Here is a 72,089-nt window from a genome sequence, read left to right on the forward strand (position 1 = left end):
ATACTCAATTATATATGTGTATATATATATTTTTCATATTATTTTCCATTACTATTTATCATGGGATGTTGAATATGGTTCCCTGTATTATACAGTATGGCTTTGTTGTTTATCCATCCTCTCTATATGTTTGCATCTTATAATCCCTGCCTGTCTGCCCCTTTTCCTCCCTAATGGCAACCGCATGTCTTGGCCCTTCTAGTTCTTGGAAGAGCCCCTACTTCCACCACTGCTGAGAGAGTCACTTGATTCTTACCAAAGGAAGGAAGTAAAACCAGGAAACGTGTCAGGATATTGACGAGGGAGGCAGGTAAGGGCTTAGGCTGACTGCTCTGTGTTTTGTTTCCCCAGAGTTTGTCGGGCTACTGCTTCAGCAACTTTCTTGTGCGCCCACAGCGTGTGAACGAGTCGGAGACCTGGATCCTGGGTGAGGTCTTTCTGAGGCTGTATTTCTCAGTTTTCGATCGAGGAAACAACAGGATTGGCCTGGCTCCCGCAGTGTAAATGCTGGGCTACTTCAGGAATCAATCAGGCCCACTCCAAACACATACTCATGTGAGGGCACCCTGGGTGGGGCCAGGGATGCTGGTGAACTCTGTTTGTTGCGCTGCAAAGCCCTACTCTCTATAGAGAATAAAGGATTTCATCTCAATGGTGCTCATATGAATAGGTGCCTCTCTTTGGGTCAGGGAGGTGCATCACATTTGGGAAGGATCTAGAATCAAGTCTGAAGCACAAGTGAGAGAAGCCCAACTCCAGATGGCTTGAAGAAAAGGGGAGACTTATTGGAAGGATACTGGGGATCTGGACACACGAACCAGAGCAGAGCCAAAGATCTCTGTGACTGCACTGATTTCTCTATGAGAAATCAGAAGCCATTGTCTCACTCTTTGTCTCCCCTGCTCCTTCCCTTTATGCATCTTTGACTCTTTAAGCCTGAAAGCCTTCTTCCCTCAGGCTTCTACACTTAGTGAAGGACTCTGAAGTTGCCTGTCTCAAAGTTTTATATCCCTAAAGTATATAGCCCAGAAGGAAAGAAGCTCAGAAAACATCACTTTACCAGTAAGAGATATAAAGGACTGGTCTACCTCAGATCATAAGTTTAGCCCTGGACCAACCATCCTGATGGGGGCAGGTGGTACTATGATTAGCTTTACTTAAGCAAGTGACCTTGCTCCCCAGCAAACATGATTGACAGCTTCCTCCAGAATCAGGTGACTGGAGTCAGGGTGAGGCACTATCAAAGAAGTGTCAGGGGGATGTTCTAGACCATGAAAGTGTTTATGACTGCCTCAACTCCATCCCCTCCTCATTTAGAAGAATGTCTGTTATTATTGTTCAGTTGCTAAGTAGTGTCTGACTCCTTGCAACCTCATGGACTATAGCATGCCAGGCCTCCCCTGTCCTTCCTTGTCTCCTCAAGTTTGCCCAAGTTAATGTCCATCGAATCGATGATGCCCTCCTACCATCTCATCTTCTGCTGCCCTCTTCTCCTTTGGCTTTCAATCTTTCCCAGTGTCAGGGTCTTTTCCAACAAGTCAGCTTTTCACATCAGGTGGCCAAAGTATGGGAGCCTAAGATTCAGTATCCATTCTTCCAATGAATATTCATAGCTTATTTCTCGTAGAATTGACTGGTTTGATTTCCTTGCTATCCAAAGAACTCTCAAGAGTCTTTCCAGTACCACAATTCAAAAGCATCAATTCTTCAGCACTCAGCCTTCTTTATGATCCAACTCTCAGGTCCATACATGACTACTGGAAAGACCACAGCTTTGACTATATGGACTTTTGTTGGCAAAGTGATATCTTTACCTTTTAATATGCTGTCTAGGTTTCTCATAGCCTTCCTTTCAAGGAGCAAGCGTCTTTCAATTTCATGGCTGTACTCACTGTCACAGTGATTTTGGAGCCCAAGAAAATAAAGTCTGATACTGCTTCTACTTTTTCCCCTTCTGTTTGCCATGAAGTGATGGAACTGGAGGTGTTGATCTTAGTTTTTTTCACTTGATCTTAACCAAAAGGCTGAGAAGCAATGATCTTAGTTTTTTTAATGTTGAGTTTTAAACCAGCTTTTTCATGTTCTTCCTTCATCCTCATCAAGAACTCTTTGGTTCCTCTTTGCTTTCTGCCATTAGAGTGGTATCATCTGCATATCTAAGGTTGTCGATATTTCTCCCAGCAACCTTGATTCCAGCTTGTAACTCATCCAGCCTGGCATTTCACATGATGTGCTCTGCATATAAGTTAAATAAGCAAGGAGACAATATAAAGCCTTGTCATATGCCTTTCCCAGTTTTAAACCAGGCAGTTGTTCATGTAAGGTTCTAACTGTTGCTTCTTGACCTGCTTAAAGGTTTCTCAGGAGACAGGTAAGATGGTCTGGTATTCCTATCTCTTTTAAGAATTTTCCACAGTTTGTTGTGATCCACACAGTCAAAGGCTTTCATGTAGTCAGTGTAACAGAACTAGATGTTTTCCTGGAATTCCCTTGCTTTATCTATGATCCAACAGACATTGGCAATTTGATCTCTGGTTTCTCTGACTTTTCTAAACCCAGTTTGTTCATTTGGAAGTTCTCAATCCAAGTACTGCTTGAAGCCTAGCTTGAAGGATTTTGAGCATAACTTTACTAGCATGAGAAGTGAGTGCAATTATCAGGTAGTTTGAACATTCTCTACCACTGCCCTTCTTTGGAATTGGGATGAAAACTGACCTCTTCCAGTCCTGTGGCCACAGAAGGATGGTAAGGGGTGACAAAAATAGATTTGATTCTTCCCTTCTCAGAAGACCTTTGGCAGTGGCTTTCTTCTCCAGGGGGGATCTGGGTGAGGCTCCTCAGGATGACATATTTCCCTTCTGTCCCCCCAACCCTAGTCACCAACTCACTGGCACCCCCACTGCTGTGTCCTTTCCAGTCCCACTTCCCAGGTGACAGGCCCATTTGGCCTCCTCCAGGGCTCAGCATTGCCCCTTCTCTTGACCTCTAGTACTGTTGGGGAGGATGCTAAGCATGTAATGGGGGACCTAGGGTACACAAAACCTTCATTCTTTCTGAGCTTCCTCTAGGGGCAGAGCCACAAATCCTTTGGTTGAAGCTGCATGGTTTGGCACTTTGGGAGTGGAAGCGTCAGTTCTTTCCATCTGGAGACTCTGGGCAGAGACCCAGGCTGGGGACAGCAGGGGTCAGAGCTGGAGAGAGACCCAGACGAGAGAAGAAAATGGAAGGAAGAAATAAGGTGGAAAACACAATGTTTAGTATGGGCAAGAGAAGCATCAGCGAAAGGAATGTCTCCATCCCTTCCTCATCATTTCCTTCAGTACAAATTTACTACGTACATGCTATGACCAGATGCTGTAGTGGGCCCCAGGGATAGAGAGCTGGGTTAGAAATCCAGCACCAAGTCAGGGAGACAGATAAACAGTTCTCTAAGGGGAGTGCAGATGGAGAAAACAACAGATGTGTGGGTAGGAGGCCAGAGGAGTGAGGGTTTTCCTCTGCAGAGAGACAGGGAAAGGCTGGATAATAGTAGTAACGGAGTCATGGATGTCACTCTTGCCATCCCATCCTGAAACACACCCTTAAACCCTGCAGTTACCATCTGTGTGCAGTTCAGCCATATGTCCACCCTTTCATATGCCTGTCTCCATTGGGGTGGCACTGGACTATAATTGGCTTGAGGGGAGTGAAAGGGGACTGGTTGCAGAGCTGATAAAGGGAGGAAAATAGAGAATAGAACTCATTGTTTATCCTTTTAATGGAAAATATCATGAACTGTACTTAATGGAGATGTATTTATTTAATGCAACTTTTAAGTTATGAAAATATGATAACACATTCCCAAGAGATTTGAAAAATGCAGAGCAAAAACAGATCATTCCACTACACATCACAATTTTTTCTTTTAAGTAGATAGGCCTTACAAATAGCTGTGAAAAGAAGAGAAGCAAAAGCGAAGAAGAAAAAGAAATATATACCCATTTGAATGCAGAGTTCCAAAGAACAGCAAGGAGAGATAAGAAAGCCTCCCTGAGTGATCAATGCAAAGAAATAGAGGAAAACAATAGAATGGGAAAGACTAGATAGAGATACCAAGGGAACATTTCATGCCAAGATGGGCTCGATAAAGGACAGAAATGATATGGACCTACCAGAAACAGAAGATATTAAGAAGAGGTGGCAAGAATACACAGAAGAAATATATAAAAAAGATCTTCACGACCCAGATAATCACGATGGTATGATCACTCACCCAGAGACATCCTGGAATGCGAAGTCAAGTGGGCCTTAGGAAGCATCATTATGAACAAAGCTAGAGGGGGTGATGGAATTTCAGTTGAACTATTTCAAACTCTAAAAGATGATGCTGTGAAAGTGCTGCACTCAATATGCCAGCAAATTTGGAAAACTCAGCAGTGGCCACAGGACTGGAAAAGGTCAGTTTTCATTCCAATCCCAAAGAAAGACAATGCCAAAGAATGCTCAAACTACTGCACAATTGCATTCATCTCACACACTAGCAAAGTAATGCTCAAAATTCTCCAAGCCAGGCTTCAACAATATGTGAACCATGAACTTTCAGATGTTCAAGCTGGTTTTAGAAAAGGCAGAGGAACCAGAGATCAAATTGCTAACATCCATTGAATCATCAAAAAAGCAAGAGAGTTACAGAAAAACATCTATTTCTACTTTATTGATTATGCCAAAGCCTTTGACTGTGGGATCACCACAAACTGTGGAAAATTCTGAAAGAGATGGGAATAGCAGACCACCTGACCTGCCTCTTGAGAAACCTGTATGCAGGTCAGGAAGCAACAGTTAGAACTGGACATGGAACAATAGACTGGTTCCAAATAGGAAAAGGAGTATGTCAAGGCTGTATATTGTCACCCTGCTTATTTAACTTACACACAGAGTACATCATGAGAAACGCTGGGCTGGAAGAAGCACAAGCTGGAATCAAGATTGCCGGGAGAAATCTCAATAATCTCAGATATGCAGATGATGCCACCTTTATGGCAGAAAGTGAAGAGGAACTAAAGAGCCTCTTGATGAAAGTGAAAGAGGAGAGTGAAACAGTTGGCTTAAAGCTCAACATTCAGAAAACTAAGATCATGGCATCCAGTCCCATCACTTCATGGCAAAATAGAGGGGAAACAGTGACAGACTTTATTTTTTGGGCTCCAAAATCACTGCAGATGGTGAATGCAGCCATGAAATTAAAAGATGCTTGCTCCTTGGAAGACAAATTATGACCAACCTACACAGCATATTAAAAAGCAGAGACATTACTTTGCCAACAAAGATTCATTTAGTCAAGGCTTTGGTTTTTCCAGTAGTCATGTATAAATGTGAGAGTTAGGCTATAAAGAAAGCTGAGCACCAAAGAATTGATGCTTTTGAGCTGTGGTGTTGGAGAAGACTCTTGAGAGTCCATTGGACTGCATGGAGATCCAACCAGTCAATCCTAAAGGAAATCAGTCCTGAATATTCATTGGAAGGACTGATGTTGAAGCTGAAGCTCCAACACTTTGGCCACCTGATGCGAAGAACTGACTCATTTGAAAAGACCCTGATGCTGGGAAAGATTGAGGGTAGGAGAAGGGGACGAAAGAGGATGAGATGGTTGGATGGCATCACCAACCACTGACTCAATGGAAATGAGTTTGAGTAAACTCTGGGAGTTTGTGATGGACAGGGAGGACTGGTGTGCTGCAGTCTACGGGGTTGCAAAGATTTGGACACAGCTGAATGACTGAACTGAACTGAAGTAGATAGATTCAGATTTTTAGTTGGAGTTTCAATATCAAACTCTCAGAAATTTATTGCATGAATATACAAAGAAGTAGAAGAATATAGTAGGCCTGAAAAGCATCATGAACCAATTTGACATAATTAAGATTTATACAATTTTCACAAAATGGTAGGACACAAATTCTATTCAAGTTCCCATAGAGTATTAACTAGCAGACACTGGAACATATCCAGAGACATAAGACCAGCTGCAGAAATTTAATGGTCTAAAGGTACTGAAAACATATAGTCTATTCTCTTATTACTGTGGAATTATGTTAAAGATCAATATCAAAAAATATTTGAGAATAACCCACATATTCTCAAGTGCACTGTGACATTTACCAAGAGAGGTCTTTGACTTAGCCACTGAAAGCCTCAATAAAGTTAGAAGATTGAAAAAACCCAGAGGGTGATTGCAGAGAAGAAAACAATTAAGTGAGAAATTAATATAAAAAATACTTAAAAAACCCCATGTATTTGGAAATTAAACATCCAATTTTAAATGACAGCCATAACAAGGAAAATTAGAAAATATATGTAATAGAATAAAAATGAAAAGAGAATTTAGCAGAACTTGTTTTATGCACCTGAAGCTGCTCAATGCAATTAAATACAATGTGGAATCTTGAATAAGGGATGAGAACAAATAATGGACGCTAGCATAAAATTTTCTGAGATTTGAACAAAATCCAAACTTCAGTTAATAATACTGCATCACATTAATTTCCTGCCTTTTTTTAAACAGCATAATATTTCTTTATATTCTCAGAATTGGATTAGAAGAAACTTCTTCTTTTCTTTCCTTCTTTCTTTTCTCTTTCACTCATTCTTTCCTTCCTTCCACTGTTTTGATGTCTTCTCTGATCTTTCACCCTCACAGAACTCTCAAACCCAGATGCCAACACAGGCCAGGCAGACGTGTCAGAGACCCTGTCCCCTGAAAGCTCCATCCCAACTCAGGCACCTCCTACAGGTAGGAGGGCAGGCCCAGTGTGACCAGACTTGCCTGGTCTCCAAGGGAGGCTAGAAACCCACATCACTGTGACATGTCCCCAATTTTAAATTTCAGTAACCAGTTCTAAGTTGTGGCAACTACGGGGTGAGCTGTGGTTTGTCACCTGACATCAACAACTGATGTCCCTCCATGACAGACACGTGCGGGGAGGGCAGAGTCTATGGGAGGAAGGGGTGAGGGGGGAGGGGGTGGGGAGACCAATATTTCTCAGGTGTCCTGAAGCCCACCTTTTGTCACAGAGCCCTGTGTGGGGGCTGACAAAGCTGGAGAAGCACCAGCCCGAACCAAGGAGACAGTTTCCTGGTTCTGATCCTGGGCCTTGCTAAGGCCCACACCGTGGGGCGGGGATGCAGAGTCTCTGGGCACTGGCTCCTGCTGCTTGCATTCTTACCCTCAACATCTTTCCACTTCTTTCTATCTAGATGAAATCCAGCTCACATACCTCAAACACAGGGAACTCCATTTAGTGGAAGATAGTGAGGCCCAGAGGCAATTAAACTACCCCCAGTGGATGGAGGTCAGAGTGGCGCCCGTGGTCACCACCCCAAGCAGGAGGCTGCAAAATGTCCTGGTGGGAAGGGATACTGGTGATGGCTCAGGACAGTCATTCAGATTTGAGGTCAGTGGGGGGCGGGGGTGGGGAACAAGGTATTGATGGCTCCTGCTCAATGAGGATCTATCCTGGGACTGTCAAACTCAACTACAAATAGGAAAAAAGCAAGGGAATTCCTGAAAGACATCTGCTACATTGACTACGCTAAGTTCTTTGACTGTGTGGATTACCACAAACTGTGGAAAATTCTTTAAGAGATGGGAATAACAGACCACCTTATCTGACTTGGGAATAGCAGACCACCTTATCTGACTCCTGAGAAACCTCTATGCAGGTCAGAAGAAAAAACTTACATCAAACAACTGACTGGTTCAAAATTGGGAAAGGAGTACATCAAGGCTGTATGAAGTCACCCTGCTTATCTAACTTATATGCAGAGTACATCATGAAAAATGCCAGGCTTGATGAAGCACAAGCTGGAATCAAGATTGCCAGGAGAAATATCAATAACCTCAGATATGCAAATGACATCACCTTTATGGCAGAAAGTGAAGAGGAACTAAAGAGCCTCTTGATGAAAGTGAAACAGGAGAGTGAAAAAGCTGACTTAAAACTCAACATTCAAAAAACCAAGATCATGGCATCTGGTCCCATCACTTCATGGCAAATAGATGGGGAAACAATGGAAACAGAGACAGATTTTATTTTTTGGGGCTCCAAAATCACTGCAGATGGTGACTTCAGCCATGAAATTAAAAGATGCTTGCTCCTTGGAAGAAAAGCTATGACAAACCTACACAGCATATTAAAAACCAGAGACATGACTTTGCCAACAAAGGTCCATCTAGTCAAAGCTCTGGTTTTTCCAGTAGTCATGTATGAATCTGAGAGTTGGACCATAAAGAAGCCTGAGTACTGAAGAATTGATGCTTTTGAACTATGGTGTTGGAGAAGACTCTTGAGAGTCCCTTGCACTGCAAGGAGGTCCAACCAGTCAATCCTAAAGGAAATCAATCTTGAATATTCATTGGAGGGACTGATGCTGAGGTTAAAGCTTCAACACTTTGGCTACCTGATGCAGAGAGCCAATGCATTGGAAAAGACCCTGCAGCTGGGAAAGATTGAAGGCAGGAGGAGAAGGGGATGACAGAGGATGAGATGATTGGATGGTATCACCAACTCAATGGACATGAGTTTGAGCAAGCTATGGGAGATGGCGAGAGGCCGGAAAGCCTGGCATGCTGCAGTCTATGGGGTTGCAAAGAGTCAGACTTGACTGAACGACTGAACAACAACAAACCAGTATCCACGACACTGGAAAATGTCACTTTTCATTCCCATCCCAAAGAAAGGCCAATGCCAAGAATGTTCAGACTACCTAACAACTGTGCCCATTTCGCATGCTAGTAAGTTTATGCTCAAATCCTTCAAGGTAGGCTTCAGCAGTATGTGAACTGAGAATTTACAAATGTACAAGCTGGATTTAGAAAAAGCAGAGAAACCAGAGATCATAGAGAAAGGGAATTCCAGAAAAACATCTGCTTCATTGATTGTGTGAATGCCTTTAACTGTGTGGATTACAACAAACTTCTGAAAATTCTTAATGTGATGGGAATACCAGTTGACCTTACCCATCTCCTGAGAAATCTGTATGCAGGTCAGGAAGCAACAGTTAGAAATTTACATTGAACAACTGACTGATTCAAAGTTGGGAAAGGAGTGCATAAAGGCTGTGTATTATCACCCTGATTATTTAACTTATATGCAGAGTACATCATGTGAAATTGCTGGGCTGGATGAATCACAAACTGGAATCAAGATTGCCAGGAGACATATCAATAGCCTCAGATATGCAGATGATACTACTCTAATCGCAGAAAGTAAAGAGGAACTGAAGAGCCTCTTGATGAAGATGAAAGAAGAGAGTGAAAAAGCTGACTTAAAACACAACATTCAAAAAATTGAGGATCATGGCATCTGGTCCCATCACTTCATGGCACATAGAAGGAGAAAAAGTGGAAGCACTGACAGATTTTATTTTCTTGGGCTCCAAAATCACTGCAGATGTTGACTGAAGTCATGAAATTAAAAGACACTTGCTCTTTGGAAGGAAAGCTATGACAAACCTAGACAGAGTATTAAAAAGCAAAGACATCATTTTGCTGACAAAGATCCATATAGTTAAAGCTATGATTTTTCCAGTAGTCATGTTCAGATGTGAGCGTTGGACTATAAAGAAGGCTGAGTGCCAAAGAATTAATGCTTTTGAACTGTGATGCTGGAGAAGACTCTTGAGAGTCCCTTGGACAGCAAGGAGATCAAACCAGTCAGTCCTAAAGGAAATAAAATCTGTATATTCATTGGAATGACTGATGCTGACACTGAAGCTCCAATACTTAGGCCACCTGATGTGAAGAGCTGACTCATTGGAAAAGACCCCGATGCTGGGAAAGATTGAAGGCCAAAGGAGAAGAGGGTGGCAGAGGATGAGAAGTTTAGATAGCATCACCATCTCAACAGGCAAGAATTTGAGCAAACTCGGGAGATAATGAAGGACAAGTAACTCTAGCATGTTGCAGGTCATGGAATGGCAAAGAATTGGACACAATTTAGTGACTGAACAGCACCAGCATCATGGCAGTAGTCATGCTGACACCATGCATGTCTTCTGACATGGATACAGTTGTGTCATCTAGTGGAAGCATTTACTAACTTATTTATTTTTTAGTCAACATATATTTCTTGAGGGCCTACTAGATGTCTGACACCAGTGTTAGAGCCAGAAGATCCAAGGAGACTTCTTTCACTTGTACAGTGCAGGGGGTGGGAGTTACACCTTGCAAGGGATCTTGGGGAGACAGTGAGATAGCATATGTAATGAACTAGAGCTGTTATTCCTACTTTTATTGTTGATTTCTCATCTAGAGAATCATTCCTTATGGTTCTCTGGAGAACACTTGGACAATGAGTTTCACAAACTGTTCACTTGCATCACCTTTGAGCCCAGTTGCTGATATTTACTGTTAAAGAAAAATAACTGATTCCGTTCTCACATTTCTCCCCTTTATCAGCTCTGCTGTTAGTCCTCTTTCACTCCCCTCAATGTGATCATAATCCAGTGCCATCCCAAAGGGGCCAGGCACAGGTAACCATGGACATGTGGCCGTTCTGCACACAGATGGAAACTGCAAGGTTGAGGGGTGTGATTCAGGGTGGGTTGAAAAGCTTGAAGTCAATGCCTTTCCCCTCGTCCTATGCCAGCCTTTCTCTGCCTCCCTGAAGAGGAAGCCCCTCACTCCTCTTGGCCCTCCAGCCACGCCTCTGCTGTTTTCTCCATCTGGGCCTCCCCATTGCAGGTTGTCTGTTTATCTGTCTCCACGACTTTGTGGTGGGTTTATCACCCATGCCTCTATCCCTGGGGCCAACTACAGCACCTGGTGCAAAATGCGTACCTGCGTGCCTAGTTGTGTCTGACTTTCTGACCCTTGGACTATGGCCATCAGGTTCCTCTGTCCATGGGGTTTTCTAGGCAAGAATACTGGCACAGGTTTCCATTTCCTTCTCCAGGGGATCTTTCTGACCCAGGGATCTAACCTGCATTTCCTATGTCTCCTGCATTGCAGGCAGATTCTTTACCTGCTGAGCCCTCAGGAAAGCCCATAGTAGCTCCTCTGTAAGTATTTGTACTGAATACAAAAATGAAGAAAGGCAGGGGGACACTTCTTTCACTGATGTTTCTCTTGCCTGAGTAAAGACCCCTACTATGCATTGTTTTGGGGTATGTTTTCTACTTTATCTCTTCTTTTCATTTTCTTCTATTACCTGAGTCTCCCTGCATCTCTCACCCCTACTGTCCTGAGCTTAGGTCTCTACCTAGGGTCTCCAGGTAGAAAGAAGTGATACTTCTACTCCCAAGGTGCCAGTCCATGGCAGCTCACAACCAAATGGTTTGTAACTCCGGCCCTGGAGGAAGCTCAGAGAGGCTGAACACTCTGTGCCCCCTGGCCCACCGTTACATGAGTGACACCTTCCCCCTCCAGCACTGGAGGCCAAGGAAGGGATGTGCTGGACCCTGGAGGAGGGGGGTGGCTCAGGTATCCACAGGGGCTGTCACATGGGAAATGGGACTGGAAAGGTCACAGCAGGTATGGGTGGCAGAGAGCTGGTGACTGAGGTGGGGGGACAAAGGAGAGCCATCTCAGTGTGAGGGGCCTCACCCAGAACCCCCTGGAGCAGAACCCCGCTGCCAATGTTCATCTAAGATGTGATGAATAGAATATTTTTATTACCCCTCATAATCCCTCTGAATGAGGAGGCAGTGGAGTTGGCATCATCATAAACTCTTCCCTGATCTAGACCATCCCCCAGCCACTATCCTCAGGGCTGCCTCCTGCCAGCTCCAGTTATTAAGTTCTGAGGAAACTGTCAATCATGTTTGCTGCTGGGTCAGGGCCAGATGACCATGTAAAGCCACTCATAGGACCCTATGACTCTGCCATGATGGTTGATCCAGGGTTGGACATGTGATCTTAGGGGGCCATTCAGAGCACTCCCTTGAACCTCGATGTCTCTGAGCTTCTTTCCTTATGAGTTAGATGCCTTGGGAATATAAAAACCCTGGGGCAGGTAGCTTTGGACTCCCTCACTAGGTGTAGAAGCCTTAAGGAAGAAGGTTATTAGGCTAAGACCATCAAAGAAGAGAGAGGGGAAAGAGTGAAGGTCAGAAAGAGAGAACTGATGACTTCTGATTTCTTGGGTCCAGTCACTGAGATCTCTCTATCTTTTCTGGTTCCTATGTACAGGATCTCCAGTGTTCTTCTGAAAAGTCTCCGCTTTCCTTGAAACCAGCTGGAGTTGAGCTCCTCTCACTTGTGGTTCAGACTTGGTTCTAGACCCTCCCTGATTATTATGCACCTCCCAGACCCCAAAAGAAGCACCGATTTGTTTTAGCACCATTGAGAGTGAAACTTTTTATTCTTTATTGAGAATAGGGTTTGCAGAGCACCAAACACAGTTCACCAGCATCGCTGGGCAGGAGTGCCCTAGTGTGAGCGAGTGTGTGTTAGGAGCAGCCTGACTGATTTAGTCAAATGCTTGCTGATAGTCCAAGCATTTACACTGCCGGAGCCAGGCCAATCCTTCTATTTTTACGATCAAAAACCGAGAAGTACTGCCTCAGGAAGATATCACCAAGGATCCAGGTGTTTAGAGAGCTATTTTCTGTGCCTCCTTGAAAGACGCTGCGGCAGCTGTTTTGAATCTGGAGGAATTAGAGACACACACCAGTCAGCCTGTGCGCTTACCTGCGACTCTCTCCTCAATATCCGGACCTGGCATACTTTTTGGTTTTATTTCCCTCTTTTGGTAAGTATCAGGTGATTTTCTCAGCAGCTGGGGATATGAGGGTTCATCCAAAACCAAAAAGGGCCAAGGCATGTGGTTGCAATATGGCAGGAGTGTGGGGAGGGGAGGATTGGGAGTTTGGAATGATCAGATGCAAAGTAATGTACAGAGGAATGATAAGCAACAAAGTCCTACTTCTAGAGCAAGGAACTGTATTCAATATTTATCGACTAACTAATGAAAAAGAATATATATATTTGTATATGTACAGCTAAATCACTTAGCTGTGCAGCAGAACTTAAGGCAACGCTGAAGATCAGCTATACTGCAATACAGTTTTTTAGAAAAGAACAAGAGAGTGTCTCCTAGTTCTCCTCACACTCTGTTTCTTTCCTTCTGACCCCTGCTCATTGTTTTCTCTGCAGAGAATGTCTGTTCTTCTCCTGCATCCCCAAAACTGGTTCTTTTTAACTTTTATTTTTTTTGGAGTATAGCTGATTAACAATATTCTGAGTTTCAGGTGGACAGTAAAGGACTCAGTCATACATATACATGTATCCTTGTCCCAAAGACACCCCTACCATCCAGGCTGCTACCTTACATTGAGCAGTGTTCCCTGTGCTATACAGTAGCTCACTGTTGGTTATACATGTTAAATACATTCAAAGCAGCGCTCACAACACATTCTTTAAGCCTTCGCTCAGCCCCTCTGAGAAGCCTGTTTGGACCCACACTCAGCCTTTGGCCACTCCAGGCTTGGCTGGGTGACTTATTCTGGTCTCCATCCCCGCCAGTCGGTCCATAGCCCTCATCACCCCTAATAAGTCCCAGGGTCCCTTTGCAGAGCACTGTGGGGTGCCATTTGCATGGAACCCAGGGCAGATTTGCCTAGACCCAAGCAGACCTCCCTATGGTGCCATGAGTCAGGGGTTTTAGAATTACTGCAATTCCCTCTCTTCCTCAGAGCCTTCTTTGAGCCCAACAGCCTGCTCTGAACTCCCACAGGGAGCTGACGTGAAGCCTCCACCCTGTGTCAGGGCTGAGCAGTCACTGTGCACCCTTTAATCACCTTAGCATCCAACCTCCCCACAGAGGGGTCGGGTAGCCCAACTCACAGAGGGGGAACTGGGACTTAGCAAGGGGAAGTTGCAGCCAAGGTCTAAGGTAGCCATGTAATTTATTGTAACTTGGACAATTTCAATAATGAAAGGGAGACTGTTAATCATTATGGTGGGAGCACTGCCACCAGCCAACCCCTCTTGTCACATGTCCTATTTTAGGGATCCCTAGTGCTGACTTTCTGAGTTCCTGCATCTGAGGGGTCTAGTTGAACTGAAGATCTATGAGGGCAGAGGCCCTTAGTGTTCCCCTCTCCTTGTGACTCCCACCATGCCATCACAGAGTGGTGTCTCCATATTTATTTCAGGAGGATGGATGTCCCAGACTGTCCTCTACTCTCAAGTGGCTGATTTTGTGGGAGGCGCTGGCCCAGCCACAGGGGCTCAGCAGCATCTGCAGTGGTGTGGCTTGGCCTGCAGAGGGTGCCCTCCTCCCAGCAGTAGCCCAAAGGTTTCTGCAAACCCTAATTTAGAGAACCAACCCTCAGGGATGGCCCCTCACCTTGATGATGTAGGCTTGAGGGCGCAGTGGATAGTCGATGCCATTGATGTTGAAGATGACAGGAGGCAGGGTCTTGACAGCATCACATGAAACCACATACTGTTAGAGAGAAGGAGAGAGGTTGGCCCAGAGGATCCTTATTATGTGGGGAGACTGGGAGTGACCCTGTGGCATGACCCTTCACCTCAGAATTCTCAAGCCTGGCGTTCATGAGCTTGTGGATGTTGGTGACCAGTTTTGTTGGGCCGTAGATCATTGATGTCCCGGTGTCCAAAAGGGCCTCACATCCACAAGAACAAGCAGTCACAGTCCCATTCATGCTGATGCTGAGAGAGTAGGACAAAGCGGGCATCAGGGTCATGTGGAAGGCTCCCTCACAGCTCCCCCTCCCTGACTGTCTCCTGAACAGAGCTTCATCTCTTGCCCCGACTTTTCCTTTGCTCTGATCACAGTACCTTCCTTGACATCCTTGAATGCAGCACTTGAATACACCAGGTTTTTTGTACCTTGACATAAGCTGGTCTTCCTTGCTAGAAGAGCCCCCTTCCCTTTGACTAGCTAATTTCGCCTCATCTTCCAGATTCCAGCTTAACTGTCATGGTTCCAGGGAAGTCTTTCCCCTGGTGTGTATCAGTCTCCTCTCTTGGTTACTTTCTATAGACCCTTCCTCAGGTCTGGTGGTGGTGGTGGTTTAGTCGCTAAGTCATGTCTGGCTCTTGCGATCCCATGGACAGTAGCCTGCCAGGCTCCTCTGTCCATGGGATTCTTTAGGCAAGAATATTGGAGTGGGTTGCCATTTCCTTCTCCAGAGGATCTTCCCAAAGCAGGAATCGAATCCAGGTCTCCTGCATTACAGGGAGATTCTTCACCAACTGACCTATAAGGGATGCCCCTCATGTCTAGTATGTACCAAAGTGACAATTCCCTCTGTGTATGTGTCATTTCTTGTACATTTGCCTTCTTAGATGAGAGGACAAGTTTTATTCTCATCACATCTCTAAAGTGCCTGGCACTCAGTGGATGCACAATGCTTGTCTGTTGAATAAGTGAATGAAGGCTGTGAAAATAATGAAGACCATCCAGAGAGGTATATCTGATGTCTCACCAACAATGGGACAAACACACAGTAAAGATGGAGGTTCCTGTGGCAGTAGATTCTCATAGGGGTGGGGGAGACCGGCTGCCCTGGGAGGGGATGTCTCTGAGCAGCAACCCCTCACTGGGCTCAGACACTGAGACCCTGACCAGGCGATACCTGACTAGACACAGAACCTCAAAGGACAGGTAAGCTTTTATCTGAGGGTCAAACACAGAATCTCATCAATTATTGCCTCTTCTCAAGCCACTCCTGGATCCCACCTTCCCGATTCTCTCAGTTGTAGCCCCTGACCCACTGTGCCCAGGGACGCGGGGTGTCTCTTTTTATGAGTCGCTTTTGGGTCCCAAGACTGTGGCCAACCTCTCTCCACTGCTGGCTAGTTTCTCCCTAAGGAGACCAGTTTCCCCCATTTCTTCAGGACTTTCCCTGTTTTTAAACTGACATTTCTCTGTGCTGAGAACTTCCTTGGTCCCATGTAGCCCTGGACAGTTGGTTATCTTATCACAGCTCTGTTCAGGCTGAGGAAATTCTCCCTGATCCTCTTTTCATCACACTGTAAAGTCCTATAACTGTGCTCCCCACCTCACACTCAGGGGTGCAGCCCTCCCATAGCTGCACAGGCCTCTCTGCACCCTATGATGGACCCTGTTCAGAGCCCTGGGCAGGAGGCCTGGGGTGATTATGAACCTATGGGTGGTTTGTGTATCTATGTGTTTCTGTGTTTGTTTATGTGTGTGTTCGTATGTGGCTCTGTGTGTGTACTTGTGTGTCTCTGGCTGGTTATGTATTTTTCTATGTGCCTGCTTGTGTCTTTGCATGTGTGTCTGTGTTATTGTGGGTGGTGTGCATGTCTGTTGACTGTGTGTCTGGGAGTGCATCTGTGTATCTGCCTGTGTCCATGTACAGATGTGAGAGCATCACTTGGGGTGACCCTCAGAGGGAGAGGCTTACTTGTTCATGCTTATCTGCCAATGGCTAGTTTGGGACACTGGTATCCAGTTGAGCTCTCCCTTGTAGTAGCGGTGGTCCACCCCACCAAACATCACCACACTGCCCTCTGGCTTGTTTCTGTAGAGAGAGGAGAGGGGGAGATCCTTGGAGGACAGTAACAACAGCACTGTCTGAGAGCTGTGCTTGTCCACCTTTCAAAAAGGAGTTGAAAAAGGAGTCCCACACTTTTGTTTTGGGTCCCACTCTTTCTTTTTACACTGGCTCCTGCAAATTGTTTAGCTGGTTCTGGGTACCCAGTGAAATGTTAGTGAGAAGGGAAGTACATCAAGTACACTGGTCCCCATGTACAGATGCAGAAATCAAGTCTAGAAGAGATTGAGAACCAGACAGAGGTCAGTCGCTGGCTAATGAGCGGCACAAAGGAGGTTAGAAGCCTGGCCACCTGCCTGGGCTCCACCTACTCATTCTTCAGAAGAGGTCCTGGACCTCCTGTGACGTGAGTGCTCAGAGATACCCTCAGAGGACAGTGTGCTGAAGACTTTTGGCTTCCCCCTTGTCCAGCCTGTATTTTTTCAGAAAAATCAAGGCCTGAAAGCACTAAGGGTGTGGCTTCAAGTCACCCAGGATTGGCTTCACTGGCCCGTGACCTGTGCTGTCCATTGGGCCCCACACTCAGCAGGGCCCCCACCTCTGCTCTCCCTGTCTTGAAATTCCCAGGGAGTTTGAAAAAGGAGTTGAAAAAGGAGTCCCACACTTTCGTTTTGGGTCCCACTCTTTCTTTTTGCACTGGCTCCTGCAAATTGTTTAGCTGATTCTGGGTACCCAGTGAAATGTTAGTGAGAAGGGAAAGATTTCCACCTTCCCTCTCTTCCCTTCCATGTCAAATTCATCAGCAAATCCTGTTGCCTTTTCTTCCAACTCGTATCCTGACACCTTGCATTAGTCTTCCTTTTCGCTCACCCCCTACAACAAGCCCCGGCTCTTACGCCCACGAGCATGGTTGTGTACCAATAAAACTTTATTTATAAAAGCCAGTGGTGAAGCCAGGTGGGACCCTGGGCCATAGTTATCCTGGGTTAGAATATCCCTTAGGATACTTCTGTATCAATTGTTGCATAATTTTCATGCAACTGAAAGCATCTTAAAACTAATTTGGAGAGAGGGATTGTTCAGCTCAGACTTACGTGTTCAAGTAGAAGGCGAAGACAGGCTCAGAAAAGGCACCGTGTGACCACAAGTTGTCAAAGATGGGGATGGTATCTTCGATGCCCATGGCGGGAAAAGCCAAGCCCAGGATACCATCAAAGGGTAGAGAATCAAACCCGTATTCCTCCAGGCTTAGGCCAAACGACTGTTCAGGGCTAACAAGGTTCCCGATCTGTGGGCGAGAAGATTGCTCCGAAGTAAAGGTTTGTTAAGTTCGTCTAGGCTTGGGCTGAGGGAGAGATGCCATTAGCACTGCAGAGCAGAACTGAGGTCTTTCTGTGTCCTCGGTAGACTTCAGATGGTTAGACCGAGCTGGGAGGGGATTTGGATTCTATTTATGTGGGTCTGTGGACTTTTAAAACATCTGCTCCTTGAAAAACACCGTCTGAGTGAGTCAAACTGGCCTCATGCCTTCGGCAACCAAGAATCAGGCCAGGACCCAATGGTGCCCCCTTGTGGACAAAATGAGCAGGAGAGCCTTCTCTGGCGTCTCTGTGAACTGATGACAGAAATGAGGTGAATTGATGGTTAATGTATTTTGGGTTCTGCATCTGCCCAGAAAGACAGAAGTCCATTATACAATGTTGCTGGCAGGGTTCTTATGAAATTACTGCCTGGGAAATACACTTTTGGGGGTATGTGTGTGTTTGTGTGAGTGTGTATGAGAGAGAGAGAGAAAGTAAAAGAGAGAGGCGAACTACTCAGGTACTTCGGGGGAGGGAGGCTATAGGTTTTATTAGACTCCCAAAGGCCCCATACGTTAAGAACACACTTATCAGGCCCACCTACATCTCTGGCCTTCTGCTTATCCACCCCGGATACCTGAAGTGCTTGACTGTGCCCAGGGTCCCCAGATCAGTTTTATCCTTTCCCCAAACACCCACTACCAGCTTTGGTCCTGACAAGCCAGCCTAGACCCATTGCTTACCACACATGTGACCTCAGCAAGACCCTTGCTGTCTGCACCTCAGTTTCCTCATCTGTATCATTAGCTAATCAACACACCTGCTGCATGAGGTTGTTGTAGGTTTAAGCAAGTTATTACCACGAAAGTGCCTGGCACAGTCTGAGAATATAAAAGTCGGTGCTTTCCCCTCTCTTCTTGCTCCCAGCAAAATGAACCTTGAACTGCTCATGGTCAGAGGAGCTGCAAGTCCACAGCCCAATCAACTCTCTGGGTTACCTAATTCATTTGTTTGTATATCACTATGGAGACTGTCTCTCCAGGGACAGAATCCTGTGGGTAAGATGGCCAGTATCTATGGGAGTTAGGGTAGGATGGTCCTGCCAGCTGGTCCTGTATCTGTTTTGTAAGCAGTGGTCACTCCATAGTCAGTCCTGACTCAGCTTTTGTTTCCACGTTACCCGAACGGTGTCAGAGCCAAGAAATCCCTGAATTATCCCAGATCCATAGAAGATGGTGATAGGCGAGCCTACTTCCCGGAAGCTTGAAGAATTTTGAGGATTGAAGGTTTTGTGTGTATCTGCAGACACAAGAGATAAGTGTCAGTCAGGTGCCAAGGGTGGAGAAGGGAGTTGAGGGCAAGTAAAAGATGGGTGGGTTGGAGGGTGTTTGTACTCACAACAGGCTGGACTGGTACAGGTGATGCAGGGCACCCACAAGTTAGCTGAGCCTGTGTCAAAGACGACCCGGAACTCCTGAGGGGGTGTTCCAATGGTGATGTTACCCACGTAGGCAGTCTGTGGGGACCAAGATGGGTGGGTTAGTGCAGATCTGGCTCCCCTCGATTCCCACACTGCTGCCTCCCTCTGGGTGTCACATGTCTTCTGAGATCACTTTCCAATCACCATGCAGCTCACAGCCTTTGTTCTCAGAGGTGCCTGCATTTGATATTTTTTCTTGCACCACGTGGTGTGTGGGATATTCACTCTATGACCAGGGGTTGAAAAAGTACCTCCTGCATTCGAAGCCCAGAGTCATAAGCACTGGACCTCCAGGGAAGTCCTGGTGCCTTCATTTGAGAAGCTCTCTAGTCTCCTCTTCAAACTCAGTCTGTGCACACCCTTCTCCAGGAGGGTCTCCTTGATCAATCCCAGCCACTCCCTCTAAACTCAGACCACATCCCATAAACACTGCACAGGTGACCCTTTCATTTGTCATATATTTACTCTTTGCCTATCCCTCAGGCTGCCTGCACAATCTTGAAGACAAAATGTGCTCTTTTTCCTAATCTAATAACAACATCCACAGTGTTAGATTCTTATGGCCTTACACAGAATAGGGATTCGGTAACTTTTTCCTGCTGTTATTCTTGCATCTGTGGAAGTTGAATTCTTCTGCCTGGGGGATTCACAATTGCTTTGCAGTTGGCTTTATCTTTTGACTAGAGATGGCTCACCCTTCATCTGTAACTGAGTGGCTCACTTAGTTCAGAAGGAACAATCTCCCTCAAACTAATGACATCTTTGACACAGAAATGGATGTTTACCTGCCACCTGGTCATTGCTGGACCCAGTCACCACAGATCAAGAGTTGTGGATGAGAATGCCTTCTCCTCTGGAATGGGGTTCCTGTTCCCCAGTGTTTCTGCCTCCTGCAAGAGCCCCAGCCCCAACTTCCCATCTGCCACCTCCAGAAGAACCTCAGTGCTAGGCCAGAGCACCAGGGGGCGCTGTGAGAGCCATCCTCCCTACAAACTCACATCCAGATAGTTCCTCAGGGGGTGAATAGTTATTTTGGAGTCATTCTTGGACAGTCTGTAAGCTTGTTCCTCCAGGAAATTGTTCAGCAAGTTTTTTTCCCTCAGGGTTTCTCGCAAGGTCTTCATTTTCTTTAGAGGCAAACTTTCACCGAGGATTAGGAAAAGAAACAAAGGAGAAGATACCATTAGCTGTCTGTGTTAAGGTATAACTGTCATTGTAATACACTGTGTATTTTCCAAGCGTTTTTATGAATGTCACGTTATTATCAGAATGCCATGCAAATACCATGGCAAGGGCGTAGGTTTGAATACAGGTTCTGTTGTGTAACATTGGGTAAGACCATCTGGATTCTCAGCTTACCCCTGGGTAAAACGGTGGAATGTAATGATTCTCATCCTCCACATAGAAAATTGGGAGATAAATGAAGTGATGGATATAATGTATCTGATATATAGTGAATCTCAACAATGACAGCTGTTAGTATTGCTATTGCCATTCCACTGTATTGTTCTCAAGGAAGCTCAGGGAAGAAGGTTGTAGAAGGGGATCATTATCCTAATTTTATGGGGAAGGAATCTGAAATTCAAAGAGTTTGTCACTTGGCTGTGGTCACACTGCTTGTCAGATATAAAATAGGGTAGAAGTAGCTTTCCCAATCTTTCTCCAAGTAGAAACGGAACAGAGGGTTGAGAGAAGAATCCAGGAGATAGGAAACAAATTAGGGAAATTAAGAAGCTAAAGAAGCAAGGATGAGTCAAAACTGAAAAATTAAAAGAAGAGAAAACAACATGGAGAGATCTGCACTCACAGAGACTTCCAAGGAGATGGAGAGATAAATTAGAGAGATGCCGAGATGCAGACATAGACATATACACACTGAAGTAGAGAGAGAACAGAGAGGACACCTAGAATATGTAGAAATGTAGAAAAATGCTATTCCACAGGACCACACATACATTTGTACAGGTTGTGCACTAAACAATTGCAAGGTCTTCCATTTTCAGCAGGTCACCACATGATGGGGTCCCAAGAGTTATGCAACCATGGAAACCTACATCTCGATCCTTGGGACCCACAGTTTCTATAGCAAGGTGCCTGCATGCGTGCTAAGCCCCTTCAGTCATGTCCAACTCTATATGACCCTATGGACCACAGCCTGCCAGGCTCCTCTGCCTGTGGGATTCTCCAGGCAAAAATATTGGAGTGGGTTGCCATGTCCTTCTCCAGGGGATATTCCCGACCTAGGAATTGAACCTGCATCTCTTACATCTCCTACATTTGCACGTGGGTCCTTTACCACTAGCACTACCTGCGAAGCCCAAGGCTAAAGAAGCAAGAATAGGTACCTATAGAAGGTGCTTATCAGTAAGTAAGAGTTGAACCTTAAGACCATCAGGGAAATATTCCATTCCTTTCTAACCCAGAAAGGAAGATGATGCCACTTACAGTCCCCATACTTACATGACTATGCACTCTGAGAGGGCCACCAGCCCGAGGAGCACAAGCCACTTCATGCTTCTTTCCTGGCTCCAAGTACTCAGGGAAGCTTTAGTTCCTTGACATGCAGTGGTGACCAGGAGCTTCTAGTTATATGTGCTCTAACCTGCCCTGATTGTCCCCTTTAGGCCACTAATGGATCTGATAAAAATACAAACCTCTTGATAAAAATTTTATTTCCATCATTGTCCTTAGGGAATGGACTTAGAAAATTCTTGGAATACAGAGAATTCTCCTGTGATCTCTTACTTGAGGCTAGGCTGGAGTGAACCGCATGGACATCTAGGTGTGGAGAAACTTGCCAACCTGGAGAAAATAACTGCTAAGAACACCATAAAAATGAATACCAGGGGCCGTGCTAGACATTCATGATCTCATGTGGTCTGCCTAGCCACTTCATGAGGTATGGTTTGCTGTCCTCATTGGAGAGCTGATTGCTAGGAGGCAAAGAGGTCAAATGGAAAAGTGGAGGCTTGAGAGGCAGCCCAGGGACATATGAGTGGCTTTAGGTAGTGGGTGTAATGGCAGAGATAAGGGGCACCTATGATGCCAGTCTACATCAAAGATTTAGGGCAGAGCAGTATTTCAATTGCATGATTTCAGTATTGGAAGAAGTGCCATATGCATCCACAAGATATTTTATATCGTCAGGGAAGACACATGTGCTGATGTCTGAGTTAGATGGTGGAAAGTCCAAGTTGATCAAGACACAAGTGGTCTTTATCTTAATCGAGCTATCAGTCTAGTTCTTACAAACTCATGGTCCAAGAAGCAAGAGAAATGATACAAAGCCTAGGCAGCCGTGCTCAACACTGGGCAGCACATGCCTTTCCACTGGGAGCAGCCTCTCCTCCACTTCAGCCATGCTGGAAAGTGGGTCAGTTGGCCATGTTTTTGAGAGAAGTCAAAAGTCTGGATATTTATGTGCAAGTTCTTGATTTTAATGTTAGTAACTAATTTTTATCCCCCCTAAACAGATTGGGAGCTATATTTCCACCATGGTGGGCTGGAATCAGCCTTCAGTCTATGCAGGTTTTTATTTCTGGCCTAGAAGTAGGAGTGTAGTGGGGACAGAGATGGATTTAATCTAAGTTGGTTGATTTAAAATGAGACTGAATGCATATTAAACATGTTAGTTTTCTTTCTATTTGAAAGGAAAGATCACGAGGGACGTATCAATCAATGACCTTAATAATGTCAGTTTGCTGAGGATAAATAGATAGATGTCTGATGTAAGTCTCCAGTAGGGTCCATGCCATGAAAAATTTTGACTGCCAAACAAAACACAGAAAAAATAATTTTGAAGTGTCTTATCAATCAAAGAAGGCAAAGAAAACCACACCAGTCTGGGCTCCAACCCAGACTGAGATGAACAGGGCTATCTGTTAAACTGTTACCACAGCCAAAGGAAAGACAATCGTGTTTCCTGGCTCTTCCAGGAAAATAGGCTCTCCCAGGGCCTATTCTTGCATGAGATCTATCCTGGCCTGTCCCTTGGATACAATAACAGGGGCCTGGTCTGGACACCAGGTATGTATAGATGGGGCACAATGTCGTAACCCTAATTTTTGCAAATTGTTTAAATCCAGTTTTGGTAGTTCCGTCTTTACAGAGGGAATATGAGAGCATCTAACAAATGACACACACATTTGCTCTTTAACTCAGCAATTCTACTCCTAGGGATCTACCCAACGACACACTGGTGAAAATATAAAAAGCTATATGCACAAGCTATCTTTTGCACGTTGTTTTTAAAATCAAAATATAAGCAACATACCTGAAGTGACCATCCATGGGGGAATCTGCAATAAGGCACAGGGCATCCCAACACCGGGGTATAATGTGGATGAAGGAGTAGTGGAATGGGTGACATTGTCAACTGTGTATTTAGCTTTTTAAAAAAAGAGGGTCCAAAAAAGTTCTTAGAGTTTGTTGCTTCTTATACACATGTATGTCTATTTTCATTTAGAAAGAGTAAAAGAATTAGCCAAAAACAACTAAAATGTAATTTATAGATGAGGAGCAGGGAAGTGAGATTTTTCTTGTTTTATGCTTTGATTTCCAGCCATGAAAATGTGTTATAGAATCAAAAAGTAATCATGTGCGTCAAAATTGAGAACAAAGACTAATAATAAGTCTAATTGTAACAAGTTGGTGACTAGCTGCACATATCAAAACATTGCTTGAGTTGCTATAAAATTCAGAATTATGACTCTACATTCAGAATACTGAATGTACTCTGGCTGAGCAAGGTTTGGTTTGAGACAAGCCTATAATCAAGGGATTTGTTCCCTCTTTGATGCTCAAAAAGATCTTGGAGCTTTGAATGACTAATGAATGAGAGAGGGGAACCAGTCATGTTCTTTGGGGACTTTGCTTTATGGATCTGCTTGGAGAAAAAGGACAGACACACAGGACAAGCCTGGACATCTCTGGGTCTCAGCTGGTTGTGAGTTGAGTTCCAGCCACCAGACTTCAGGGTCAGGTGCTGATGTTCTTCACAAGCCACCTTCAGAGAAGGAATAGAGGAAAGATATTTTGCCCAGAGAGCAGTGTAGTCAGCCGACCACGGGATCACACAAGGCAAGATGGGACAAGAGCTTTTGTTTGTCTCTTGGCTCTATCAGTTCCCTGGAGTTTCCACCCCTGAGGACAAGCACACAGAGATAGCCAGAGTCACTGGTGATTCCCCTGGCACTTGATGCCTCTGGTGATAACCAGTTTGTGTACACAGCCCTGGGCCCAGGGCTGACTCAGCCCTGTGAAAGCACCAGGGTCTCCCTTCCGGGGACGATGAGATGGTTCATTGCTGGCAACTTACAAGTAAAGTATGTAATAGGTCCTGGTTAGTGACTTGTGGCCAAGTTCCAAGCATGAATGCAATATTTGAAGTGGAAAAGTAGCTATTCATTAAGCTTGTTTACCTTGGTCCTTTACAGTGACTGTTTTTCTCACATCTAGAAAGTTCTCCCAGCTTTTTGCATTGCTGGTGTCTTTACAACGTTTAGCATCATCTAATGTGCCTCCCTCAGGCAGGCCTTCCCTGGCCACTCCAATCTCACAAGCACAGAGCCTGATCCATTCAAAGAGCCCATAGACACTGACTGCACTTCTCTCTGTGCTTTCAATGGGCACCTTTAGAGCTTGAAATTGTCCCCGATTTAAAGATGACAAAACTGAAGTTGAGAGGGGTTAAGCATCTCTGTGAAGGACATAGAGTCTGAGAGTGTTAGAGGCAAGATGTGAATCCAGGTCTGTCTGACTGCTAATACAGCTGCTTCTTAGTCCTGGGCTTAGGGGACCTGAAAGTAATGTAGAGAGGACAAGAGGGTGGGGCATGGAGGGTGGCACTGAGAAAGGACCTCACAAACTGGGGCTCTGACCTGGGACATTGTCTTCTGGGGATGCAGACTGTGGACCCTTCACCATCTGCAGAGTCACCAGTTGCCATGGCAGGGGGAGGGGCATGTGCTGATTCACGGACTGATTGTTGTGAATAAAAAGTACTGCCTGCCCTTTGTGTTGCTGTTTAGTCTCTCAGTCGTGTCTGACTCTTTTGTGACTCCCATGAACTGTAGTCCACCAGGCTCCTCTGTGCATGAAATTTCCCAATACAGGAGTGGATTGGCTTTTCCCCCTCCATGACATCTACACATAACCTTACTCAAGGGGCTTGAATGTTCAGAATTTTGACTCTACATTCAGACTGATGTTTCAGCTTCCTGTTGGGGGAGCTGAAATGTCAAAGTGACACCACTGTATCTGCATAAATACCACCCCTCCCCATTTTTCTTTTGACACTGCAAAAGTCTGAAAATCTCAAAGGATTCTATGGAGGAAGGAGAAGAATGGGAACTATGTTCTCTCCATCCTGGAGGGGAGACACTATTGAACTTGAGTTAAAGACAAAGGTATATGACACAGCTTACAAAATGAGAGTGAGCAGAGCACTTAAGAAGAGCGTTAGAGCCATATGGCCTGCATTCAAATTCCAGCTTGGCCATCTACTGGTTATGTTTCCTTGGGCAAACTACTTACTGTTTTCTATCTTTAAATACAGAATAAAAGCAGAACCAACTGAGTTAATATGTGTAGGGTGCTTTGATTCATGGTAAGTGCCATATGAGTTTTGTATAAAGTGTGGATTGAAAAAATACAGCACAATGTGAGAGCTTTGAGTAAAGTTTTATTTGGGACAAACAAGGACTACAGCCAGGGAGATGGCCTCTCAGTTAGCTCTGAGGAGCTTCACTGAAGAGGTGAGGAGAGGGAGGTCAGTGTGCATTTTATTGGTGAAGAGGGTACAGGCAGGCAAGCACACATTTTGGCAGAAGTTTGTTGCTAGTGAGAAAGACCAGTTGTCTATGTTAACAATTTTAGTGCTTTTTTAGATATGGGATTATACAAGATATCAAGCACATCAAATCTTTTGAAAATATTTCTTTGAAGTGTTCTTCTTCTAGTTTCCCCAGAGCAGTGAATACCTCATTCCTGACCTCTGCCCTGAAACTCCTTTCATGGTGTGCTGAAAATAAGTGACATCAGTGGCTAGTGACTCCATCCTTGTAGTGCCAGATGGTGAGCGACATTGTTTAGTTGGCAAAGTTAAACAGGTATGTGGGACTCAAATTCATACCTGTTCCACCTGCTGTATGTGAGGAGCTTGTCCAGGACTAGGGAGCCTCTTCAGGGTCATGTCATGATTTGGGCAATCATCTGGTTTTCTCTCTGGCTTCCAGATGAAGAATCAAAACCAATAGATCAGAAGAGACTTGGCCAAGCTCATAGCAGACCAAGGGATGTTAGTGACAAATCAGGGACTGGGCCTCAGGCAAGTCAGAGTCCTGAGTCAGCCTCTTGAAAGCTGTGTGAGCTCTGTGCGGGTCTGTCCATCTGTGGAATGAATGGGCTGCATTGAGGGCCCCCAAGTCTGATGGGTTTAAGTGGAAGCTGTTTGACCTACAGCTGCTCTGGGGCCTGCCTTGAGACTGCTGCCTGGAGGAGAGGCAACTTTTTTCCTTCTAACATCTAGCTTGGCTTGAAGTGTTTGGGAACTTTGTTTGACCTCCTGGAGCCTTATCAAAGCAGATGCCAGTGGGGATGAAAAGCTGATGGCCTGCAATTGAAACCAAGGGGGGCCCAAACTAGAGACGAGCCTGGCCTGTCTTGGCCGATCAGTTGGTAAACAATCACATAACACCCTGTGTCTTACAAATTCACAGAACTCAACAAAGAATTATGTTCACCAAAGACGATGGATGGGAGAGGGATAAAATGAGAGTTTGAGGTTAAAATATATATACTACTATATATAAAATAGAAAATCAGCAAGGACCTTTTGCATAGCACAGGAATTCTACTTAGTATTCTGTAATAACCTGTATGGGAAAGGAATCTAAGTAGAATGACACATGGATATGTATAAGGGAATTAGTTTCCCATACTACTAATACTAATACAAACTATAAGTCAACTATACTCTAATATAAATTAAAACCTAAATTGTTGAAAAAGTAAACTCTAGAGATCTGTGGGGCTCTTTTGACTCGCAACGCTCCTGACGTTATGCTGGAGTGGACAGAGGAGGTGCAGGACGCCTTGACACTATCTCAGGTTGCAATTTCCCTGTCTTCGGTGTACTTCACCTTCTAGTGAGCACTTGTGACTTGTTGTTGGAGGATCTAATACCCATAGACACCAGCTGGGTGCTACTTGAAGGCTGAGAGGTAGGTGCTGCTGGGAGTGTGAAAGCCCAGTTCCCTAGCCTTAGGCTGGGGCACTTTTGAGGCACAATTTATGTTCCAGAGTTCCCTGTGGGAACCGGCTGCAGCTTCCCTCTCTGAGCTTTCCCTGAAATCAGACCCAGGCTGATTTCATCCTTTTTCCTGTCCTACTTCCCCTGTGACCTCACTTGTTTCTTTGGGAGAAATTTCTTTTTTTAAATTCTTGGCTGCACTGGGTCTTCATTGCTGCTCAGGATTTCTCTATTTGCAGTAAGAAGTGGCTCCTCTGTAGTTGCAGTGCACTGGCTTTTCATTCCAGTGACTTCTCTTGTTGCAGATCACAGGCTCTAGGGTACACAGGCTCAGTAGCTGTGGCCCACCCACTTAGTTGCTCTGTGGCACATGGAATCTTCCAGAACTAGATCTCCAATGCATATCCCCTGCACTGGAGGTGGACTCCTAACCACTGGATCAAAAGGGAAGTCCTTCTGGGAGGAACTTTGAAATAAATCATGTTTACATGAAACCTGGCATCATGGCCTATTTATGGAGAGATAAGATTGTCCCGTGCTTCAGGCAACCCCCTGAGACCAGGACTGATTTAGTTTCCCCTGCCAAGTGTTCCTACAGCACCTTGAAGCTGTCCCTGCCATGTGGCTTTGTCCTTGCTTGTTTCTGAAACCCATGCTCTATCTTCTGGAGAGCAGGGCTCTCATTTGACTCACTTGCAAGTATATGTGACTAGATATTGTCTCTATACACCAGACTCTAATGTCAGAAGAAGGCTAATACAAAGATTAGTTATTAGATTATGAATGCTAGGTTACAAGTTCAACTGCTGTAATCAAACCCTAAATAACATTGTCTTAAATAGAATACAATTTCATTTCCCTTTCATATAATAATAGTCTAGGTTACTCCACAGTGATGGGGACCCACTTCTTTCTTCTTGCTTTGCCATCTTCCACATGTAATACTTACCTCTGGTCTGATATGGTTGTTCCAGCTCCTGTCATTACATTTGCATTCAAGCTAGAGAGAGAAAGAAGGGGAAGCAGGATATGTCCCTTTTGTTTGAGGCACAACCAGAAATTATAAAATTACTTTCACTCATTTCTTACTGGTTGCAATGAAGTCACAGAGGCAATTTTATTGAAATGGCTAGGAAAAGGAATTTTTATCTGGGTCACCCTACACTAGGTGTTTAGTGACCTGTTAACACTCCTGCTTCAGTGAAGAAGTGCTGACTTACTCTATGAAGGTATAAAACCCTCAAATTCTATGACTCCTCTTATGTAAGGTTTATTTCTCACTCACATCTGTCATGGGTGGGAGGGAGCCCTGCTCATCACAGTCTTTCAGGGAGGAAAGCAGATGGAGACTCCCTCTGAATGCAGGGGAAGGGAGTGTGTGGCAAATTAGATTCTTGTCCTTAAAGGGTTTCACTTGGAAGTGACATATCACCTCTACTAAATTCCATTGGCCGAAGTAACTTCCACGGTCATGGCAAATATGGGGGTGGTGGGTACACAGAAGGGCAGGGGCATGTGATCCTACTGAAGAACATTCAAGATGAGCAACAAGGGCCACCACCTTTCATTCATGTCCCTGTGCTTCACTCTTCTTTGGTTCTCTCCACCCTGCTCTCAGCCTCTTTTGGCCTGTAGATATGGATTTGGATAAGACTATCAGAGAGGGCATATACTAGGCTGTTAATAAGTGTGGAATTCAAGCAAAAATAAGTAAATAAACACAAAAAATCCAAAACTATAAGAAATTACAAATTTGCATTTATACAAGATTAGGTGTAAGTGTGGTTTATGCATCAATTTAATAAAATTATAAAAGAAAGAAAAAAATTTTAATATAAATTCATTCACTAACCCAACAAAACAATAATGAAGCTGTACCACATTAACTACATACTATTAACAAATTTAAGTTTATACGCACATTGCAAAAACCTAAAAGTACCATACTTTGGCCACTTAATGAGAAGAACTGACTCATTGGAATATACCCTGATGCTGGCAAAGACTGAAGGCAGGAGGAAAAGGGGATGACGGAGGATGAGTTTGTTGAATGACATCACCCACTCGATGGACATGAGTTTGAGCAAACTCCGGGATATGGTGACGGACAGGAAAGCCTGGCATCGCACAGTGCATGGTATAGCAAAGAGTCAGACATGACTGAGATACTGAATTGAACTGAACTGAAAAGTACCATAACTTTAACAAGGTAAAACTTAATATTTTTTCTGCCACTGTAACAAATCTGGAGGTTGGCCATCCAGAGCTTCACTGGTTTCATCTCCAAGGTGACCTGATGGTCTAGCACAATTGCAGGAATTCCAGCCATCACACCTGAAATCCAGACAGCAGTTAAGAAGAAGGCGGGGAAGGTGAAGAGATTCATCTTCCAGCTGAATCAGCTCCTTGAAAGCAGCCTTCCAAGAAATCCCTCTTTCGGGTCTGCTTATATCACAAAGTCACCAGTCTTGACTAAGAGCAAAGAAGAGAGGGAAATGCAGTCTTTAACTACCAGGCACACGATTGTATAACAAATTACATTCTTTTTTTTTTTTTTTTTCCCCAAGGAATCTCAATAATGGGTAATTTTGTAGAAAGCTACCAGCCTGTGCTTCAGAGAACAAAACCTTTCTGGATAGATCAGACAAAACTGCTGGGCACAGTGTGAAAGCCAGGAGGAAGGAGCAGGAATGACAGACAGCTAGATGGATCTGACTTGTGTTCTAGGGGCAAAAAAAGGAAAAAAGTCTTCCTCTGAGATCTCCCGAGGACTGAACTGCAGATTATACATACCACATGGCCAAGCTTGTTTTGAAAATTGCTTTTCCATCTCAGGTCCAAAATCTCTGTCAATAACTCAGCTTCTTAAATATCTCATCTTTGTTGCCTCACCTTCTAACCCACCTGTCTCACCTTCCTTACTTCTGTTCACATCACTTCTCTATCCAGTCACCAGCATAACAAGATCCAAGACTGATGAGCCAAATGAGCATTTTTTAGAAGAAGGTAAAAACACCATGGGGCTTCCCTAGCGGCTCAACTGTAAAGAATCCACCTGCAATGTGGAAGGCCTGGATTCGGTCCTTGGGTTGGGAAGATCTCCTGGAGGAGAGCATGGTAACCCACTCTAGTACTCCTGCCTGGAGAATCCTCATGGACAGAGGAAACTGGTTGGCTGCTCCATGGGGTTGAAAGATTCGTCAGAAACGAATGAGTGGCTAAGCACAGAACACAGCAGCACCATGACTATTTCTACCTTAACATTTTGTGTTCCTGATCAAAGTCATCCGACAGGCTGAGATGGCAAGAACAGGGAGATTCTTGTTTCCTCTAAAATCCCAACCAAGAAGGTGACTTCCTTGTACCTGGAGATGGTGTGTTCACGTTGAATCCACAGTACAGTGAGTCAGTGAATGTATGTGGAGTGAATGAACAAGAGGAGAGTAAGGAGCAATCCTCTCTTTCTCTCTCACTTTTTGCCTGTATCAGGACCACTCTGAGTAGGAATGACATTGGGTGTAATCGAGGCCTGGCATATGGGGACATAGGTGCAAGTGATAGGGGACCAGGGTCACAGGGAGGCTGAAAGGAGCCGGAAGTGGAAAACAGGAGGAAGCAGGTGGGAGGAGCACCCATTTCTAGTGCCACCTGCCTCTGATGACTTGAATTTCCTTCCATGTTTATCCCTTCTCTCCTTTACTCTAACTCTCTACCTGTAGTTATTCAGCAGGCCCAGCATCACCCTCTCTGCACCCCACCCTAAGATAACTTGGCAGTGACCCAGTTGATTCAGAGAGGAGATTGTCTTTTCCTCTCAACACCCTCAGTGGGATTACTATGTCTGTCACATTTAGAAATTCTTATCATTGTTTCAGAAGTTTCTAGAGTCTGTGTAAAAAGATGTATAAAATAGTCTCTGCCTACCCTTAGAGAAGTTGCCTTCTGTAGGGATATACATATACTATATTTATACAGAGAGGCGGTGAATGTTCCATTCCAGAAAATTGTAGTAAAGGCTAAGAAAGGAAAAGAAAAGTTGTGGTGTTTGAAGAACATACAAGGAAGTTACTTACCCAGTCTTAGTGGTATAAGATGGGCTTTCCAAAAGTGGATTTTAAGACTTAAAATGTGTCAGTGATAAGTAACCCAAAACAAAAGTGGCTTACAAAGGTGGCTTATTTCCCTTTCCATGAAAGTCCTGATGTGGGCATCCATCAGTGTAATGGGGCATGGAGCTCCATGGTGTCAGGGCTCAGGATCCCCCTCCTTTGTTGTGTGGCCAGACATAGCCTCTAGTCTCCTGGTCACCTCATGGTTCAAGGTGATCACTCTAGCTCCAGCTATTGTGCCCACATTCCACTTTCCACCATGGAATCAGTAAGTGAAAGGATATCTGACCATGCTGCTGCTGCTAAGTCGCTTCAGTCGTGTCCGACTCTGTGCAACCCCATAGACGGCAGCCCACCAGGCTCCCCCGTCCCTGGGATTCTCCAGGCAAGAACACTGGGGTGGGTTGCCATTTCCTTCTCCAATGCATGAAAGTGAAAATGAAAGGGAAGTCGCTCAGTCGTGTCCAACTCTTAGCCACCCCATGGACTGCAGCCTACCAGGCTCCTCTGTCCATGGGATTTTCCAGGCAAGGGTACTGGAGTAGGGTGCCATAAACTCAAGCTAATCTATCATTAGTGCTTTCTAATGTGTTACCCTTAAGTCATACAAATAGAAGGTGAAATATTATGTAGTACAAAAGGGCGTATAACAAAACATTAAGGTGATCTACCCAGGCCCTCCCCACCCCCGAGAAACAGTTTCAACCCAGCTTTCTGGCAGCTGCTATCAGTGATAGTCACTCTGATGATATTTTCAAAGTGAAATGTTTGGAAAACCAGCTACAGCATTGCTCAAAAGAGTTTCTGATGTCTCACAAGGGTCAATAGCTGAGACAGCCTTCCTCACAAACCCCATCTTTGTTCTAACAGGTGACCACTCCTTGGAGAAGGGTGATCACTTGACCCAGTGCCATTCATACATAAGCTGCCTGGCAGCCAATGTGGAGGCAAGAACATATAAATTCTGTCCAGTTCGGGCAACTGTGATTATCCAATAAGGCCCACTCTCTCTAGAATTTGAAATAGAAATTTGAGGTTATCTAGGTAAAGGAGGGGTGGAACATAGTGAAAAAAGAACAGGTCAAATAAGGAGAATGAGGCCAAGAATGACAATGTTCCTGGCATTGTCACCACCCATGGACTTTATTGCTCTGTGATCCAATAATTTCCAGGTCACAGAAGCTGTCCAAGTTGTGTTTCTGTCAGCAGCAATGAAGGTCTTAATTCAACATCTAATGAGTTTCTGAATTCGGGTGTCATAGATTTCTTTGGTCTAAGAAGCTGTCATTTTTCCAAAGTTGCAGTTGTGGAGGCTGCTGAGAGGCAAATAGGGAATGGGCTCTCACTCCAGGCCTGCTTGTCCAGTACTAGATGGCTAGATAAGGTGGTACTAGCAGCAGGCCTTGCTTCATGGGGCATCAGCCTAGTGATTCTGGGTGCGGGAGGGTGTGTTTCATAAGGTCCTCTCTTATTTTTAAAGCACTACCCACACTGGATGGACTAACTGTAACCTAGCTACTCTGAGTTGTTTTGAGGAACTCGCCAGTCAGTTCCAGACTGAGAACCACTGCTAGGAACCCTGGTCACCAGGTGTATAGAGATGGATGCTGTGACATAGCCCTCCTTTCTGCACCTTGTTAAAATTCAGCTTTGATGGTTCAGTCCCCATGGAGGGGAGTTGACAGCATCTAGCAAATGACACACACATATGCCCTTTAACTCAACAATTCTACTCTTAGGGATCTATCCCGAAGATACAGTGGCAAGAATGCACAAAGTCAGATGCACAAGCTATTCACTACAACACTATTTGCCAAAGCAAAAGATCATAAACAGATCGTAAGTGACCATCCATGGGGGAGTGTGGAATAAGGCACAGGGCATCCCAGCACTTGGGTGTAATGCAGATGAGGAAGGAGAGGAATGGGTGAGATGTTCAGGATACACTTTAGGTCTTTTAAAAAGAGGAACCAAAAGACTGCTGATAGTCGCTCCTTTTTACATACACAGGTATGCCTATTTTCAATAAGAGTGCAAGAATAAAGCGAAAACTAACAAAAACTTTATGAATGAGAGGCAGAGAAGGGAGTGAAGTTTTACTCATTTTATAGTTTGACTTTGCAACCATGGGAATGTGTTACAGAATAAAAAATAGATAAATGTACACATCTACAGAAGTTGAGAACAAATGAAGACTAATGAGCCTAATTACATCAAGTTGCTGACGTAACTGCCCAAAACAAATCATTAGTTTAAAATGCAGAATTATTTTTAATTTTATTTTTAAACTTTACAATATTGTATTAACTTTGCCAAATATCGAAATGAATCCACCACAGGTATACATGTGTTCCCCATCCTGAACCCTCCTCCCTCCTCCCTCCCCATACCATTCCTCTGGGTCATCCCAGTGCACCAGCCCCAAGCATCCAGTATCGTGCATCAAACCTGGATTGGCAACTCATTTCATACATGATATTATACATGTTTCAAAGCCATTCTCCCAAATCTTCCCACCCTCTCCCTCTCCCACAGAGACCATAAGACTGTTCTATACATCAGTGTCTCTTTTGCTGTCTCGTACACAGGGTTATTGTTACCATCTTTCTAAATTCCATATATATATGCGTTAGTATACTGTATTGGTGTTTTTCTTTCTGGCTTACTTCACTCTGTATAATAGGCTTCAGTTTCATCCACCTCATTAGAACTGATTCAAATGTATTCTTTTTAATGGCTGAGTAATACTCCATTGTGTATATGTACCACAGCTTTCTTATCCATTCAACTGCTGATGGACATCTAGGTTGCTTCCATGTCCTGGCTATTATAAACAGTGCTGCGATGAACAATGGGGTACACGTGTCTCTTTCCCTTCTGGTTTCCACAGTGTGTATGCCCAGAAGTGGGATTGCTGGATCATAAGGCAGTTCTATTTCCAGTTTTTTAAGGAATCTCCACACTGTTCTCCATAGTGGCTGTACTAGTTTGCATTCCCACCAACAGTGTAAGAGGGTTCCCTTTTCTCCACACCCTCTCCAGCATTTATTGCTTGTAGACTTTTGGATTGCAGCCATTCTGACTGGCGTGAAATGGTACCTCATAGTGGTTTTGATTTGCATTTCTCTGATAATGAGTGATGTTGAGCATCTTTTCATGTGTTTGTTAGCCATCTGTATGTCTTCTTTGGAGAAATGTCTATTTAGTTCTTTGGCCCATTTTTTGATTGGGTAATTTATTTTTCTGGAGTTGAGGTGCAGGAGTTGCTTGTATATTTTTGAGATTAGTTGTTTGTCAGTTGCTTCATTTGCTATTATTTTCTCCCATTCTGAAGGCTGCCTTTTCACCTTGCTAATAGTTTCCTTTGTTGTGCAGAAGCTTTTAAGTTTAATTAGGTCCCATTTGTTTATTTTTGCTTTTATTTCCAATATTCTGGGAGGTGGGTCATAGAGGATCCTGCTGTGATGTATGTCGGAGAGTGTTTTGCCTATGCTGTCCTCCAGGAGTTTTATAGTTTCTGGTCTTACGTTGAGATCTTTAATCCATTTTGAGTTTATTTTTGTGTATGGTGTTAGAAAGTGTTCTAGTTTCATTCTTTTACAAGTGGTTGACCAGATTTCCCAGCACCACTTGTTAAAGAGATTGTCTTTAATCCATTGTATATTCTTGCCTCCTTTGTCAAAGATAAGGTGTCCATATGTGTGTGGATTTATCTCTGGGCTTTCTATTTTGTTCCATTGATCTATATTTCTGTCTTTGTGCCAGTACCATACTGTCTTGATAACTGTGGCTTTGTAGTAGAGCCTGAAGTCAGGTAGGTTGATTCTCCAGTTCCATTCTTCTTTCTCAAGATAGCTTTGGCTATTCGAGGTTTTTTGTATTTCCATACAAATTCTGAAGTTATTTGTTCTAGCTCTGTGAAGAATACCATTGGTAGCTTGATAGGGATTGCATTGAATCTATAAATTGCTTTGGGTAGTATACTCATTTTCACAATATTGATTCTTCCAATCCATGAACATGGTATATTTCTCCATCTATTAGTGTCCTCTTTGATTTCTTTCACCAGTGTTTTATAGTTTTCTATATATAGGTCTTTAGTTTCTTTAGGCAGATATATTCCTAAGTATTTTATTCTTTCTGTTATAATGGTGAATGGAATTGTTTCCTTAATTTCTCTTTCTGTTTCCTCACTATTAGTGTATAGGAATGCAAGGGATTTCTGTGTGTTGATTTTATATCTTGCAACTTTACTATAATCATTGATTAGTTCTAGTAATTTTCTGGTGGAGTCTTTAGGGTTTTCTATGTAGAGGATCATGTCATCTGCAAATAGTGAGAGTTTTACTTCTTCTTTTCCAGTCTGGATTCCTTTTATTTCTTTTTCTGCTCTGATTGCTGTGGCCAAAACTTCTAAAACTATGTTGAATAGTAATGCTGAAAGTGGGCACCCTTGTCTTGTTCCTGACTTTAGAGGAAATGCTTTCAATTTTTCACCATTGAGGATAATGTTTGCTGTGGGTTTGTCATATATAGCTTTTATTATATTGAGGTATGTTCCTTCTATTCCTGCTTTCTGGAGAGTTTTTTGTCATAAATGGATGTTGAATTTTGTCAAAGGCTTTCTCTGCATCTATTGAGATAATCATATGGTTTTTATTTTTCAATTTGTTAATGTGGTGTTTTACATTTATTGATTTGCGGATATTGAAGAATCCTTGCATCCCTGGGATAAAGCCCACTTGGTCATGGTGTATGATCTTTTTAATGTGTTGTTGGATTCTGATTGCTAGAATTTTGTTAAGGATTTTTGCATCTAAGTTCATCAGTGATATTGGCCTGTAGTTTTCTTTTTTTGTGTGTGTGGGATCTTTTTCAGGTTTTGGTATTAGGGTGATGGTGGCCTCATAGAATGAGTTTGGAAGTTTACCTTCCTCTGCAATTTTCTGGAAGAGTTTGAGCAGGATAGGTGTTAGCTCTTCCCTAAATTTTTGGTAGAATTCAGCTGTGAAGCCATCTGGACCTGGGCTTTTGTTTGCTGAAAGATTTTTGATTACAGTTTCAATTTCTGTGCTTGTGATGGTTCTGTTAAGATTTTCTATTTATTCCTGGTTCAGTTTTGGAAAGTTGTACTTTTCTAAAAATTTGTCCATTTCTTGCACGTTGTCCATTTTATTGGCATATAATTGTTGAAAGTAGTCTCTTATGATCCTTTGTATTTCTGTGTTGTCTGTTGTGATCTCTCCATTTTAATTTCTAATTTTATTGATTTGATTTTTCTCCCTTTTTTTCTTGATGAGTCTGGCTAATGGTTTGTCAATTTTATTTATTCTTTCAAAGAACCAGCTTTTGGCTTTGTTGCTTTTGCTATGGCCTCTTTTGTTTCTTTTGCATTTATTTCTGCTCTAATTTTTATGATTTCTTTCCTTTTACTAACCCTGGGGTTCTTCATTTCTTCCTTTTCTAGTTGCTTTAGGTGTAGAGTTAGGTTATTTATTTGACTGTTTTCTTGTTTCTTGAGGTATGCCTGTATTGCTATGAACTTTCCCCTTAGGACTGCTTTTACAGTGTCCCACAGGTTTTGGGTTGTTGTGTTTTCATTTTCATTCATTTCTATGCAAATTTTGATTTCTTCTGTGATTTGTTGGTTATTCAGCAGTGTGTTGTTCAGCCTCCATATGCTGGAATTTTTAATAGTTTTTCTCCTGTAATTGAGATCTAATCTTACTGCATTGTGGTCAGAAAAGATGCTTGGAATGATTTCAATTTTTTTGAATTTGCCAAGGCTAGATTTATGGCCCAGGATGTGATCTATCCTGGAGAAGGTTCCATGTGCTCTTGAGAAAAAGGTGAAATTCATTGTTTTGGGATGAAATGTCCTATAGATATCAGTTAGGTCTAACTGGTCTATTGTATCATTTAAAGTTTGTGTTTCCTTGTTAATTTTCTGTTTCGTTGATCTATCCATAGGTGTGAGTGGGGTATTAAATTCTCCCACTATTACTGTGTTTTTGTTAACTTCTCCTTTCATACTTATTAGCATTTGTCTTACATATTGTGGTGCTCCCGTTAAAATGCAGAATTTTGACTCTACATTCAGAGTGGAATAATGTCTAAGAAGAAGTATCAACAAACAAAAATATGCCCCCCACTCCAAAGACATTCAAAAATAAAAAAGTAAAGAAATCTGAGACTATACCCAACACTTTATTATTGGTAATATTGCTACTATTATTGTGAAAATTAGAGAAGGAAATGGCAAACCACTTCAGCATTCTTGCCTTAAGGACCCCATGAACAATATGAAAAGGCAAAAAGGCATGACACTGAAAGATGAACTCCCCAGGTCAGTAGGTGTCTAATATGCTACTGGAGAAGAGCAGAGAAATAGCTCCAGAAGGAACGAAGAGGCTGAGCCAAAGCCAAAATGATACCCAGTTGTAGATTTTTCCAGTGGTGAAAGTAAATCCGATGCTGTAAAGAGCAATATTTAATAGGAACTTGGATTGTTAAGTCCATGAATCAAGATAAAAGACACTTGCTCTTTGGAAGAAAAGCAATAACAAACCTAGACAGTGTGTTAAACAGCAGAGACATTGCCAACAAAGGTCCCTATAGTCAAAGTTATGGATTTTCTAGTAATCATGTACAGGTATGAGATCTGCACAATAAAAAAGATTGAGCACTGAAGGATCGATGCCTTTGAATTGTGGTGCTGGATATGACTCTTACTCTTGAGAGTCCCTTAGATAGCAAGGAGATCAAACCGATCAATCTTAAAGGAAATCAAGGCTGAATATTCATTGGAAGGACTGATGCTGAAGATGAAGCTCCAACACTTTGGCCACCTGATGCGAAGAGCAACTCATTGGGAAAAATCCTGATGCTGGGAAAGACTGAGGGCAAGAGAATGGGACAACAGAGGACGAGATGGTTGGATGGCATCACCGACTCCATGAACATGAGTTTGAGCAAAATCCAGGAGATGGTGAAGGACAGGAAAGCCTGTGAGCTGCAGTCCGTGGGATCACAGGAAATGACTGAGCGACTGAACAATTACAAATTGTGAAAACTTTGTATGTATGTCACAGGCTAAAGCAGTAAGCAATTAAAACTCATGTTGTTCTGAAGCAAAATGTTCAGTGAATAGAGAAGAGTGGATAAGCATGAAACAAAAAAAGCTTAAGTAAAACCCCGCAGTCTTAAATTTCAAATTGAAAGCAGAAGTTTGAACCAATCAATTCTTTTCTTTCTGTTTTTTTTTTTCCTAATTTTATTTTATTTTTAAACTTTACATAATTGTATTAGTTTTTTTTTTTTTTTTTTTAAAGAAAATGTGTACTTCCTGGTTCTGACAACTGGAAAGCCTAGAAGTGGTGTGACCTTGTAACAGTGATGATCCTGAGGGCTAGCTTGTGGCTTCAATACATTTCTCATGAGAAAATCCATGGATTCCTGAAGAGATGGCTGATTTCAGGGCTGGGCCAAGAAAAGTACAAGATAAGCCTGGGAATCTTGAAGGACCAGAAATCTGAGGGCTTTCAAAGACTAACAAGAGTGGGACAAAAAGTTTAGGAATCCGTTTGATGAGGCCAAAAGTGGGATAGTTTTAGCATCAGATCAACTCGATTGAAACAAATTAATATATACAAAGCCAGGAGTTCCAAATGCTAATAGACTACATCTAATTTGTTGTTGTTACAGGTTTCCAGGGCACCAACTCATGATTTTGAGCCCCAAGAAGGGGAAATAATCATCAGTTTATGCTATTTTTGTTTGCATAAGGCATGTTTCACAAAAGTACAAGTAGTTGATGGTGAAATGTTTTCTTTACTTGAAGAATTTCATGAATTAAATCAGAAGAAATGTTAGAATCAGGAAACCACTATTTGCAACAGCTTCATGAAACGATGGATCTGGGTCAAGATCATCAATGGATGCTAAAATCATTAGATGAAATGTTAAAGGGGAAGTTTATAATGGATGCAAGAGGCTGGCAACTCAGGACCCACTGCATCTATATATCAATCAAAGTGGGGCAACTAGAAATTATAAGCCTCTTGGAGTGGTGCCTTAAGAAATATATGGAACTGCTGCTGCTGCTGCTAAGTTGGGTCAGTCGTGTCCCACTTTGTGCGACCCCATAGATGGCAGCCCACCAGGCTCCTGTGTCCCTGGTGTTCTCCAGGCAAGAATACTGGAGTTGGTTGCCATTTCCTTCTCTAGTGCATGAAAATGAAAAGTGAAAGTGAAGTCGCTCAGTCTTGTCTGACTCTTCACGACCCCATGGACTGTAGCCCACCAGGCTCCTCTGTCCATGGGATTCTCCAAGCAAGAGTACTGGAGTGGGTTGCCATTGCCTTCTCCTATATATGGAACTACATATGAAATATTCCAATAAAATTTGCTGAACTCAAGTCTGGATCTAACTACCAGTTTTCAGGGAAGTATATAGATAAAGGAACAGGGAAGTAATCCTCTAAACCAGGGTTCCCAACTTTATCAGCACTAGGGACTGGTTTCCTGAAAGACAATTTTTCCACAGGCCAGAGTGAGGGGATTTCAGGATGAATCAAGGGCATTATATTTATTGTGTACTTTATCTCTATTATTATTACATTGTGATATATAATGAAATAATTAGACAGCTGTCCACAAGGCAGAATCAGTGGGAGCCCAGAGCTTGTTTTCCTGGAACTAGACTGTTCCATCTGGGGGTGATGGGAGAGCGCTGGGGAGCAGCTGTAAATACAGATGAAGCCTCACTCACTGGCCTGCTGCTCACCTTCTGCTGTGCTGCCTGGTTCCTAATAGACCAAGGACTGGTACTGGTCCTGGTACTAGTGTTGTGGAGCCCTGCTCTAAACCCAATACTTGGGACATTTATGAGACAAACCACCCCACCTATTCCCACTTTTTAAACAAATAAATGGCATAAAATTGGGGGAGATTGTTATTTAAAGTCTGAGAAAGGTCTCATGCAATATATGTGTACATTGTTTAGACTTAGATTTGAATAAAGAAACTGTTGAAAGACATTTTTCAGAGGATTAGATAAATTTGGGTTTCCCTAGTGGCTCAGATGGTAAAGAATCCACCTGCAATGAGAGAGACCTGGGTATGATCCCTGGGTTGGGATGATCCCCTGGAGAAGGGCAAGGCAACCCACTCTAGTATTCTTGCCTGGAGAATCCCCATGGATAGAGGAGCTTGGCAGGCTACAGTCCATGGGGTCGCAAAAAATCGGACACAACTGAGAGACTAAGCATACCACAGATAAATTTGAACATGGACTAGATATTGGATATTAATTTTACTTGAAACAAAAGAGCTTGTTGATCATGCATTTTTTGTGAAACTCATAATCTCTTCCTTGAAATAACTTCAGCAGAAATGAATAAATATTTTAAAAGAAGAACATTTTAAATGAGGTCTGTCTTGATTTTAAAAGAAATGTCTGTGTAGTTGCTCTGTATTGAATTGTGTCTACCCCCAAGCTCAAGGGCTTTCCTGGTGGCTCAGATGGCAATCTGCCTGCAATGCAGGAGAACTTAGTTCAGTCCCTGGGTCAGAAGATCCACTGGAGAAGGGAATGGCTACCCACTCCAGCATTCTTGCCTGGAAAATTCCAGGGACAGGGGAGCCTGGCAGGCTACAGTCCATGGGGTTGCAAAGAGTCAGACACGACCAAGCGACCAACACACCAAATTCAAATGCTGTGTCCCTAACTCCTGATATGATGGTATTAGGAGGTAGGGCCTTTGGGAGATGATTATCTTGAGATGGAGTCTTGATGATGGGGCCCTTATGATGGGATTAGAGCCTTTAGAAGGGCCACCAGAGAGCTTCTTCTCTCTATTTCTCTATTTTCCCCTCTCTGATTCTCCCTCTCCTTCCTTCTAACTCCCTCCTTCTTTTTCTCCCCCAGCCCTGCACCCCCAACAAAGACATGTGAGGACACAGCAAGATAGAACTGTCTGCTAGCCTGCTGTCTGCTGTCTGCTAGAAGAACACTCTCAATATTGAAGAACACTCTTCAGTAGAATACTCCACTAGGAACTCAGTTGGCCAGCACCTTAATCTTGGAGCTGTAGCCTCCAGTCTACAGCCCAGACAGCCTGGGCTAACTAAGAGATTAGAGTTGCATTAATGGTTCTTGATGCTGAGTCTTGAAATACAGGGTTCACAATATTATTCTTTTTTATTTTTGTTATGTTTGAAATCTTCTTGTAATAAATTTACAAAATATCCATTTTGAAGTTTTTGTCTTTAGTGATACCCTCAGGGTCCCAAGGTAAGCAGACTCTGGCAGGTGCCATTAGTTGAGTGGTTGGAGCCAATCTGCTCATTACACCAGCTCTTCCCTTTTTATCTGATCACTGTCCCCCACTCTGAATTACACCCACACCCCACCCACTCCCATCTCCCCCTCCCTGCTAAGCTGGGTGAAATCCAGGTGGAATCTTTGATGAGCCAGGACAGGGCCTGGAGGTAGAAGGAATGGGGACATCTTTAGAAAGAATGAACTGCAGATGAATGGATAAGAAAGCTGTGGTACATATACACAATGGAGTATTAGCCATTAAAAAGAATACATTTGAATCATTTCTAATGAGATGGATGAAACTGGAACCTATTATACAGAGTGAAGCCAGAAAGAAAAACACCAATACAGTATACTAACGCATATATATGGAATTTAGAAAGATGGTAACAATAACCCTGTGTACGAGACAGCAAAAGAGACACTGATGTATAGATCAGTCTTATGGACTCTGTGGGAGAGGGAGAGGGTGGGGAGATTTGGGAGAATGGCATTGAAACACGTATAATATCATGTATGAAACGAGTCGCCAGTCCAGGTTTGATGCACGATACTGGATGCTTGGGGCTGGTGCACTGGGACGACCCAGAGGGAGGGTATGGGGAGGGAGGAGGGAGGAGGGTTCAGGATGGGGAACACAGGTATACCTGTGGTGGATTCATTTCACTATTTGGCAAAACTAATACAATATTGTAAAGTTAAAAAAAAAAAAAAAAAAAACAAAAAAAGAAGGAAGACAAAAAAAAAAGAAACAAAATGATGTATAAATAAAGTATCTTGCAGATACAAAAATTGTATCTATACTTCAAATATTAATAAGTGTGTGTGTGGAGGAATTTATATTTTTAGTTATTTTTTTCTGAAATCTATAACATAATAAACCCTATTAATTCTAAAAAAAAAAAAAGAATGAACTGGGCATCACTTTCCCTAGTTTTCCCCTCTTTAGTGCCATCTGCAGGTGAGGGAGTGGGCCTGTGTAGGGAGGGAGCCAAGGAGTGGGGCTCTGGGGATATTTGTAAGGGAAGGGAGGAGGAGTTCACTAGCAAGGAACCAAGATGTGGGAAGATTGCTCAGGATCCAGGAGGGAAGGAAGAAGTACTGGGGAAAGAATGGTACCCGTCAGAGGTCTAGACCCACCCTGGTCTTCCATTAAAACTTGCTGGAATTCATGTCCTTTCTGCAGGAATTCCTGCTCTTGATGTGGAGGGGACAGAGCCAGGCAGAGGAAGAGTCACACTCAGGGGCCCTTTGATTCCAGCTAACTGTGGGCATCATCCTAAGCTAGACAGCAACATGGCAGGTCATCCAAAACATTTAAAATACTATCTAATTCATTTAACCATCCTGGATGTGGAAATTTCAGTAAATCAAAAAGCCTATAGGGTTAATTATAAAAATCATCAGGCCAATTTTTTTTGAGACCAGACTTATTTCGCAAGCAAACTAGTTTTAATTTGGATATATTTAGTAGAAATCAGGGTAATTTTAGAGAGAAAAAGATTATGTTTCAATCAATGTTAAATCCAAATTTTGTAAATGGAGTTCTACATTTAGTGATTCACTTCCCAGATAGTTCCTTGCTTTTACCATGTATTAAGGTAAACTTGATTAAATTATTAAAAACACATTCTAAGTTTTTTTTTTTCCTGAAGCTTATCTCAGTAACCTTTAGATGAAAATTAGATGCCCCATGACCTGTAGCCAGGGAATGATGTGTACTGGAATATAAAATTTAAAGGATTGTCTTCAAGCTGGATGGAAGGAGCTGTATCAGGTACCCTTAAGTAGCTCATACACAGTGAAACTGAAGGGAAAATGACTCTTGCATTATCCACTTACAAAAGCCCTACACAGGACTGGTCTACAGAGAGGACTGCTGATCTCAAACTCACCTTAAAAAATAATGCTCAAACAGATGAAACCATGCTTATAACCAGGACAAGAAGATGACATTAGGAGTAGATGGCTTACTCAAGATGCTGGACCTGATTCATATGATCTTATAATGTTTTTTTTTTACTTCTTGGACTTTTGCACATAAATCAAATGTTTTCTATCACGGAGATGACTGTATGCTAGTTTTAAAAGTCAATCCATTTGTTGGGCTGTGGCCAAATACCTGCATCTAGTACTTCTAGATTGCCTCAGGGGTTTTTCTTATCCAAGACTCTAATTGGATGACTCAGAGATTTTTGTTTTAGAAGAAGTTTCAGTACCATTCAGGCTACTCTTGATATTATTAAGGGGACCTCTCACCAGGCCAATTAATAATATCTGATCTGACTCTGACCATAATATGAATTTTCCTCTAAGTTTCTTAAACTCAATCAGGGTAACAAGTGAAAATTAGGCAAAGAATAGAACTTCTCAGAATCAGGACTGCTCCTTAGTCCTGGCTCAGAAAATGAAGAGGTGATGCAGAGGAGATTAGAGGGTTGGGGATGGAGTGGGAAACTGAGAAAGGATCTCATCTATTAGAAAATATTCATTCTTTCATTGAGCACTTCTTCAAGGTGCTCTAAGCCTAGTATGGAAAATGCTTACTGTGAAGAAGGAGCTTAGGGTGCAGGAATACTGTGAGGCCTATGCTCAGATCACAGATGCTGGGCCCAAGGGTTGAGATGCCCTGAAGCCTAGTTTGTGATCCTTTGCCATGAGCCAGTCCCTACATGAGCTTGTCCACCTGGAGGGTCAGCTTTTCCTGCATGGCCTAGCAAGGGATCAAAACTTCAGAAAAGAAATGTGACCAAACTGTAACAGACATATTCCCAGAGTCCTGACTTGGATGGAAATTTTCAAAGGCTTCCTGGTGGCAGTGGCAACTGAGCTTTGTCTCAAAGGATTAAAAACTTTGCTGAGTGAGTGGTCAGATGGAGGGAGCAACCATCAACGAGGGAAGAACTGGTACCATACTGGCCTACAGGGACTGCCATTCATCTGGCTAGCTTAGCCCTAAGGTACCTTATATCAGTCAGTCTGGGCAGTATTGACAGTACAAACCATAACCAATTTCAAAATAAGAGCCTTGGGACTTCTCTGGCTGTCCAGTGGTTAACACTCTGCCCTTCCACTGAAGGAGGTGCTGGTTTAATCCCTGAAGAGGCAACTTAAGATCTTTCGTGCCACATGGTGGGCACAAAAAAACAACCTCTCTGTCCATTAAAAGTTGTCTGTGGCTCTGATTAAAGAAATTTCTTAGGGATGCAGCCTGATGGAGGCTTCACCAACTGCAGTGCCACTGGTTGTCATGGCGGTGGAAGGGTCAGATACTTATTCATGTACTGACTATTGTGAATGAAAAGTATTGCCTGCCCTGTCAGTAAACAAAGAATGTTGCAGGCATCCAATCATCAGGATACAGCCACTCCCTATGGTCAGCTCTGACAAAATTCAGGAAGGCAAAAGGATGCCCTCCATCAAGCCTTCAGCTACTGAAGCTATGAAGCCACCTCTCCCCTAAAATCTGTGTGCCCATAGGTGATTCAGGATGAGAAAAATAAGTATACTGCCCTAGATAGCTAAGGTGCATATCAAAATAATGATTTCAATGAGCCCAGGCTCTTGCATCTTCTCATACATGGAAAAATACTTGAAGTTTTAAACTTTAGATATTTAATCTTCCTTTAATGAACAGTTATATTTTCATGTTCAGACTGCTTTTTGTTGCAAAAACTCTTAAATGTCCTGGCTCCTCCTTTATCTCTTCAGAGCAGTCCCTTAGAGCTATGAGAGGTGGCCCCCCCTGGGCTTGAAGTTCTCAAAAAGTTGGCCGAATCAAACAGAATTGCTGACTTTTAGGTTGTACATTTTTTTTTCAGTTGACAATATCAAAGCATTTGCCTGGAGTGAGCTGTGTCTCTGCTACCTGTGTTGTGTTGGTGTAAACAAGCCACAGGGCTCCAGTGAATTTTGAGGGAATATAGAAGTATAAGCCAGCGTGAGTCTAGGACAAAGACTTGAAAACTTGGACAACAGCACTAATGAATGATACACACAGGACAGTGTAGAAAAGGGGAACCAAGATCAGGTCCCAGGGTGGTTTAAGCCAATGTTCAAGATCATGGAATTTATCCTGTGGGCAGTGGGAATCTTTGAGTAGATGAGTAAAACTACAGAGAATGGGGGAGAAAAATGGAAAGTGAGGCTAAAACAGAAGGAGATTAAACATGTATAGGGAGGGAGGATGGAGGGGGGTTCAGGATGGGGAACACTTGTACACCTGTGGTGAATTCATGTCGATGTATGGAAAAACCAATACAACATTGTAAAGTTAAAAAAAAAAAAAAAGAAAGTACATGAAGAGAACCAAGAAGCTGTAGAAACAGAATGGGAAAAACTCTGGACATGGAGTGAAGGTCATGGCCACCAGCTTCCAAACTTCCATTTCATTAGGAAGTGGGAGTGTGGACATGTATTTTGGAGGGTTGTTTACACTGGAGAATCAAGACTTTAGTAGGGGCATAAAGACCAACTTCAAGTCTCTAAGAGTTTTCACCTTAAAGAAAAGCTACATTTACTCTTTGACAAATTTTCAGAGTAAAACAATGAAAAGGCTAAATGGGATACAGGTAGATTTCACTTTAATTTGCTAACAGCTTCTGTTATTAACTTACCCTTGTCATTTGCTCTTTGGCAGCATCTTGCACAGACTGGGGCAGGTGTGTGATATTTGGAAATGTTAATTTCCTTCCAGTTCTCAGAGCCTAGGGAAGAAGGAATGAAAAGGTAATACTCTAGACTAGGAAGGGGTGGTAGTGAATAGTTTTGTGGCATTTTAGAACTCCACTGAAGAAAGCCCCCAGCTCCCTGCTCCCCACTTGTGTTTCAAAGGCAAAGTTAAATGAAGTTAAAAGGGAAAGTGGGCAAAGGAGTAAGTGCCTGGATGAAAAGGAGGAGGAGGCTCCTCTGGGGTGAGATGGATGGTCCACGCTGAGGCTGGTTCTCCTCCTGTCACGTCTGCAGGAAGAGGCAGAACTTCTGCTGGTGGTCCCTGGGTGCTGTGGTCTGATCCTTGAGCACATGCCCTTCATAGATGCTGGTGTGATCTCCTAGGACTGATGTTTCTTCTACCTGGGGCTTGGGAGGGGCACCTTTGTGACTTTCCCAGAGACAGTGGGCCCTGGCATATCACCTTGTGGCTGGGGGAGCTGGGATATAGTGGTGACACCACGGTATCTGCACAAACGCCATCCCCCTTCATGTTCCTTTTAACACCACGATAGTTTGTAAAATTCAAAGGAGTCTATGGAGGAGAAAAATATAGGGGGACATATATTCTTTCTGACCTGGATGAGAGAAGTTGAACTTGAATTAAAGTATATGACATGATTTAAAAAAATGAGAGTGAGCAGAGCATAACAGGTAAAAACACAGTGTCTGAGAGCAATGCTGCTGCTGCTGCTGATAAGTCTCTTCAGTCGTGTCTGACCCACTGGACCCCACCAGGCACCCCCATCTCTTTGATTCTCCAGGCAAGAATACTGGAGTGGGGTGCCATTGCCTTCTCCGCTGAGAGCAATGACCTTGGTTCAAATCCCAGTTTAACCATCTACCAGCTCTATGACCTTAGACAAGTTACTTATTCTTTCTGTGCCTCACGTTTCCCATCTTTAAATAGGTAATAACAATAACAGAACCTCAATGAGTTAATATGTGTTTGGTGTTTAGATTGATGATAAGGGCTAATAGAGTTTTGCCAAGAGAACGGACTGGTCATAGCAAACACCCTGTTCCAACAACACAAGGGAAGACTCTACACATGGACATCCCCAGATGGTCAACACTGAAATCAGACTGATTATATTCTTTGCAGCCAAAGATGGAGAAGCTCTACACAGTCAGCAAAAACAAGACCAGGAGGGGACTGTGCCTCAGATCATGAACTCCTTATTGCCAAATTCAGACTTAAATTGAAGAAAGTGGGGAAAATCACTAGATCATTTAGGTATGACCTAATCAAATCCCTTATGATTATTCAGTGGAAGTGAGAAATAGATTTAAGGAACTAGATCTGATAGACAGAGTGCCTGATGAACTATGGACGGAGGTTCATGACACTGTAGAGGAGACAGGGATCAAGACCATTCTCAAGAAAAAGAATTGCAAAAAAGCAAAATGGCTCTCTGAGGACACCTTACAAACAGCTGTGAAAAGAAGAGAAGCAAAAAGCAAAGGAGAAAAAGATACCCATTTGAATGCAGAGTTCCAAAGAATAGAAAGGAGAGATAAGAAAGCCTTCCTCAGAGATCAATGCAAAGAAATAGAGGAAAATAACAGAATGGGAAACACTAGAGATCTTTTCAAGAAAATTAGAGATACCAAGGGGACATTTCATGCAAAGATGGGCTCAATAAACGACAGAGATTGTATGGACATAACAGAAGCAGAAGATGTTAAGAAAAGGTGGCAAGAATACAGAAGAACTATACAAAAAAGATCTTCGTGACCCTGATAATCACAATGGTGTAATCACTCACCTAAAGCCAGACATCCTGGAATGTGAAGTCAAGTGGGCCTTAGGAAGCATCATTACAAATAAAGCTAGTGGAGGTGATGGATTCCAGTTGAGCTATATCAAATCCTGAAAGATGATGCTGTGAAAGTGCTGCACTCAATATGCCAGCAAATCTGGAAAATTCGGCAGTGGCCACAGGACTGGACGAGGTCAGTTTTAATTCTAATCCTAAAGAAAGGCAATGCCAAAGAATGCTCAAACTCTCACACAGTTACACTCATCTCACATGCTAGTAAAATAATGCTCAAAATTCTTCAAGCCAGGCTTCAGCAATACGTGAACCATGAAGTTCCAGTTGTTCAAGCTGGTTTTACAAAAGGCAGAGGAACAAGAGATCAAATTGCTAACATCTGCTGGATCATCGAGAAAGCAAGAGAGTTCCAGATAAACATCTATTTCTGCTTTATTGACTATGCCAAAGCCTTTGACTGTGTGGATCACCACAAACTGTGGAAAATTCTGAAAGAGATGGGAATACCAGACCACCTGACCTGTCTCTTGAGGAACCTGTATGCAGGTCAGGAAGCAACAGTTAGAACTGGACATGGAACAAAAGACTGGTTCCAAATAGGAAAAGGAGTACGTCAAGGCTGTATATTGTCACCGTGCTTATTTAACTTCTATGCAGAGTACATCATGAGAAACGCTGGGCTGGAAGAAGCACAAGCTGGAATCAAGATTGCCAGGAGAAATATCAATAACCTCAGATATGCAGATGACACCACGCTTATGGCAGAAAGTGAAGAAGAACTAAAGAGCCTCTTGATGAAAGTGAAAGAGGAGAGTGAAAAATTTGGCTTAAAGCTCAATATTCTGAAAACTAACATTATGGCATCCGGTCCCATCACTTCATGGCAAAAATGGGGGAACGGTGGAAACAGTGGCTGACTTTATTTTTTTGGGCTTCAAAATCACTGCAGATGGTGACTGCAGCCATGAAATTAAAAGATGCTGACTCCTTGGAAGGAAAGTTATGCCCAACCTAGACAGGATATTAAAAAGCAGAGACATTACTTTGTCAACAAAGGTCCTTCTAGTCAAGGCTATGGTTTTTCCAGTAGTCATGTATGGATGTGAGATTTGGACTATAAAGAAAGCTGTGTGCAGAAGAATTGATGCTTTGAACTGTGGTGATGGAGAGGACTCTTGAGAGTCCTTTGGATGGCAAGGGGATTCAACCAGTCCATCCTAAAGGAAATCAGTCCTGGGTGTTCATTGGAAGGACTGAAGTTGAAGCTGAAACTCCAATATTTTGGCCACCTAATGCAAAGAGCCCACTCATTGGGAAAGACCCTGATGCTGGGAAAGATTGAAGGCAGAAGGAGAAGGGGATGACAGAGGATGGACATGAGTTTGGGTAAACTTTGGGAGTTGGTGATGGACAGGGAGGCCTGGTATGCTGCGGTTCATGGGGTTGCAAAGAGTAGGACACACTGAGCAACTGAACTGACTGAGTGACTGAAGTGCTATTTAAGTTTTATATAAAGTTGTTGAAAAGAGCACAATGTGAGAGTTAAATTTTGTTTGGGGTGAAGTGGAGGACTGTAGCTCTGGAGACAGCTTCTCACAAAGCTCTGTTGAATATTGCCTAAGAGGTGCCTAAGAGGTATGTGTGGGAGTTCAGTGCATCTACGATTTGGTGAAGGGGTACGTGCAGTCAAGCACACATTTTGGCAGAAGCTTGCTGCTGGTTATGAAGAGCAGATATCTCTGTCAGTGATGCTTTTCTAGATATGAGAAGAAAATGGGCTCATAAAATCTTTTGAAAATATTTATTTGATGGAATGTTCTGCCAGTTTTCTCAGAGCACTGAGGGCCTCATTCCTGACCTCTACCCTAAATTCTTCACAGGCTGTGTTGAAAGGCAGTGACGTCAGTGGCTAGTGATTCCATCCTGGTAGTGTCAGATGGTGAGGGACAATGTTTAGTTGGCAAAGTATCAGGTATTTTTGGACTCAAATTCATACCTGTTCCACCTGCTGTACGTGAGGAGCTTATCTTGGCCTTCAGAACTGGCTCAGGTTCATGTCATTGTTTGAGGAATCATCTGGTTCCTTCTTTGGCTTTGCTGATGAGAAATCAAGGCCAAGAGAGCAGAAGGGACTTGGTTGAGGTTGCTGTAGACAAAGGGATGTGAATGACAAAGCAGGGACTGGAACTCTGGCAAGCCTGAGTCCTGAGTCAACCTCTCAAAAGCTGTGTGACTGCTGTGCAGGGCGGTCAAACTTGGAGGCTTTGTGGGCCTCCAGGCCTGAGGAGGTGAGTGGAAACTGTCTAACCTCCAGCTGCTCTGGGGGCTGCCTCAGGACTGCTTCCTGGAGGAGAAGCAGGTTTTTCTCTTGTCTAGTTGACCCTAGGGGTTGGAGAGCTTTGTTTGACCTCATGGAGTCTTATCACAGCCGATGCCAAGGTCAATGGGGATGAAAGTGTGAGGGGCTGTGGTGTGACACCAATATGGCCCAACCTAGAGACTGAGCCTGGCTTGTCTTGATGGAGCACTTGATCAAAAATTACACCCAGCCCTGTTCTTGCTCTTAAGAAATGTGTGTACGTTTCTCTTTGGAGTAACGAAGACTGAAATGCTATGCTGAATTTCTCTCCACTGGGGTGAAAGTACTCCTGCCTCTGGCTGATGGCTCATCCCAGTTCATCAGATATGATTTCTTGAAAACAGATTCCCAGTCTTCAAAAGTAAACTTATGGCTACCAATGGAAAGGAAGGGGAAGTGGGGCAAACTGAGAGTTTGGGATTAATATACATAGACTACTCAGTTCAGTTCAGTTCAGTTCATTTCAGCTCAGTCGTGTCCGACTCTTTGCGACCCCATGCATGGCAGCATGCCAGCCCTCCCTGTCCATCACCAACTCCCGGAGTTCACTCAAACTCATGTCCATCGAGTCGGTGATGCCATCCAGCCATCTCATCCTCTGTCGTTCCCTTCTCCTCCTGACCCCAATCCCTCCCAGCATCAGAGTCTTTTCCAATGACTCAACTCTTCGCATCAGGTGGCCCAAGTTATGGAGTTTCATCTTTAGCATCATTCCTTCCAAAGAACACCCAGGACTGATCTCCTTTAGAATGGACTGGTTGGATCTCCTTGCATTCCAAGGGACTCTCAAGAGTCTTCTCCAACACCACAGTTCAAAAGCATCAATTCTTGGCACTCAGCTTTCTTCACAGTACAACTCTCACATCCATACATGACTACTGGAAAAACCATAGCCTTGACTAGATGAACCTTTGTTGCAAAGTAATGTCTCACTACTAAATATTAAATAAATAATCCAGTAGGACCTACTGTATAGCACAGGGAACTCTTCTCAATATTCTGTAATAACTTTTATGGGAAAAGAATCTATGAAAGAATGAATATATATACATATATTATATATATATAATGGATATATATATATAATGGATATATATATATATAATGGATATATATATATATATAATGGATATATATATATATAATGGATATATATATAATGGATATATATATATATATGATGGATATATATATATAATGGATATATATATATATAATGGATATATATATATATATAATGGATATATATATATAATGGATATATATATATATAATGGATATATATATATAATGGATATATATATATATATATATAATGGATATATATATATAATGGATATATATATAATGGATATATATATATATGATGGATATATATATATATAATGGATATATATATATATAATGGATATATATATATATAATGGATATATATATATATAATGGATATATATATATATGATGGATATATATATATATATATATATACATTAATGGATATATATATATATATAATTGATATATATATATATAATGGATATATATATATAATGGATATATATATATATATATAATGGATATATATATATAATGGATATATATATATAATGGATATTATATATATATATAATGGATATATATATATATAATGGATATATATATAATGGATATATTATATATGATGGATATATATATATAATGGATATATATATATATATAATGGATATATATATATATAATGGATATATATATATATAATGGATATATATATATATATAATGGATATATATATATAATTTATATATATATATATAATTTATATATATATATATATTATATATATATATATATATATATATATAATGGATATATATATATAATGGATATATATATATAATGGATATATATATGGATATAATAGGATATATATATATATGGATTATATATAATATGATGGATATATATATATTATATATGGATATATATATATATATAATGGATATATATATATATATATGGATATATATATAATGGATATATATATATGATGGATATATATATATATATGGATATATATATATATATATATAATGGATATATATATATAATGGATATATATATAATGGATATATATATATATGATGGATATATATATATATAATGGATATATATATATATAATGGATATATATATATAATGGATATATATATAATGGATATATATATATATGATGGATATATATATATATATAATGGATATATATATATAATGGATATATATATATATAATGGATATATATATATAATGGATATATATATAATGGATATATATATATATAATGGTATATATATATATATATATAAAATGGTGAGAATAATACTGCAGTGGTTTGCCATTTCCTACACCAGGGGATCTGCCTGACCAAGTGATCAAACCCACATCTCTTGCATCTACTGGACTGGCAGGTGGAAATCAACTATACTGCAATAAAAACAAAATTAAATTAAAAAAGAAAAAGTTACCTCTAGAGACCAGAGGAGCTTTTCCCCCTCTTGTGGTATGATGTGATGTGATGCTGGAGAGGGCAGAGCCAGTGCAGAGCACCTCAACATTATCTGAGGTTGCATTTTCCTTGACTTTCATGTGCTTTTGAATGTAGGGTCACATTTGAGTTGTCTTTGGAGGATCTAGTACAAAGGCCCATAGACATGAGGTGGCCATTAGTTGAAGGCTGACAGGTCCTGGTGGGAGTGTGAAATCCCAGCTCCCCTGCCTTGTGTTGGGGCACTTTTGAGTCACAGTTTACATTCCAGAGTTCCCTGTGGGAGCAGGCCCTCTCTGAGACTTGCATGAAATCACACCCAAGGTTGGTTTCATCCCTTTTCCAGTCCTTCCAGTCCTGCTTCTCCTGGGACCTCACTGGTTTCTCTGAGAAGTTTTTTTTTTTTTTTGGACTGTGCTAGTCTTCTTTGCTGCATGAGCCTTCTCTGGTTTTAGTGAGTGAGAGCTATTCTTTACATGTGGCAAGAAGTCTTCTCATTGCAGTTGCTTCTCTTATTGCAGATCATGAGCTCTAGTGTGTAAGGGTTCAGTACTTAAGGCACACAGGCTTAGTTGTCTCCAAGCATGTGGAATCTTTCCAAACAAGGGATCCAACCCATATCCTCTGTACCAGCAGGCAGACTCCTAACCACTGGACCACCAAGGAAGTCTCTCTGGAAGTAACTTTGAATCTCTTGTACATGTAACCTTGAGTCATGGGCTACTTCTGGGGAGGATAACCCAAGGTTGTACCCTACTCCAGTGGTTCCTTGAAACTGGGACTGATATAGGTTCCTGTACAAGTTTTGCTACAGACACATGAAGCTATCTGGGCCAAGTGAATTTGCTCTTGATTGAGTTTCTGAATATAATCAATTTGATTTCAGTATTGACCATCCTTGGTGGCTCAGAGGTTAAAGCGTCTGCCTGCAATATGGGAGACTTGGGTTTGATCCCTGGGTCAGGAAGATCCCCTGGAGAAGGAAATGGCAACCCACTCCAGTATTCTTGCCTGGAGAATTCCATGGACAAAGAAGCCTGGTGGGCTACAGTCCATGGGGTTGCAAAGAGTTGGACACGACTGAGTGAGTGAAGTTGCTCCTGGTATTGACCATCTGGTGATGTCCATGTGTAGAGTCTCTTCTTGTGTTGTTGTAAGAGGGTGTTTGTTATGACCAACAACACAAGCGAAGACTCTACACATGGATATCCTCAGATGGTCAACACTGAAATCAGATTGACTATATTCTTTGCAGCCAAAGATGGAGAAGCTCTATAGTCAGCAAAAACAAGACCAGGAGGGGACTGTGTCTCAGATCATGAACTCCTTATTGCCAAATGCAGACTTAAATTGAAGAAAGTAGGGAAAACCACTAGACCATTCAGATATGAGCTAAATCAAATCCCTTATGATTATACAGTGAAATTGAGAAATAGATTTAAGGGACTAGATCTGATAGACAGAGTGCCTGATGAACTATGGACAGAGGTTCATGACACTGTAGAGGAGACAGGGGTCAAGACCATCCTCAAGAAAAAGAAATGTAAAAAAGCAAAATAGCTCTCTGAGGACTCCTTTAAAATAGCTGTGAAAAAAAGAGACGCAAAAAGCAAAGGAGAAAAGGAAAGATATACCCATTTGAATGCAGAGGTCCAAAGAATCGAAAGGAGAGATAAAGCCTTCCTCAGAGATCAATGCAAAGAAATAGAGAAAACAATAGAACGGGAAAGACTAGAGATCTCTTCAAGAAAATCAGAGATACAAAGAGGACATTTCATGCAAAGATGGGCTCAATAAATGACAGAAATTGAATGGACCTAACAGAAGCAGAAGATGTTAAGAAGAGGTGGCAAGAATACACAGAAGAACTATATGAAAAAGATCTTCATGATCCAGATAATCATGATGGTGTGATCATTCACCTAAAACCAGACATCCTGGAATGTGAAGTCAAGTGGGCCTTGAGAACCATCACTACAAACAAAGCTAGTGGAGGTGATGGAATTCCCCTTGAGCGATATCAAATCCTGAAAGATGATGCTCTGAAAGTGCTTCATTCAATATGCCAGCAAATCTGGAAAACTCAGCAGTGGGCACAGGACAGGACGAGGTCAGTTTTCATTCTGATCCTAAAGAAAGGCAATGCCAAAGAATGCTGAAACTACTGCACAATTGCACAAAGTGCACAATTGCACACTAGTAAAGTAATGCTCAAAATTCTTCAAGCCAGGCTTCACCAATACGTAAGCCATGAACTTCCAGATGTTCAAGCTGGCTTTACAAGAGACAGAGGAACCAGAGATCAAATTGCTAACATCTGCTGGATCATCGAGAAAGCAAGAGAGTTCCAGATAAACATCTATTTCTGCTTTATTGACTATGCCAAAGCCTTTGACTGTGTGGATCACAATAAACTGTGGAAAATTCTAAAAGAGATGGGAATACCAGACCACCTGACCTGTCTCTTGAGGAACCTGTATGCAGGTCAGGAAGCAACAGTTAGAACTGGACATGGAACAACAGACTGGTTCCAAATAGGAAAAGGAGTACGTCAAGGCTGTATATTGTCACCGTGCTTATTTAACTTCTATGCAGAGTACATCATGGGAAACACTAGGCTGGAAGAAGCACAAGCTGGAATCCAGATTGCCGGGAGAAATATCAATAACCTCAGATATGCAGATGACACCACCCTATTAGTTAGAAAGTGAATAAGAATGAAAAAGCCTCTTGAAAAAGTGAAAGAGGAGAGTTAAGCAGTTGGTTTAAAGCTCAAAATTCAGAAAACTAAGATCATGGCATCTGGTCCCATCACTTCATGGCAAATAGATGTGGAAACAGTGGCTGAGTTTATTTTTGGGGGCTCCAAAATCACTGCAGATGGTGATTGCAGCCATGAAATTAAAAGACGCTTACTCCTTGGAAGGAAAGTTATGACCAAGCTAGACAGGATAAAAGCAAAGACATTACTTTGTCAACAAAGGTCTATCTAGTCAAGGCTTTGGTTTTTCCAGTAGATCATGTATGGATGTAAGAGTTGGACTATAAAAAAAGCTGAGCGGTGAAGAACTGATGCTTTTGAACTGTGGTATTGGAGAAGACTCTTGAGAGTCCCTTGGACTGTAAGGAGATCCAACCAGTCCATCCTAAAGGAGATCAGTCCTGGGTGTTCATTGGAAGGACTGATGTTGAAGCTGAAATTCCAATATTTTGGCCACCTGGTGAGAAGTTCCAGTTCATTGGAAAAGACCCTGATGCTGGGAAAGATTGAGGGCAGGAGGAGAAGGGGACAAAACAGGATGAGATGTTTAGATAACATCACTGACTCAATGGACATGAGTTTGGGTAAACTCCAGGAGTTTGTGATGGACAAGGAGGTCTGGCGTGCTGTGATTCATGGGGTCCCAAAGAGTCAGACACGACTGAGCGGCTGAACTGAACTGAAGAAATTTCTTCAGGAAAATTAGAGATACCAATGGAAAATTTCATGCAAACATGAGCACAATAAAGGACAGAAATTGTATGGACCTAACAGAAACAGAAGATATTAAGAAGAGGTGGTAAGAATACACAGAAGAAATATACAAAAAAGATCTTTATTGACCCAGATAACCACGATGGTTTGATCATCACCTAGAGCCAGACACCCTGGATTGTGAAGTCAAGAGGGCCTTAGAAAGCATCCCTATGAACAAAGCTAATCCAGGTGATGGAATCCAGTTGAGCTATTTCAAATCCTAAAAGATGATGCTGTGAAAGTACTGCACTCAATATGCCAGCAAATCTGGAAAACTCGGCAGTGGCCACAGGACTGGAAAAGGTCAGTTTTCATTCCAGTTCTAAAGAAAGGCAGTGCCAAAGAATGCCCAAACTACCACACAATTGCATTCATGTCACATGCTAGCAAAGTAATGCTCAAAATTCTCCAAGGCAGGCTTCAAGAATACATGAAGCATGAACTTCCAGATGTTCAAGCTGGTTTTAGAAAAGGTAGAGGAACCAAAAGTCAAATTGCCAATATGTGTTGGATAATGGAAAAAGGCAAGAGAGTTCTAGTAAAACATCTACTTTTGCTTTATTGACTATGCCAAAGCATTTGACTGTGTGGATCACAATAAATTGTGGAAAATTCTTAAAGAGATGGGAATACCAGACCACCTCACAGGCCTCCTGAGAAAGCTGTGTGCAGTTCAAGAAGCAACAGTTAGAACTGGATATGGAACAACTGCCTGGTTCCAAATCGGGAAAGGAGTACACCAGGGCTGTATATTGCAATCCTGCTTATTTAACTTAAGTGCAGAGCACATCACGCGAAATGCTGGGCTGGATGAAGCACAAGCTGGAATCAAGATTGCCAGGAGAAATATCAATAACCTCAGATATGTAGATGACACCAGCCTTATGGCAGAAAGTGAAGAACTAAAGAGCCTCATGACGAAAGTGAAAGAGGAGAGTGGAAAAGTTGGCTTAAAGCTCAGCATTCAGAAAACTAAGACATTGGCATCTGGTCTCATCATTTCATGGGAAATAGATGTGGAAACAGTGGAAATAGTGACAGACTTTATTTTTAGGGGCTCCAAAATCACTGCAGATGGTCACTTCAACCGTGAAATTAAAAGACGCTTGTTCCTTGGAAGAAAACTTATGACCAACTTAGACAGCATATTAAAAAGCAGAGACATTACTTTGCCAACAAAGATTCATCTAGTCAAGGCTTTGGTTTTTCCAGTAATCATGTATGGATGTGAGAGATGGACTATAAAGAAAGCTGAGCACCAAAGAATTGATAATTTTGAACCGTGGTGTTGGAGAAGACTCTTGAGAGTCCCTTTGACTCCAGGGAGATCAAACTAGTCCATCCTAAAGAAGATCAGTCCTGAATATTCATTAGAAGGACTGACATTGAAGGTGAAACTCCAATACTTTGGCCACCTGATGAGAAGAACCAACTCATTGGAAAAGACCTTGATGTGGGAAATATTGTAGGCAGGAGGAGAAGGGGATGACAGAGGATGAGATTGTTGGATGGCATCACTGACTCGATGGGCATGAGTTTGAGCAGCCTCCGGGAGTTGGTGATGGACAGAAAAGCCCAGTGTACTGCAATCCATGGGGTCTCAAAGAGTCGAACGCAACTGAGCAACTGAACTGAACGGAACTGAGTTTCTGAAACCCATGCTAGACCACAGATTCTGAAGGACATGGCTCTCACTTAACCCACTTGTAGACCATGTGAGTAGATCTAGTCTCTATTTGTGTGGTGTGCTAAGTCTCTTCAATTGTGTCCGATTTTTTGTGACCCCATGGACTGTAGCCCTTCCAGGCTCCTTTGTCCTCGAGATTCTCCAAGTGAAAGTACTGGAGTGAGTCGCCATGCTCTACTCCAGTGGATCTTCCATACTTGGGTATCAAACTCACAACTCTTATGTTTCCAGCATTGGACAGGTGGGTTCTTTATCACTATTGGCATCCAGGAATGCCTGTCTCTATCCACCAGACTCTAATGTCAAAACAAGGCTAACACACAGATTTGTTACTAGGCTATGGGTATTAGGTTACAGGCTCAACTTCTGTACTCAAAATCTAAATACCCTTGTCTTAAAAACATTTTCATTTCTTTTCATGTAATAATAGTAGAGATTGCTCCACAGTGATGGGGGCCCATTTTTTTCTGGTTGCTTTGTCTTCATGAATATGTGATACTCACCTCTGGGCTTACATGGCTGCTCCAGCTCCTGCCATTACATCTGCATCCCAGCTAGCAGGAGAAAGAAGGGGACTCAGGATATGTCCCTTTCCTTTAAGGGCATAACAAGAAGTTATCAAATTACTTTCACTCATTTCTCACTGGCTGCAATGAAGTTAGAGAGGCATTTAAAAATGAAAGATAGGGTAGGAAATGAACTATCTGCTGGGTGGCCCTAGATTAGGTATTTAGTTACAGTTTAGTTACTAAATGATAAGGAGACAATTAGGAGTTCTTGTTATATTCTCCTCTTTCAGTGAAGAGAAAGTTACTTACAGTATGAAAACATAAAATGCCCAAATTTCAAAGTCTTAATAACTAAGATTTATTTCTCACTCACATCTGAGTTTAGTAGACAGGGGGCTCTGTTCAACACTTACTTTCAGGGAGGTAAGTAGGTGGAGCTTCCCTCAGGATGCAGGGGAAGGGAGTGTGAGGCCAATTAGACTCTGGTTCTTAAAGGTTTCCATTTTGAAATGATATGTCACCGCTACTCAAACTCTTCTGGCCAATGTAACTTCCATGGTCATGGCAAACCTGGGGGTGATGGGTACAGAGAAAGGCAGGAGAATGTGATCCGACTGCAGAACATTCATGGTGAGTAACAAGGACCACCACCCTTCATTCATGTCCCTGTGCTTTGTTCTTCTTTGGTTCTCCCCGCCCTCTTCCTTCACCAATTTTCGCCTGTAAATAGGGATTCAGACAATATTAAGACAGGACATATGCTAGGCTACACAAATGTGGGGAAAACAAAAAAGGAAAGAAGAAAAGAAAGAATAAATATTCAAAGTATGTAAGAATATTTAAAAAAATAATTTTGCATTTTACTATTTAGGTATATGCGTACTTTATGAACCAATCCTTAAAATAAAAAATAAGACAAATTTAAAAAATAAAATAAAATTAAAAAAATATAAATGTAATCACTAAACCCAACAAAATAATAAGGCTAAACATATTAGTATCAGGATTAGGTTTGGATGCACATCGCAAAAAACTAAGACAACTGTACCTTTAACAAGATAAACTTGATTTTTTTTCTCCCACTGAAATAAATCTGGAGGTGTGCCAGCCAGACCTTGAGTGGTATCCATCTTCAAGGTTACCTATTGGTCCAAATCAGATGCAAGAGTTCCAGCCATCACATCTGAAAACAAGACAGCACTGAAGAAGAAGGTAGGGAAGGAAAGAGACTCATCTCCCAGATGAATCAGCTCCTTGAAAAAGCAGCCTTCCAAGAAATGGCTCTTACATGTCTGCTATATCAAAAAGTCTCCAGTCATGACTAAGAGCACTGGCAGGTAGGAAATACAGTCTTTTAGCTATTGGGCATGTTGCCTAATAACAAAATGTATTTGGTGTTGAAAGAAAAGCAGAAAGTAGAGTATTTTTTAGGCAGTTTCTGGCTCCTGCCTAAAAGAACAAAACCTTTTTGGATGGATCAGCCTGAACTGCTGGGCACAATTTAGGAGCCAAGAGGAAGGAGCAGCAGTAAGAAACTGCTTGATGATCCAAGCTGCATTCCAGGAAACAACAACAACCAAAAATACAAAATTATCACTAGAGCTCTTCTAAGGATTGAATTGGGGGTTTTCCCTATCACGTGACACAATTTGTTTTGAAAACTGCTTTTCCAACTCAGGTTGCAAATATCTCTTGGTCCTTCAGCTTCTCAAGTATCTTGCCTTAGTTACCTCACATTCTGACCCCCCGTCTCACCTTCCTTACTCTTGTTCACATCACTTCTCCATCCAGTCCATCAGCATAACAAGATCCAGTACTGAGCAGCTAAACAACACTTTTCTGAAGCAGGTAAAACAAGATGATTATTACTATTTTAATATTTTTTGTTCCTGATTAAGGTCATCTGAAGGACTGAGATGTATTGGAGTAGGGAGAGCTCATATTTCCTCTAATATCCCAGCCAGGAATGTGACTTTCTTGGACCTGGAGATGGTGTGTTCACTTTTGTATCCACACGTCTTAGCAGAACAGCAAGTCCCCTATATATGAACAAGTTCTATTTCAAAGGGTGTTCAAAACTGGACTTTCAGACATTGTAGGTTTGAAATAAAGATACTGTACCACTCTACTCCATATAGTTCTATACAATAAAGTATGTAAAAGCACAATCACTTGTCAGGGATGTAACCAAAATGATGTGTGTCAGACCTGTGAACTAACTGATGTGTTTGGATATGCAAATGCACTTTTACATCTTTGAAAGTTCTCAACTTGAAGGTGTGTAAGTAACAGACTTGCTACACAGGCTTTCAGTGAATGTATGTCGTGAAGGAACAAGAGAAGTGAGTAAGGAGCTGCCTGCTCTTTCACTTTTTGCATGTATTATGGCCACTCTGAAAAGAAATGCCACTGGGTGTGATGGAGGCCTGGTGTATAGGAACATAGCTGCAAGTGACAGAGGACCAGGATCCCGGGAGGTGGAGCAAGAGCCAGGGTTGGCAGAAAAGAGTCAGAAGTACAAAATAGGAAGAAACAAGGTCACCGGTTTATTGGAAATTCAGCAAACATCCATACAGATTTGTTTGTAGTGACTTAGCTGTGGCTTAGAAGACCCTGTGGCTTAAGATGGGGCAGACAGGAAAGGAGAAGGTAGACTGAAACATGAAAATCAAACAAATAATGCCAGTCAGATATGTCTTGTACTGAAGATGTGTAAGTCCTGCCAATTTATGTGCTCCCTCCTGGGCAGAATTAAAGTAGTAAAAGAGGGAAGGTCCTCACTATGCTATCACCTTATTCTTCTTCTGTCAGTGAACATTGATTTCTAATTTAAGCTCTTTATAAACAGAGAATATACTTTGTATGATTGAATTCTTCTAACTTACTGTTCCATATAAATTTTTTGGGCTGTTATGTGCCTGGGCACATGGGCCCCTGAGCCTGGCAGGTTCTGTTTCTGCTGTAGAGTGCAGTGTATGGGGATCTGCTGTCATCTGGGGCCTGGGTTATGTCTTCAATCTGCGTTCACATGTGTGGGGTTAAGATTAATTGGGTTTAATTCTCTCATCTTGCTGTTTGTTTTGAATCTGTCCCATGTTCTTTCTTCCCATTTTTCATTTTCCCCCCTGACTTCTTTGCTTTGAGTAGTTTTTATGATTCCCTTTTATATCCCTTGCCAGTTTATTAGGTGTAACTCTTTTTTATGAAGTGGCTGTATTAAGATTCATGGTATGCATCTTTACCTTGCCAGTCGATCATCAAGTGATCTATTGCCTTACATGTAGAATAAGAACCTAATCATGCTATACTCTCATTCCTCCCTCCTGGCCTTTTTGCTGCTGTTGTCACACATTTCACTTCTACATCCATTATAAATCACATGATATATTGTTACAACTTTTGCTTTAAACAGTCATTCTCTCTTTTTTTTTAATTTAAATAAATAAAGCAGTTTATTGGGAAGGCAGAAAAAAAAATCTGTTGGTTCTCTAATTCTAAATCTATCTGAAACATTTTGTTCCATATATGTTTATATTTGTTTACATAATGGTGATTTTAAGCTCTTTATGAAGTGAAGTGAAAGTCAATGAGTCGTGTCCAACTCTTTGCGACCCCATCAACTGGTCCATGGAATTCTCCAGGCCAGAACACTGGAGTGGGCAGCCCTTCCCCCCTCCAGTGGATCTTCCCAACCTAGGGATTGAACCCAGGTCTCCCACATTGCAGGCGGATTCTTTACAAGCTGAGCCACAATGGAAGCCCATGAATCCTGGAGTGGGTAGCCTATCCCTTCTCCAGCGGATCTATACCCGGGATTGGATTCTTTACCAACTGAGCTATCAGGGAGGCCCAAGCTCTGTATAATTTTATTTATTTTTATTTTTGGCTATGCTGGGTCTTTGCTGCTGTGCGGACTTTTCTCTAGTGGTGATGTGTGGGCTTCTTGTTGTGGTGACTTCTCCTGTTGCAGACCACAGGCTCTAGAGTGTGTGGACTTCAGTAGTTGTGGCACGTGGGCTCAGTAGTTGTGGCTCCCTTGCTCTAGAGCACAGGCTCAATAGTTGTGGCACACTGGCTTACTTGCTTTGCAGCATGTGCGATCTTCCTGGACCAGGGATTGAACTCCTGTCTCCTTCATTGCCAGGCAGATTGTTTACCACTGAGCCACCAGAGAAGTCCCAATAAGCTCTTAAAATAAGACTTTTAAAGGGTCCTAGTTTCCAGTCATGTATGTCAAAGCTGTTTCAATATAGTAAGAAGACGAAGGGCAACAATGAAAAAAGGGCTGAGGATGCTTGTGTAGGATTCCTAAGTAAAAAAGGGCAAAAAAAGATGAAAAATGCTCCACCTCACTAATGAGTTAAAAAAAACAAACAAACAAAAAAAAAAAAAGCACACATTTAAACAAAAGCATAATTTTTAAGGCTTCCCAGGAGGCTCAGTGGTAAAGAAACTGCCTGCCAGTGCAGAAGCCACAGGAGCCATGGGTTTGATACCTGGGTGGGAAAAATCTGGAGAAGGAAATGACAACCCACTCCAGTATTCCTGCCTGGACAATCCCATGGACAGAGGAGCCTGGTGGGTTACAGTCCATGGGGTTGCAGAGACTTGGACACAACTGAGCACACACACGTGTGCATGCATCATTTAAAAAAAATTTGTGTGCATATTTTAATTTTATTTTTCCCCCACAGGTTTTATTTTATTTTTTAATATAAATTTATTACTTTTAATTGAAGGTTAATTACTTTAAAATGTTGTATTGGTTTTGCCATACATCAACATGAATCTGCCACGGGTGTACACATGTGCCCCATCCTGAAACCACCTCCCACCTCCCTCCCCATCCCATCCCTCTGGGTCATCCCAGTGCACCAACCCCGAGCATCCTGTATCATGCATCGAACCTGGACTGGCGATTCGTTTCACATATGATATTATACATGTTTCAATGCCTTTCTCCCAAATCATCCCACCCTCGTCCTCTCCCACAGAGTCCAAAAGAGTGTTCTATACATCTGTGTCTCTTTTGCCGTCTTGTATACAAGGTTATCATTACCATCTTTCTAAATTCAATGTATATGTGTTAGTATGCTGTATTGGTATTTTTCTTTCTGGCTTACTGCACTCTGTATAATAGGCTGCAGTTTCATCCACCTCATTAGAACTGTTTCAAATGTATTCTTTTTAATGGCAAAATAATACTCCATTGTGTATATGTACCATTAAAAAGCCTCTTGATGAAAGTGAAAGTGGAGAGCGAAAAAGTTGGCTTAAAGCTCAACATTCAGAAAACGAAGATCATGGCATCTGGTCCCATCACTTCATGGGAAATAGATGGGGAAACAGTGGAAGCAGTGTCAGACTTTATTTTCCTGGGCTCCAAAATCCCTACAGATGGTGACTGCAGCCATGAATTAAAAGATGCTTACTCCTTGGAAGGAAAGTTATGACCAACCTAGATAGCATATTCAAAAGCAGAGACATTACTTTGCCAACAAAGGTTCGTCTAGTCAAGGCTATGGTTTTTCCTGTGGTCATGTATGGATGTGAGTTGGACTGTGAAGAAGGCTGAGTGCCGAAGAATTGATGCTTTTGAACTGTGGTGTTGGAGAAGACTCTTGAGAGTCCCTTGGACCGCAAGGAGATTCAACCAGTCCATTCTGAAGGAGATCAGCCCTGGTATTTCTTTGGAAGGAATGATGCTAAAGCTGAAACTCCAGTACTTTGGCCACCTCATGCGAAGAGTTGAGTCATTGGAAAAGACTCTGATGCTGGGAGGGATTGGGGGCGAGAGGAGAAGGGGACGACAGAGGATGAGATGGCTGGATGGCATCACTGACTCGATGGATGTGAGTCTGGGTGAACTCTGGGAGTTGGTGATGGACTGGGAGGCCTGGCATGCTGCGATTCGTGGGGTCGCGAAGAGTCGCACACAACTGAAAGACCTGATCTGATCTGATCTGATATGTACCACAGCTTTCTTATCCGTTCGTCTACTGATGGACATCTAGGTTGCTTCCATGTCCTGGCTATTATAAACAGTGCTGCGATGAACATTGGGGTACATGCGTCTCTTTGAATTCTGGTTTCCTAAGAGTGTATGCCCAGCAGTGGAATTGCTGGGTCATATGGCAGGTCTATTTCCAGTTTTTTAAGGAATCTCCACACTGTTCTCCATAGTGGCTGTACTAGTTTGCATTCCCACCAACACGGTAAGAGGGTTCCCTTTTCTCTGGACAGTCTCCAGCATTTATTGCTTGTAGACTTTTGGGTAGCAGCCATTCTTACTGGTGTGAAATGGTACCTCACTGTGGTTTTGAGTTGCAAAAGGAACAGAAATGAAGTCCCTGTGGGGCTACAGTTACATATAGTTTAGTATTCTTAAAATTATTTCAAAGATCTTTTGGCGCACAATTAATTTTTCACCCAGTCAATTTTTCTTTTAATTTAGGGTTTATTTTGCATAGTTTCTGCTGCTACTTCTTCAAGTACACTGATTTTTTTCTTCTGTAGTGTCTAATCTGATGTTCTTTCCATCCAGTACACTCTTTATTTTCTATTTATTTAAAAAATAATTTTATTTATTTATTTTTTTGCTTCTCGAGTTGCAATGAGCCAGGGCTACTCTTCATTGCAGTGTGCAGGCTCCTTATTGCTTTGGTTTCTCCTGTCCCAAAGCATGGGCTCTGGGACTCAGTAGTTGTAGTTTCCAGACTCCAGAGCAGAGGCTCAATACCTGTGGTACAAGGGTTTAAATGCTCCACTGCTGGTGGGATCTTTGAGGATCGGGGATGGAACCTACATATCCAACATTGGCAGGCAGATTTTTACTACTGAGTCACCTGGGAAGTTCCTTGTATACTTTTATATACTTTATTAGTTAATTAGTTGTAACTTTTTTTTTTTTTGACGGTAGTTTTAACATTCATGCTATTCATCTGATGGCTCAGTTCAGTTCAGTTCAGTCTCTCAGTTGTGTCTGACTCTTTGAGACCCCATGGACTGCAGCATACCAGGCTTCCCTGTCCATCACCAACTCCCAGAGCCTACTCAAACTCATGTCCATCACGTTGGTGATGCCACCAACCATCTCATCCTCTGTCATCCCCTTCTCCTCCTGCCTTCAATATTTCCCAGCATCAGGGTCTTTTAGAATGAGTTGGTTATTTGCATCAGGTGGCCAAAGTGTTGGAGTTTCAGTTTCAATTTCAGTGCTTCCAATGAATATTCAGGACTGATTTCCTTTAGGATGGACTGGTTGGACCTCCTTGCAGGCCAAAGGACTCTCCAGAATCTTCTCCAAGACCGCAGTTCAAAAGCATCAATTCTTCAGTGCTCAGCTTTCTTTATAATCCAACTCACATCCATACATGACTACTGGAAAAACCATAGCCTTGACTAGATGGACCTTTGTGGATAAAGTAATGTCTCTGCTTTTTAATATGCTGTCTAGGTTGGTCATAAGTTTTCTTCCAAGGAACAAGCATCTTTTAATTTCATAGCTGCAGTCACCATCTGCAGTGATTTTGGAGTCCCCCAAAATAAAGTCTGTCACTGTTTCAACTGTTTCCTCATCTATTTGCCATGAAGTGATGGGACCAGATGCCATAATCTCAGTTTTCTGAATGTTGAGCTTTAAGACAACTTTTTCATTTTCATCAAGAGGCTCTTTAGTTCTACTTCCTTTTCTGCCATAAGGGTGGTGTCATCTGCATATCTACAGTTATTGCTATTTCTCTCAGCAATCTTGATTCCAGCTTGTGCTTCTTCCTGCCCAATGTTTCTCATGATGTCCTCTGCATATAAGTTAAATAAGCAGGTGACAATATACAGCCTTGATGTACTCCTTTTCCTATTTGGAACCAGCCTGTTTTTCCATGACCAGTTCTAACTGTCGCTTCCTGACCTACATACACATTTCTCATGAGATAGGTCAGGTGATCTGCTATTCCCATCTTTTCAAGAATTTTCCAGTTTGTGGTGATCCACACAGTCAAAGGCTTTGGCATAGTCAATAAAGCAGAAATAGATATTTTTTCTGGAACTCTCTTGCTTTTTTGATAATCCAATGGATGTTGGCAATTTGATCTCTCATTCCTCTGCCTTTTCTATACCCAGCTTGAACATCTGTAAGTTCACAGTTCATGTACTATTGAAGCCTGGCTTGGAGAATTTTGAACATTACTCTACTAGTGTGTGAGATGAGAGCAACTGTGTGGTAGTTTGAACATTCGTTGGCATTGTTGTTTTTGGGGATTGGAATGAAACCTGACATTTTCCAGTCCTGTGGCCACTGCTGAGTTTTCCAGATTTGCTGGCATATTGAGTGAAGCATTTTCACAGCATCATCTTTTAGGATTTGGAATAGTTCAACTGGAATTTCATCCCTCCACTAGTTTTCTTCGTAGTGATGCTGCCTAAGGCCCGCTTGACTTCGCATTCCAGGATGTCTGGCTGTAGGTGATGGCTCAGGCTCTAGGTGATGGCTCAGATGGTACAAAATCTGCCTGCAATTCTGGAGACCTGGATTTGATCCCTGGGTTGGGAAGATCCCCTGGAGAAGGAAATGGCAACCCACTGCAGTATTCTTGCCTGGGAGATCCCATGGACAGACGAGCCTGGTGGGCTACAGTCCATGGGATCACAAAGAGTCAGACACGCCTGAGTAATAGACACTTTCACATTCCATTCATCTTTACTTTGCCACAGTCTATCATCAAGTGATCTTCTATTGCTTTACATGTAGAATAAGAAAAATCTCTCTTAAAAATGATTTATTTAATTTATTTATTCATTTATTTGCCTGTGTTGGGTCTTAGCTATGGCATGCAGGATCTTCCTTGTAACGCAGGGACTCTCTACTTGAGGAGGGCAAGCTCAGTAGTTGCAGCACGTAGAGTCTCTATTTGAGGCATGCAGGCTTACTTGCTCAGTGGCATGTGGGATGTAAGTTCTCTGACAAAGGATTGAACCAGTGTTTCCTGCATTGCAAAGCAGATTCTCAACCACTATACCGCTGGGGAAATCCCTATATATACTTTAAATATATAGTACACATTTATCATTTCAGGTGCTCTACATTCCTCCATAGATCCAGATTTCCACTTCCTTTTAAATTCCTTCTGACGTGAGGCCTTCTTATTACATTGGTCTGTTGGTGATGAATTCTTATAGCTTTTGGGTCTAAGAAAGACTTTATTTTATCTTTTTTTTGAAATGTATTTTTCTTGGGTATAGAATTCTGAATCAATTATATATCTTTCTGCATTTTAAAATGTGGTACCGGTGTCTTCTGTCTAAATAGTTTCATATGCCTAATCTGCTGTCATTATTTTTTGTTATGTATCTGTTTTCCCTTCTGGCTACATTTCTTTCATTGCCTATTTTAAGTGAATGAACTATGATGTGCCTTGGTATACTTCTCATATTTCCTGTACTCGAGTTAACTGAGTTTCTGTGTTTATGGGTTTAAAGCTTTCATCATATGTGGAAAATTTTCGGCTAATAGTTTTGCAGTTCTTTTCTTTATTCTCTTGTCTTTCACTTCCTGTGGGATTCCAGTTGCATGTATTTTAGGATTCTTAAAGTTGTTTCAAAGCTCTCTGACACACAATTAATTTTTCCCCACTATCTTTTTAAAAACTTTATGGTTTATTTTGCATGGTTTTTGTTGCTATTGCTTCAAGTTCACTGTACTGTCAACAGTCAGTTGAAAACTGGAGAGGTATCTCCTACAGACTCATACCATTCTCTATGTGTATCTCTAATTTTCCGCTCCTTCAGGGCTACATCCCCTTACCCTGCCCAGCTGCTATTGCTGACAGAGCCAGGCTCCTAGGACCCAACTGCCCCTCAAGCTCCACAGTCTTCCCATCTGCAGGATGGGCAAGTCCTGCAGACTGGGACCCAGGCAGACTGCCACTGCTCTTAGGTCCCCAAGACAGGAAATGGGGAGATGTTCACCACTTATCTTGTGGCCAGACTCAGGGCCAGGGGTGACCTTGGTGAGGGCTCTGGAGCCCTGTAGGATGCCCCCAAGCTGGTTCCCTGTGTATGCCAGCTAACCTATTGGCCCAAGGCCAGGTAGGCTGGAGGGCCCCAGGTAAAAAAACGAGATCCAACTCTTATTTCACTTTAGCCTGAGAACCAACTCTCCACCTACTGTAGGCTGAATGGGCCTCTAAGTGATGCTCATAGACAGCTGGTTGCTTGGGCAAGGGGCCACTTGCAGCACCAAACAATGGCAGAGCAAGATCACTAATGATCTTGGGGTAACAGTTGCCTGGTAACACAGTAAGGGCCAATGGTGCACAGCAATGACCACCTGCTAAGGTCTGTGAAAGAGCGAACTCTGTTACAGAATTAATCCCATTTTATCAATAAGAAACAAATTAAGAGGATGAATAATTTGTCCAAGGTCCTGTAGCTAGTAAAAGGTCAACCTGGGATTTCAATCCAGAATATGGGTTCTCAAGCCTTGAAAGCGATTCACTGTCTTTCATGCCATGTTAACTATTTAGCACTGGGGTGTGGTGAAATCTCTTACTGCAATCCCACCCCAGAAACTTCTTAGAAAGAAAGAAATATAAAAAAGTCTTCTTCTGGAGGCGGTCCTAAGATGGCAGAGGAATAGGACGGGGAGACCACTTTCTGCTCCACAAATTCATCAAAACAACATTTGAACACTGAGTAAATTCCACAAAATAACTTCTGAATGCTGGCAGAGGACATCAGGCACCCAGAAAAGCAGCCCATTGTCTTCAAAAGGAGGTTGGAAAAAATATAAAAGACAAAAGAGGTAGGGATGGAGCTCTGTCCCAGGAAGGGAGTTTAAAAAAAGAAGTTTCCAAACACCAGGAAACATTCTCACTGCTGAGTCTGTAGCGAGCCTTGGAACCACAGAGGGCAACATAACCAGGTGGAAAAACAAATAAATAATTAAAACCCACAGATTACGTGCCCAATGGTAACTCCCCCAGTGGAGAACCAGTGCAGTCGTCTGCATCCATCACTAGCAAGCGGGGGCTGGGCAGGGAGGCACCAGCTGCATTGCTTAGAGTAAGGACTGGGTCTCTGTGCCCCGAGGGCAATCTGAAGGAACTAACTTGGGCTAGCAAACCATACTGTGGGATAGCTACCACGTGAAAAGCCGTAACCTAGGACACCGCCAGGCTCGCTCAAAGAACAAAGGACTGACTAGAGCTACATGAAAAGCCCTAATCTAAGGCCCTGTCAGGCTCACTTACAGAACAAAGGGCTGAGCAGAGCTAGCAGGCTGCAGACCATCCCCCTCCGGTGACAGGCAGCCAGAGCCGGTAGGGGGCATTCGCGGCCCCAGAGAGGCATTATCTACCAAACTGCAAGCAGGCTTCATTGCTAAGACTTCTTGGGATTCTGGATGGTCAACATCCACCTGAGAAGGTGCACTGGTTGTACACCCGGAAAACCGAGTGGCAGGGACGGGGGAGGCAATAAATTGCAGCGACCCCACTCGCCAAACATCTGGTCACCTGACCTGCTCCGACTTGGGAAGGGCACAAGTGAGCCTAAAAAAGTGTCCACCACTACTCCCTTGTGTCAGGGCGGAAATCAGACACTGAAGAGACCAGCAAATGGAAGAAGCTATAACAGAGGGAACCGCCTTGGAAGTGACAGGTGCAATAGATTAAAACCCTGTAGTTAGTACTGACTACATGGGAAGGGGCCTATAGATCTTGAGAAATATAAGCCAGACCAAGGAACTATCCAAAAAAGAACTCACCCCACACTGCCCACAAAAACACCAGAGAAATACCTAGATATATTTTTACTATTTTGACTATCATTCTTTTTTTTTTAATTTTTAAAATTTGTAAGCCCTCTATTACTCCTTTAATTTTCATTTTTATGACCTACCATTACTTTGCCTCCCACCAAAAAAAAAAAAAAAAAAAGGAGAGACCCTATTTTTTAAAGGAAACTTCATATATATTTTATAATTTTTGTGACTTTTAAAAAAAATATCGTATTTTTGAAAATCTAACCTCTATTCTAGATTTTTAATCTTTGACTTTTGGAATTTGTTATCAATTTTGTACCCTTAAGAACCCAATCTTCAGTACCCATTTTTACTTGGGAGTGAGATTACTGGCTTGATGGCTCTCTCCCCCTTTGGACTCTCCTTTTTCTCCACCAGGTCGCCTCTATCTCCTCCCTCTTCCTTCTCTTCTCTACCCAACTCTATGAATTTCTTTGTGAGTTCTGGACTGTGGAGAACACTTAGGGAACTGATTACTGGCTGGATCTGTCTCTCTCCTTTTGATTCCCCCCTTTATCCACCAGACCACCTTTGTCTCCTTCCTCCCTCTTCTCCTCTCTGTATAACTTCGTGAACATCTCTGAGCAGTCCAGACTGTGGATCGCAGATAAGGAAGTGATTACTGGCTAGCTTGTTCTCTCCTCTTTTGATTCCATCTCATCTCATTCAGGTCACCTCTATCTCCCTCCTCCCTCTTCTCTTCTCCATGTAACTCTGTGAACCTCTCTGGGTGTCCCTCAAAACTTTTCATCTTTAACCTAGATGTTTTATCAATGGTGCTGTATAGATGGAGAAGTCTTGAGGCTACTGTAAAAATAAGACTGAAAATCAGAAGCAGGAGGCTTAAGTCCAAATACTGAGAACACCAGAGAACTCCTGACTCCAGGAAACATTAATTGACAGGAACTCATCAAATGCCTCCATACCTACACTGAAACCAAGCACCACCCAAGGGCCAAAAAGTTCCAGAGCAAAACCTTGCAAATTCTCCAGAAACACAGGAGCACATCCCTGAGCTTCAATATACAGGCTGCCCCAAATCAATCCAAACCCATTGACATCTCATAACTCATTACTGGACACTTCATTGCACTTCAGAGAGAAGAAATCCAGATCCACCCACCAGAACACTGACACAAGCTTCCCTAACCAGGAAACCTTGACAAGCCACCCATACAACCCCACCCACAGTGAGGAAACTCCATAATCAAGAGAACTCCACAAACTGCCAGAATACAGAAAAGTTAAAGTTAGT

At 42.4% G+C, this 72,089-nt stretch overlaps 2 protein-coding genes across 2 annotated transcripts in view; one reads left to right on the forward strand and one right to left on the reverse strand.

The window, feature by feature from the left end:
* Positions 1–650, forward strand: part of PAG10 (pregnancy-associated glycoprotein 10) — an 8,430-nt gene extending 7,780 nt beyond the window's left edge. The window contains 1 exon segment of the mRNA NM_176621.3: positions 352–650. Within this exon segment, the coding sequence (NP_788794.2) occupies positions 352–504 (153 nt within the window). The 3' untranslated portion in view covers positions 505–650.
* Positions 651–12,355: 11,705 nt separating this feature from the next.
* Positions 12,356–21,770, reverse strand: PAG2 (pregnancy-associated glycoprotein 2). The gene is given in 9 exon segments (NM_176614.1): positions 12,356–12,624; positions 14,328–14,426; positions 14,512–14,653; positions 16,378–16,494; positions 17,562–17,755; positions 18,949–19,067; positions 19,167–19,284; positions 20,247–20,388; positions 21,709–21,770. Coding segments are annotated over 9 exon segments (1,131 nt in total). The 5' UTR covers positions 21,762–21,770; the 3' UTR covers positions 12,356–12,477.
* Between the last annotated feature and the right edge of the window lie 50,319 nt (positions 21,771–72,089).

This window comes from Bos taurus, chromosome 29, assembly GCF_002263795.3.
Source record: "Bos taurus isolate L1 Dominette 01449 registration number 42190680 breed Hereford chromosome 29, ARS-UCD2.0, whole genome shotgun sequence".
In the NCBI taxonomy this organism is placed as follows: Eukaryota; Metazoa; Chordata; class Mammalia; order Artiodactyla; family Bovidae; genus Bos; species Bos taurus.